General features: G+C 61.7%; 4 protein-coding genes across 8 annotated transcripts in view; 1 reads left to right on the top strand and 3 right to left on the bottom strand.

Annotated features, from left to right (window-relative positions):
* MUC1 (mucin 1, cell surface associated) overlaps positions 1–10,244 on the bottom strand; it is an 11,886-nt gene extending 1,642 nt beyond the window's left edge. The window contains exons 1-6 of one of the 2 annotated variants that reach the window (XM_048828584.2): positions 10,055–10,244; positions 6,892–8,033; positions 6,307–6,380; positions 4,881–5,026; positions 4,270–4,394; positions 4,001–4,147 (exon numbers count right to left, since the gene is read on the bottom strand). In XM_048828584.2, coding sequence (XP_048684541.2) covers positions 4,001–4,147; positions 4,270–4,394; positions 4,881–5,026; positions 6,307–6,380; positions 6,892–8,033; positions 10,055–10,121 — 1,701 coding nt within the window. In that variant the 5' untranslated portion in view covers positions 10,122–10,244. The remainder of the gene's footprint in view (positions 1–4,000; positions 4,148–4,269; positions 4,395–4,880; positions 5,027–6,306; positions 6,381–6,891; positions 8,034–10,054) is intronic. The other variant, XM_075122793.1, reaches the window with a different exon arrangement.
* Positions 10,245–21,603: 11,359 nt separating this feature from the next.
* THBS3 (thrombospondin 3) lies at positions 21,604–40,807 on the bottom strand. 3 transcript variants are annotated; one of them, XM_048828543.2, is made up of 23 exons: positions 40,515–40,806; positions 36,119–36,325; positions 35,505–35,761; positions 35,274–35,376; positions 34,441–34,467; positions 33,811–33,893; positions 33,264–33,315; positions 33,011–33,159; positions 32,223–32,363; positions 30,144–30,221; positions 29,900–30,052; positions 29,635–29,745; positions 29,262–29,369; positions 28,818–28,977; positions 28,391–28,509; positions 26,541–26,593; positions 25,978–26,171; positions 25,166–25,344; positions 24,838–24,886; positions 24,332–24,528; positions 23,989–24,161; positions 22,761–22,900; positions 21,604–22,126 (listed from the first exon to the last, which is right to left on the bottom strand). In XM_048828543.2, exons 1-23 carry the CDS (start codon positions 40,591–40,593, stop codon positions 22,068–22,070), a joined length of 2,871 nt encoding a protein of 956 aa, XP_048684500.1. In that variant the 5' UTR covers positions 40,594–40,806; the 3' UTR covers positions 21,604–22,067. The 3 variants fall into 3 exon arrangements, with proteins under 3 accessions (XP_048684500.1, XP_048684501.1, XP_074978852.1); XM_048828544.2 differs by lacking the exon at positions 22,761–22,900 and having other exon boundaries at positions 40,515–40,807; XM_075122751.1 differs by lacking the exon at positions 29,262–29,369 and having other exon boundaries at positions 40,515–40,807.
* Positions 40,808–46,321: 5,514 nt separating this feature from the next.
* MTX1 (metaxin 1) lies at positions 46,322–54,659 on the top strand. Its single transcript, XM_048828585.2, has 8 exons — positions 46,322–46,451; positions 48,658–48,727; positions 49,537–49,616; positions 51,051–51,143; positions 51,722–51,904; positions 52,373–52,449; positions 53,440–53,594; positions 54,202–54,659. Exons 1-8 carry the CDS (start codon positions 46,371–46,373, stop codon positions 54,423–54,425), a joined length of 963 nt encoding a protein of 320 aa, XP_048684542.1. The 5' UTR covers positions 46,322–46,370; the 3' UTR covers positions 54,426–54,659.
* A 4,350-nt stretch (positions 54,660–59,009) lies between these two features.
* LOC125625922 (lysosomal acid glucosylceramidase-like) lies at positions 59,010–66,203 on the bottom strand. 2 transcript variants are annotated; one of them, XM_048828559.2, is made up of 11 exons: positions 66,074–66,203; positions 64,362–64,494; positions 63,835–64,026; positions 63,591–63,737; positions 63,292–63,425; positions 62,327–62,499; positions 61,716–61,953; positions 61,358–61,582; positions 61,088–61,251; positions 59,781–59,906; positions 59,010–59,542 (listed from the first exon to the last, which is right to left on the bottom strand). In XM_048828559.2, the coding sequence occupies exons 2-11, from the start codon at positions 64,426–64,428 to the stop codon at positions 59,440–59,442; spliced, it is 1,569 nt and encodes a 522-aa protein (XP_048684516.2). In that variant the 5' UTR covers positions 64,429–64,494; positions 66,074–66,203; the 3' UTR covers positions 59,010–59,439. The 2 variants fall into 2 exon arrangements, with proteins under 2 accessions (XP_048684516.2, XP_074978990.1); XM_075122889.1 differs by lacking the exon at positions 66,074–66,203 and adding an exon at positions 64,712–64,968.
* Between the last annotated feature and the right edge of the window lie 569 nt (positions 66,204–66,772).

Below are 66,772 nucleotides of genomic sequence, written 5' to 3'. Positions count from 1 at the left end.
GAGCCCCCAGCTGCCCACTCCTCCGAGCGCTGGCTCACGCCAGCTCCCAGCCCAGCCCAGGCGGCTCAGCTGGCGGGGCCCCCCGCAGACGCACCCCCCACCCCCTGCAGAGGGGCTGCAGGCTCTTGGTGCTGGCATCACTAGGCCCCTCACGCTGATAGTGCCCCCCAAGTCCTCCACCCCTGCACCGGCCTCGGCTCCCCGTCACTGAGCCCTGGCAGAGCTCCTGGCAGCCCCGGCGCGCCATGGCACCAGGCAGCTGTGCCGGGCCGGCGCCGGGGGCAGCGGGCAAGGGGGCAGGGGAGGCTGTTCAGTCACAGGGAGAGAAACGTGGAGCCGAGGAGGCACCAGCCACCCGCTAAGGGCTGCCGGGGCTCCATGGGGAGGCAAAACCAGAGCCTCACGTCCAGACTCCGCCTGCTCCCGCCCAGCCGCCCTCCCCGAGGGCACCTGCCACCCCGGGCTCAGCAGGGGCCTCGGCTGCCCTTCCACCGGTCAGCAGGGGCGTGAGAGCAACACTAACCCCCCGTCCCGGGGCAGGAGCAGGGCCGCCTGGGATCCATGGGCACGGTGCAGGAGGCAGAGCCCAGCCAGGCCGCCCCGGGCAAGGGGCCCAGCCAGCGCTGCCAAGGGGGCCATTTGTAGAGAGCCTTGTCTCAGAGCCAGGCATCGACCCACCTCCACCCCCCTCCCTGCCTGCCCCACCACCTCGCTCTGCGACCCCACCCCCTCCCTCCCTGCCCCACCACCTCACTCTGCGACCCCCACCCCCTCCCTGCCTACCCCACCACCTCGCTCTGCGACCACACCCCCTCCCTGCCTGCCCCACCACCTCGATCTGTGACCCCCTCCCCCTCCCTGCCTACCCCACCACCTCGCTCTGCGACCACACCCCATCCCACTACCCCACCCTCAACTTCACCCCCACTCCATCCCCCCTACCCACAGTGCCATCCTCTGACCCCACTCCCCTCCCTCCCTGCCCCACCACCTAGCTCTGCAACCCCCTCCCCCTCCCTGCCTGCCCCACCACCTCGCTCTGCGACCCCACCCCCCTCCCTGCCTGCCCCACCACCTCGCTCTGCGACCCCACCCCCTCCCTCCCTGCCCCACCACCTCACTCTGCGACCCCCTCCCCCTCCCTGCCTACCCCACCACCTCGCTCTGCGACCCCACCCCCCTCCCTGCCTGCCCCACCACCTCGCTCTGCGACCCCCTCCCCCTCCCTGCCTGCCCCACCACCTCGCTCTGCGACCCCCTCCCCCTCCCTGCCTGCCCCACCACCTCGCTCTGCGACCCCCTCCCCCTCCCTGCCTGCCCCACCACCTCGCTCTGCGACCCCCTCCCTCTCCCTGCCTGCCCCACCACCTCGCTCTGCACCCCACCCCCCTCCCTGCCTGCCCCACCACCTCGCTCTGCGACCCCCTCCCTCTCCCTGCCTGCCCCACCACCTCGCTCTGCGACCCCACCCCCCTCCCTGCCTGCCCCACCACCTCGCTCTGCGACCTCCTCCCCCTCCCTCCCTGCCCCACCACCTCGTTCTGTGACCCCCTCCCCCTCCCACCCTGCCCCACCACCTCGCTCTGCGACCCCACCCCCCTCCCTGCCTGCCCCACCACCTCGTTCTGTGACCCCTTCCCCCTCCCACCCTGCCCCACCACCTCGCTCTGCGACCCCACCCCCCTCCCTCCCTGCCCCACCACCTTGCTCTGCGACCCCCACCTCCATCTCTGCCCCACTACCCCACCCTCAACCTCATCCCCATTCTATCCCCCTACCCACAGTGCCATCCTCTGACCCCAACCTCCTCCCTCCCTGCCCTACCACTCCACCTCCTCTCCATCACCTCACCCTGCCCCTACCCCCACTACCAAAGCCACCCTCTGACCCCCCTCTCACTCCGTCCCCCCACCCACTGTTGCACCCTCTGATCCCAGCCCCACTCCAGGCCCCCGCCCCTCTGGAGCAAGGCAGGGGGCTCGTTCCCCACAGACAGCAGCAGGAGTCACAGAGTCCAGGTTGGACTGTCCCAGGCCGGCCGGCCCATGGTGACCATCTCGTCTGACCAGAGACCAGCCCGGAGTGAATTGCTGCCGAACTAGGGCCGAGCGTTCAGCAAACGCCCTGTCTGGCGCAGGACCTGCCGGGGCCAGAGAAGCCAGCGGGGCCGGGGCCTGGTCAGGGGTTACTCGCCCCCAGCCACACCTAACGCTCTTCCCAGGCTGAGGCGGAGGAGCCGGTCGGTGGCTCCTTCTTTCTCTCCCCAAACAGCCCTGCTGAGGGTCCCGCTGGAGCCGCGCCGAGCCCCCATGGGAATGGAGAGCGATGGGGCGGGGGTACGGACCATCCGAGCCCTGGTCCCAGGGCAGGCAGGGACAGGGGACGCTGGTGCTGCCCAGGACAGGACAGGCCATGGCAGGTACAGGACTGGCGGCCCCCAGAGACCTGGGCTGAGCCGTGGGGGCGGGGCGGGCAGAGCCATTAGCTGCTGGTTTCACATCAGCCAGGAGCTGCCCTGTTAGTGATTAACTCAGCGAGGGGGGCCGGGGTCAAGGTCAGAGGCTGCCCCACGGGACCTGGGCTGCAGCCACCTGACTGGGGAGAACAACACTTCCCCGGACTCTGGTCAGACCCATCCCCTGTCCCTCCAGGAACATGCACCCCCACACCACAGGACTACCCGCCAGGACCTCGCTCTATAATCCCCCAGACACCCCCCTGTTGCATCACCCGCAGGAACCACACCCCATAACCAAACCAAGACCATGCTCTATAATCCCACAGGATCACACCACATAACCCCCTCTCTACCCCAGGAACACCCCCCACATTGCATCACCCCAGCACATCCCCCCCCTCCCGACGAGCTGTTGTGACAAAGTGGGACTGTTCTTAATGTTTCCTCTGAATAGTGTGGGGGTGCCTCAGTTTCCCCTGTGCAGTTCTTAAGTATCTAGCTGGTGGGGTAAGGGGGTATGATTGTTGCAGAGCCCTAGAGGGCAGGTGTGTGCAGGGGTCTGGACACAGACAATGGCCAACACCCTGTTTCCTGGCAACTGATGGCCTGGGCCCTTCCCCCTGCAAGGTGAGAGCTAAAGGGTTGGAGAACAAAGGAATCCAGTGACCTCCTGACCCGGGAAAGGGACAAAGCCCAGAGGAGGAGGGGCTGGAGGGAGTTTCAGTTTGGGGCTGGCTGGGACATGGAGTGAAGTGCAGAAGTGGTTGTCTGGCTCACTGCCCCCCAAAATGGACCCGGCTGAGGGTTCCGGTTCTCTGCACTTACAAGCTCTGTGTTAGACCATGTTCCTGTCATCTAATAAACCCTCTGTTTTACTGGCTGGGTGAGAGTCACGTCTGACTGCGGAGTTGGGGGGCAGGACCCTCTGGCTTCCCCAGGACCCCGACTGAGTGGAGTGGCTGTGGGAAGCGCACGGAGGGGCAGAGGAGGCTGAATGCTCCGAGGTCAGACCCAGGGAGGTGGAAGCTGTGTGAGCTGCGTGTCCTGAAGACAGGCTGCTCACAGAAAGGCGACTGCCCCAGAGTCCTGACTGGCTTCATGGGGAGCAGTTCCAGAGCATCGCCCAGGGACTCCGTGACAGCTGTATAGTGCAGCAGGGCCCCGTGCTTACATTCCTGGCTCTGGGATCCCCTTTGCCCTTCTCCCGGCCAGCTCTGTCCTGGGGGGTGCATTGCGTGGGACACAGTTAGGACCGTGGGAAGCACCGTGCCGCCATCATGCACTAGCCCCCCCACACCTCCGGGTTTGTGTTCTTCTCTCTGGTGAAATTTTCTGGGATGAGCTCACCAACACCCTTTTCCCCTCAAAACCTCCCCTCAGTGAGCAATGTGGGGGACATCCACCCCCAGCGTGTGCCTGGCAGGGGTGCCATGTACTGGGGGCCGGCGTCCGGGGTGCACCCAGGCAGTGTACGGGGACAGGCATTGGGGCACATGCTGGGCAAGGGGGCACCCCAGGGCAGGACCAGGCCCCGCTGCTTACGTCACTGTAGGGGTTCTGCTTCTTGCCAGGGGCGCTGAAGCGCCCGTGGGTGTGGTAGGTGGGGTACTCGCTCATGGGCTGGTATGAGGCCTGCGAGCTGAACATATCCAGCTTCCCACGGTTCCTCCTGCAGCACGAGCAGACGATCTAGAGGGGCGAGAGGAGGCTGGTGAGCGGGGGCGCGGAGGGGATGCAGGGGTCAGGCAGGGAGAAGGAGAGAGGCTGGAGGGGCCTGAGGCCGGAGGGATGGGCAGCGGGGGGGCACTCACCAGCAGGATGAAGAGGAGAATGCTCAGCACCAGCCCAATGCAGACCAGGACCAGCAGGGCGATGCCCCAGCCGGGCACCAGGGGTGCTGGCGCCGAGGTGGGCGAACTTGTTCCGATAAAACTGGCTGAAACACAAGTAGGAGCAGTCAGGGGCTGGGGAGGACCCGGAGGGGAGGGATCCCGTAGAGGGGCCCACGCCAGGGGACGCAGCTGGCCAGGCAGAAGAGCCAGGGAAAGGGGCTGGCCCAGGGGTGCTGGGAAGAGGCTGAGTTGATGGCCGGGGGCCCAGCCCCAGGGTCAGCGAGGACGGCTCTGAATGGGCACCCTGCCAGGGGGCCCAGAAACCCTCCCTCCCTCCCTGGGACAGATACAGGCTGGGCCGGGCTGGCAGGGCAGGGCAGGCACCCTCCACAGACACGCCCCAAAGCAGCCCAGCCAGGGGGCTCTGCTGGGAGCTGGAGGAGCCCCCGGGGGCAGCCCGGTCTCCACAGAGCTCTGCACAAGGGCCAAGGACACCAGCCCCCCTCAGCCATGGGCTGAGCCCCCCAGGACAGGGACCCCCGGACACGTGGCTGTGGCCACACTGTGGGGCCCGGCTGGAGCCTGCTCACCGCGGATACTGTCCAGCTGGAGCCCATCAAAGCTGTTATTCCTGCCCAGCCTTTGTCTCAGCTGCTGCTCAATGTCGGCGGCGCTGATGCTGGTGTCGTCGCTCACTCGGTACAGCAGGACGGACTCTGTCACCACCGAGCCCTGGCTGCCGAGCGTGCCGGAGAGGGGGCGTTAACTGGGTCTGGCCCCGGCCCTTCCCGTGCCCCTGCACCAGCTCCCCTATTCCCACCTGCCCCTGCTCCGGCTCCTCCATTCCCACCTGCCCCCGCACCAACCTCCCCTATTCCCACCTGCCCCTGCCCAACCCCCCCTATTCCCACCTGCCCCTGCCCCAACCCTGCCCTATTCCCACCTGCCCCCGCACCAACCTCCCCTATTCCCACCTGCCCCTGCTCCAACCCCCCCTATTCCCACCTGCCCCTGCTCCGGCTCCTCCATTCCCACCTGCCCCTGCACCAACCTCCCCTATTCCCACCTGCCCCCGCACCAACCTCCCCTATTCCCACCTGCCCCTGCTCCAACCCCCCCTATTCCCACCTGCCCCTGCTCCGGCTCCTCCATTCCCACCTGCCCCCGCACCAACCTCCCCTATTCCCACCTGCCCCTGCCCAACCCCCCCCTTCCCATCTGCCCCTGCACCAACCTCCCCTATTCCCACCTGCCCCTGCTCCGGTTCCTCCATTCCCACCAGCCCCCGCACAAACCTCCACTATTCCCACCTGCCTCTGCCCCAACCCTGCCCTTCCCACCTGTCCCTGCACCAGCTCCCCTATTCCCACCTGCCCCCGCACCAACCTCCCCTATTCCTACCTGCCCCTGCTCCGGCTCCTCCATTCGCACCTGCCCCTGCTCCGGCTCCTCCATTCCCACCTGCCCCCGCACCAACCTCCCCTATTCCCACCTGCCCCTGCTCCGGCTCCTCCATTCCCACCTGCCCCTGCCCAACCCCCCCCTTCCCATCTGCCCCTGCACCAACCTCCCCTATTCCCACCTGCCCCTGCACCAACCTCCCCTATTCCCACCAGCCCCTGCTCCGGCTCCTCCATTCCCACCAGCCCCCGCACAAACCTCCACTATTCCCACCTGCCTCTGCCCCAACCCTGCCCTTCCCACCTGTCCCTGCACCAACCTCCCCTATTCCCACCTGCCCCTGCACCAACCTCCCCTATTCCCACCTGCCCCTGCTCTGGCTCCTCCATTCCCACCTGCCCCTACCCCTGCCACAGCCCCCCAGGGCAGCACACCTGCCCAGCACGGCCTCAGGCAGCCAAAGCTCTGGGCTGCTCAGACATGTCCCCCCCAGGGTCACACGCTCACAGATTTAGCCTCTCTCTCCTCACCTTTCTCCCCCACCCCAACCCAGGAGGCAGCAGGCTGCCCCCTTCCCTGCCCACAGCTGGGGCAGCCCCATGGCACACACTGTACCTGAAACGCAGATCAGTCAATCCCAGGTAGTTCTGCCCATTCGGGCACGTTGGGCAGCCATAGATCTTGCCGTACTGTCAGAGACAGAGGGGAACAGGGTCACCGCCAGCACCCAGCCAGCTCGGGGAGGCTGGGAGCACCCAGCTTGGCGGATCTGCCCCGGCCCCTGCCAACCTTCCTTGTTCTTCTCTGTGCTCTTCGCTGGGGTGCAGGGGCACGGGGTGTCTCCCCACAGCTGGCTGGAGAGGGGCAGAGGGGCCCAGAGCCGAGGGCAGGGTCCCGGGGAGGGGGCTCCCCAGACAGGATTGAGGGTCTGTCCCTTCACTGCTCCAGGACAGGAGACTCTGGGGCTGAGGGGCCTGGTGCCCAGGGCTGGGCCGGGGGGTGGGGTGGGGGTGTCTCCCCTCCCTGCTCCATGGGGTCTCTGTGTGTGGAGCCCGAACGGCAGCAGCCACCAGAGGCCCGAAGGCTCACGGCAGCTCGATGGAGCTCCCCGCGAAGCCCCCAGCCTGGGGCTGGCAGCCACCCCCAGCTGGCAGGCCGGGGCAGGGTGCCGGGAGGGGAGGGAGGGGCTGCTGTGCTCACCATGATCTGGATAGTGACTTGCAACTTCAGGTAGTTAATGGAGTTGGGGTCGAGAAGAGAGTTGTCGAAGATCCTGTTCACAATGCGGAACAAGAGAGAGATTCGGATCACGACTGTCGTGGAGGGGCTCCGGGTTGAGGTCGTGTTGGTGCTGCCGGGGGGAGTGGTGTTTGCAATTTTGGTGGCGGTCACATCGCCAGGGACGGTCGTGTCGCCAGGAGGCCCGGGGGTAATCGTGTCACCGGGGAGTGTGGGTGTGGTTGTGTCACCGAGGGGGGCCGGGGTGGTCGTGTCACCGGGGAGTGTGGGGGTGGTTGTGTCACCGAGGGGGGCCGGGGTGGTTGTGTCACCGGGGAGTGTGGGTGTGGTTGTGTCACCAGGGGGTGCTGGGGTGGTTGTGTCACCGGGGAGTGTGGGGGTGGTTGTGTCACCGGGGGTAGTCGTGTCGCCAGGAGGCCCGGGGGTAATCGTGTCACCGGGGAGTGTGGGGATGGTCGTGTCACCGGGGAGTGTGGGGGTGGTTGTGTCACTGAGGGGGGCCGGGGTGGTTGTGTCACTGGGAGGCTCAGGGGTGGTTGTGTCACCGGGGGAAGTCATGTCACCGGGGAGTGTGGGGGTGGTTGTGTCACCGGGGAGTGTGGGTGTGGTTGTGTCACCAGGGGGTGCCGGGGTCGTTGTGTCGCCGGGAGGCTCAGGGGTGGTTGTGTTGCCAGGAGACCCAGGGGTGGTTGTGTCACCGGGAGGCTCAGGGGTGGTTGTGTCGCCAGGGGGTGCCAGGGTGGTTGTGTCACCAGGGGTAGTCGTATCGCCAGGAGGACTGGGGGTAGTCGTCTCGCTGGGAGGCCCGGGGGTAGTCGTGTCACCGGGGAGTGTGGGGGTGGTTGTGTCACCGAGGGGGGCCGGGGTGGTTGTGTCACTGGGAGGCTCAGGGGTGGTTGTGTCACCAGGGGTAGTCGTGTCACCAGGAGGCCCGGGGGTAGTCGTGTCACCGGGGAGTGTGGGTGTGGCTGTGTCACCGAGGGGGGCCGGGGTGGTTGTGTCACCGAGGGGGGCCAGGGTGGTTGTGTCCCCTTGGGGCATGGGGGTGGTCGTGTCGCTGGCGGGTGCCGTGCCGGCTGTGGCCGTGTTGGCGGTCGTGTTTCCTAGGAGAGAATCGGTCTATTCAGTTCAGAGAAAACAGAACAAAATGTGGGGTTCAAGTGAGGAGCAGAAACCCCCAGGGCCATCAGGCGCCCAGGAGTCAGGGGCAGTTATTTTACACAGCACGTGATGAGCCTGGGGAACTCACTGCCACAAGGTCCCAGCGAGGCCGAAAGCTCCCAGGGCTCAGCCAAGGCCTGGCCTGTCACAGGGACAAGGGGGGCAGCTGGTGACCCCGAGGGGATGAAGTGGCTCCTAGGCAGGGGTCAGACAAGGAGGGGGCACGTCACTGTTGCCTGGGGGTCCTGCAGGAGCCGGGGGTGGCCTGTGGGGACAGGTCCCGGGGCCGTGCTGATGATCCCCGTGCTGGTTGGATGGGAGCGACTGGAGCGCCTGGGGCCGCAGCCTGACAGATCGAGTCCCCCTCCCCCCCCCCGAACTCGGAGAGGGGCTGCGCTGCCGGGGCTCCAACACCCCGATGTGGGGTCTGACGTGGACCCCTACCAGCGACCCCTGGGCTCCAGCACAGCTCAGCCCCGCTGCGGATCAGGCACCTTCCCCGAGCCCCGTGTCTGGAGGCCGGACTCGGTGCGTGGAGCCGGGTGTCGGGAGCCCTTGGGGTCCCACCTGGAGCTGCCCGATGTCCCCCGTAGAGACAAGCCCTGCAGGGTCCCCGGGGAGCTGCCCCCACCCCTGGGTTCCCCGGAAAGCTCCCCAGACCTGTGTGCCCCGTGTGGCGCGAGCCGTGGGGCGGGCTGGGCTGGGCTCTGCCTCCCTCCTTTTCACAGATGGATGGGGCTGAGCCCCAGGGGCAGGGCCCTCCCTGCCCCTCCTGGCCTCTCCTCTGCCTGCTGGCACGCCCCAAGGCAGGGCTGCTGGAACAATTTGTACAGTGCGGGAGCTGAGAGCCATTGAAGCAAAGTTTAACCCTGTGTATGATGGAAACCACTTCAAGCCAAGGGGTGCGGCAGCCCCCAGCTGCCCTAGCTCCACACCTGTGCCCCCAGGCAGTGCGGGCAGCCGGGGCTCCAGCCCTGGAGTGCTGAGGCTCCGACCCCATCCTTCCTGGGCCTCGCACGTCCCGCTGCGGCGTCCCGCTGAGCAATTCCTGCCGCTAACACAGCAGCCCACCCCGATGCCGAGAGCCCGGCCGGCCAGTGAGCAGCACTGCCCCGCTCACAGGCGGCCCATGGGCCACGCAGTCCTGGGACTGATAAAGACGCCCTCGACCTGAGCCCGCAGCTGGGGCCTGTCCTGCAGCCAGCACCAGCCTGGGGCTAACATCCCCCCTTCTCTTGGGGCGCGTGTCCCGGCCTCCTGGCAGGTCACTCGGGGCGTGGGCTCCCTGCACTCTCAGGAAGGGACCCACATGCTGCCCCCGGGGGTCCTGGACCGGACGTTCCCTGCTGGGCTTCCCTGACTGGTCCTGGGCCGTTAGCACTGGGCTCAGCCAGACCGACACAGTCCAGACACACCTGCGTCAGCCCCTGGGGAGTGTCGGCCAATGGCTGTCGGCCAACGCCCTCCTGGGTCCCAACCCCGGGAGTTCCTGGGCACCGTCAGAAAGGGGCCCGGGGGAGGAGAAGGGGCTCCCCAAAGCACCCAGCCCAGGGGAGAGGGGACCCCATGAACACAGAGCCCTGGGTGGGGCTGCGCAGAGGGCACCCTAGGAACACTGGACCCTGGGGGGGGCTGGGCAGAGGGGACCCCAGTAACACTGGGCCCTTGTGCGGGAGCTGGGCAGAGGGGACCCCAAGAACACTGGGTGCTGCCCATTGTTCTCTGGGTCACTGCAGCATCTGGGACAATCAGGCCCCACTCGCCCATTGTCCCCCGTCGAGGGGCAGGTCAGTGGATCAAGGCAGCGGAACAGAGCTGGGCCCTGGGGCTGCCGGACCTGCTGAGCCATGGCCCCACCCCCATCTGAGCAGCCCAGTGCCCCGGGGTGGGTCTGAGCCGACTCCACAAGTGCTGCTCAGGCCCGATGGCCCCCTCCCAGCAGCTCCTGGAGACTAAGGCTCACCTGTGGCCAGCAGCAGCAGGACTAGACCCAGCCGCAGGGCATCTGTGCTCAGGCTTCTGGGCTTCATGGTGGCTGGTGGGGTCGGGGCTTGGCCCCAGGTGTCCCAGCACCGGGCTCTGTCTCTCTCTGCCTCGCCCGGTGGGGCTGCGCCTCCCGTTAGCCCACAGGGCTCTCGACAGTCCAGGAATCAGGAACTGGCAGCGGCTCTGGGGCTGGAGCTTTATAGCAGCACCTGCGAGCAGGTGTGGCCTCACCCAGCGGGCTGGGGACACTCCCAGGAGCTTGCTCCGTGTCACCCAGGTCTGTGCTGGTCTTGGGGCCCTGCCCTCCAGGGCACCCCCAGCCCTGGGGCCATGCCCCCACCTACCCCCAGCCCTACCTCACCTGCCCTCCCTAGATAGGAGATGGGTGTGGAAAGGTCACAGAACAAATCCCTGGATTGTCCCCAGCACAGGGGCTCGGTGAGGGCCAGGGGAGGGCCCCGAACTGGGGCTGGGGAGAGGCCCCCCTGGGTGGAGAATGGGGCAGAAGCCCCAGGCTGGAGGAACGTGTGGATCTGATTCCCCCGTCCCATCTGAGCACAGTCCTGGCCTTGTACCACAGCTCCAGAGGGGGTGAGAGGGAAACCAGGCCCAGAGATGGGGGTGAGGGGAGGGTCCCTGCAGCCCCTTGGCTCAGATACCTTGGGGCCTCGGTGCTGCTTGGCTGGCCGCCTAGTCCCCTCCCCAGCTCACACCCGGTGTGGGGTTAATCATTCCAGGCACCAGCTATTGTCTGGCCCTGGGCTCCCCTCATCTGCCCCAGATTCACCCATGCAGAATGCACATGGTGTAAGCCCCAGGGCATGCCCAGGTGGGCGCCCACCCTGCCGGGTGCCAGCAGCCCTCGCTCTGCTGGGCACCAGCGCCCCCCATCCCTCCCCACCCCAGTCTCCCACCTGCCATGGTTCTGGGACTGGAGTGACCGTGACTCTCCCTCTGCTGGCACTAGGGCCTCTGCCCCCTCCCTGCTTCTGCCCACGACCTGCCATCATGCCCCTTGCATCTGAGTCAGTGACCCAGGCCCAAGCCAAGGGCGCCCTGGGGAAGGGGAGCCCAGTGGCAGCAGTGAGTTCTGTGCTGAGCCCCAGAGTCCCTGCCCCACCTGCACTGAGTCCATGGGGGGCTTGGCCTTGTGTGTCGCTGGAGTTCCCAGTGCCTGGGCAGGGAGGATGCGGGGTCAGGTCTGCAGCACCAGGAACTGGGGAACACGGTCCTCTGCCCAGCGCCCTTGCCGGACCACGGCGCCAGCCATGGCCGCCCAGACTCCCAGCCCCCCGGATGCTGCCAGGAGAGTCGGTGACATGGAGCTCGTGTTTGCTAACAGGGCGGAAGCGAGAGCAGGGCTTACCCAACAGAAACAAGGAAAAAGGGAAAAACAGCTTCACCCAGGCATGTCATGAGCAGGCCAGGGCTGCTGACGCCATGCCGGGGCAGGGCAGGGAGACATGATCGGAGAGGGGGCTGTCTCCATACGGGAGCCCCAGGCCTGGGGCCAGCCGCCAGAGCTGGGCATCCTGCCCAGCCGTGTCCCACTGCCACATCAGGGATCCAAGAGGCGAGGCGACCATGGGAATCAGCTGCAGGGATCAGGAGCGGGAGGGGCAGGCCCAGGGAGACCCCAGGAGCTCGGGTCTGGCCCAGCGCTGCGGTGCGAGGTCTCTGTGCTGGACTGGGGCGGGCTGAGGCCGAGTACTGCACTCACAATGTGGGGAGCGTCCGGCAGGAGCAGGGCAGAGCTGGGGCTGTTCAGGAAACTGGGCAAAGACATCCGGGGCCGGGGGGGGCTTCGCTGCGGAATGACACCAGGGCAGCTGGGTTTGAAGAGCGTCCAGCGGGGCTGAGCGGAGACCAATGGCCAGCAGAGATTTGCAGGGCCAGCGCTTCCCAAAGGGACGTGGCAGCCCAGGGCGACAGAACTGCTGTCAGGCTAATCAGAGGCCATGGGTCTGCAAGAAATGTGGAGGCGACCACCACACCATGCTGAGCCCACGGGGCAAGAGCAGCTCACGCAAGGAACGCAGCAGTGCCAGAAGCACGTTACCCCTGCAGAGAGCTGCAAAATCCAGGACCCCCTGCAGCTGGGGCGGCCCGGACTCTGGCGGAGACGAGGCAGAAGCAGGGTCTGCCTGGGTCTCATGCTAGGTGCACAAAGGCAGGTGCTGAGCATGGTGTGACCCCCGACATACAAGGTGAGCGAGTGCCCAGGGTTCACACGGAAACCTGGTTCCCTAGGCGGGTGCAGAATGAGCCCCGCTGTGAGGCTGCACCAGCTGGTCCGATAAGAACGGAGGCCCCGCAGTGTGTTTGAAGTAGCAGCGCTGGAAGCCTCCTGTGTCCTTGGCCTGCAAACTCAGATAGTCCAGCAGGTGCACGACCTACGCGGCAAACTGCCCAAAGCCCCTTAGCCTGGGAGAAAAAGGAAACTCAGACGCCAGCTGACTGGGCTGGCAGGGGGGCGCAGTAATAAAAGCAAACGAGGGAAGAGATTATGCAGATTCAGATGATCCAAGGACGCGACGGACCATGAGCACTGCCCCTCAGGAGCTACTGGCAGGCACCGGGGTGCTGAGCCAGGGCACAAGCCAAGGGTGTGGCTGGCAGATTGGGGGAAAGCAACTTCCCTTGGGTGCTGCCCTCGCCCCTGAGCTACAAGGCCCTGAGCAACCTACCCAGATCGCTGAGCAGCTGGCTGGGCGGGAGCAACTATCGACGGTCCCGGTCCTCTGCCGTGGGGCAAAAATGATCCGTGCCCCGTGCACTGGGTGACTGACGTGCTGGGGGTGGGGTGGGGGGAAGATGGGATCTCTCCAATGGGGCAGCGGTTCCCAGGCCTGCAGAGGGAGGGGTGAGCTCCTTTGTAACCAGCCCCCCCTTCTCGCTGCCTCATTCCAGGAACTGGGGCAAAGGGGGGTCAGACGGGCAGGGGATGGACACAGGGTGCAAGGGGAGGGCCAAGACTGGTGCCTCTCCCTATCTCTCCCATGCCTTCTACACCCCCTGCCCTGGCCGTGTCTATCTGCCCCGGGCCCTCTGCACCCCCCGCCCTGGCCGTGTCTATCTGCCCCGTGCCCTCTGCACCCCCCGCCCTGGCCGTGTCTATCTGCCGTGGGCCCCCTACACGCCCCGCTCTGGCCATGTGTCGTCCCCCCCCGCAGTGTAACGTTGTAAAGTGTGGGCGGGGGGGATCCGGTGGGCTCCTCACCTCCTGCCCCAGCCCTTCCCACATCCCTGTGGCCCCTGTTGGGCGGTGAGGGCAGCTCATTGCTCGAGCGACGCTGCCTCCTGCTGGGCATGTCTGTGTTCGCAGCAGCTCCCCTGGCCGCTCGGAGGAGGCGCCTGACGCTGCGCTGGGGTCTCTGAAGTGCAGGTGAGTCTGAGCCTGAGCGAGGGTCCCCAGGACAGGACAGTTCAGGGCCCGGCCCCTCGCTGAGCACCAGCCGCGTCATCGTGCCTGGTTCTCTGGAAACGTGCTCAGCGTGCAGCGGCTGGCTAAGTAGAGGACACGGTGCTAGGCCCTGCTAGGGAAGGGGATAGACAATGAGACAGTAAATACGTAATGGCACGATGTAAACCCCTGGTATCCCCCGCCCGAACACGGCCTGCGGGGCTGGTCGCCCCCTCTCTGAAAGACGTATTAGCCTTGGAAAAGGGGCAGAGAAGGGCAACAAAAACCGTCAGGGGGCTGGAACAGCTTCCGTACGAGGAGAGATTAAACCTGGGACAGGTTCAGCTTGGAAAGGAGCCGACTAAGGGGGGGCTATGACAGAGGGCTATAAATCTTGAGTGGTGTGGAAAAAGCAAATAAGGAAAAATTATTTACCCCTTCATGTAACACAAGAACCAGGGATCACCCAATGAAATTAATAGGCAACAAGTTTAAAACAAATCTGAGAAAGTATTTCTTCACATGACGCACAGTCCACCTGTGGAACTCATTGCCAAGGGATGTTGTGAAGGCCAAAATTGGAACTGGGTTCAAAAAGGAATGAGATACATTCTCACCCTGCTCTCTGCTCTAGCTCAATTCCTTCCCGTTGTGCACCAAACACCATGACTAACATTGGCGAGAGACAGGGTGGGTGGGGTAATATCTGGTATTGGACCAATGCCCGAACTACACCGAGCTCTTCTTACGCTCTGTAGCTTGAAAGCTGGTACCTTCCACCACCAGACACTGGTCCAGGGAAAGCTTTTCCCTCACCCACCTCAACTGCTGGGACCAGCGCTGCTACGACCCTGCAACTGACTAACAGGTGTCCCATGTGGTTCATTTTCTCTCCACGTCTCTCCCCAGGGCAGGGGGATTGTGTTTGGGAACAGTCAGACTGGGTCAGACCTGAGGTCCGTCAGTGTCTCTCTTTGACAGGGCAGCACCAGATGCTGCATAGGAAGGTGTAAATACCTCGCATTAGGCAGATGTGTGAGTCTCTACTCCCGCCCCCGGAAAGTCTCACTCATTCATTTAGATACCCTGGGACCAGGCCAGGAGGCGCCTTGACACAGAGACCTTGAACTTGGCTCTGTTCTTGGGCAGGCCAGCGTAGGGAGCAGAGGGCAGGGTGATGCGCTCATGGGATCCAGTCTTGCTGAGGAGACACCCTGCAGGGAGCCAGGCAGGAAGCAGGGCACAGACGCCTCTTAAAAATGGTGTTTTGTGTCTGCGAATTTCATGTGCCTGCCATCAATTGCAAACCTCCAGCCCGGCCACTGGCAGCTCCCTAGCGCCCTCTGGTGGGCACTGCCCCCAGCACTGCCCCTGGCAGGTCCACAGCGCCCTCTGGTGGGCCCAGACCTCAACACTTCCACTGGCAGCTCCACAGCGCCCTCTGGTGGGCCCAGACCTGAACACTTCCACTGGCAGCTCCACAGCGCCCTCTGGTGGGCCCAGCCCCCAGCACTGCCCACTGGCAGCTCTACAGCGCCCTCTGGTGGGCCCAGCCCCCAGCACAGCCCACTGGCAGCTCCACAGCGCCCTCTGGTGGGCCCAGCCCCCAACACTGCCCACTGGCAGCTCCACAGCACCCTCTGGTGGGCCCAGCCCCCAACACTGCCCACTGGCAGCTCCACAGCGCCCTCTGGTGGGCCCAGCCCCCAGCACTGCCCCTGGCAGCTCCACAGCGTCCTCTGGTGGGCCCAGCCCCCAGCACAGCCCACTGGCAGCTCCACACCGCCCTCTGGTGGGTCCAGCCCCCAGCACTGCCCACTGGCAGCTCCACAGCACCCTCTGGTGGGCCCAGCCCCCAGCACTGCACCTGGCAGCTCCACAGCGCCCTCTGGTGGGCCCAGCCCCCAGCACTGCCCACTGGCAGCTCCACAGCGCCCTCTGGTGGGCCCAGCCCCCAGCACTGCCCACTGGCAGCTCCACAGCGCCCTCTGGTGGGCCCAGCCCCCAGCACTGCCCCTGGCAGCTCCACAGTGTCCTCTGGTGGGCCCAGCCCCCAGCACTGGCCACTGGCAGCTCCACAGCGCCCTCTGGTGGGTCCAGCCCCCAGCACAGCCCACTGGCAGCTCCACAGCGCCCTCTGGTGGGCCCAGCCCCCAGCACTGCCCACTGGCAGCTCCACAGCGCCCTCTGGTGGGCCCAGCCCCCAGCACAGCCCACTGGCAGCTCCACAGCGCCCTCTGGTGGGCCCAGCCCCCAACACTGCCCACTGGCAGCTCCACAGCGCCCTCTGGTGGGCCCAGCCCCCATCACTGCCCACTGGCAGCTCCACAGCGCCCTCTGGTGGGCCCAGCCCCCATCACTGCCCACTGGCAGCTCCACAGCGCCCTCTGGTGGGCCCAGCCACCATCACTGCCCACTGGCAGCTCCACAGCGCCCTCTGGTGGGCCCAGCCCCCAGCACTGCACCTGGCAGCTCCACAGCGCCCTCTGGTGGGCCCAGCCCCCAGCACTGCCCACTGGCAGCTCCACAGCGCCCTCTGGTGGGCCCAGCCCCCAGCACTGCCCACTGGCAGCTCCACACCGCCCTCTGGTGGGCCCAGCCCCCAGCACTGCCCACTGGCAGCTCCACAGCGCCCTCTGGTGGGCCCAGCCCCCAGCACTGCCCCTGGCAGCTCCACAGCGCCCTCTGGTGGGCCCAGCCCCCAGCACAGCCCACTGGCAGCTCCACAGCACCCTCTGGTGGGCCCAGCCCCCAGCACTGCCCACTGGCAGCTCCACAGCGCCCTCTGGTGGGCCCAGCCCCCAGCACAGCCCACTGGCAGCTCCACAGCGCCCTCTGGTGGGCCCAGCCCCCAACACTGCCCACTGGCAGCTCCACAGCGCCCTCTGGTGGGCCCAGCCCCCATCACTGCCCACTGGCAGCTCCACAGCGCCCTCTGGTGGGCCCAGCCCCCAGCACTGCACCTGGCAGCTCCACAGCGCCCTCTGGTGGGCCCAGCCCCCAGCACTGCCCCTGGCAGCTCCACAGCGCCCTCTGGTGGGCCCAGCTCCCAGCACTGCCCACTGGCAGCTCCACAGCGCCCTCTGGTGGGCCCAGCCCCCAGCACTGCCCCTGGCAGGTCCACAGCGCCCTCTGGTGGGCCCAGCCCCCAGCACTGCACCTGGCAGCTCCACAGCGCCCTCTGGTGGGCCCAGCCCCCAGCACTGCCCACTGGCAGCTCCACAGCGCCCTCTGGTGGGCCCAGCCCCCAGCACTGCCCACTGGCAGCTCCACAGTGCCCTCTGGTGGGCCCAGCCCCCAGCACTGCCCACTGGCAGCTCCACAGCGCCCTCTGGTGGGCCCAGCCCCCAACACTGCCCACTGGCAGCTCCACAGCGCCCTCTGGTGGGCCCAACCCCCAGCACTGCCCACTGGCAGCTCCACACCGCCCTCTGGTGGGCCCAGCCCCCAGCACTGCCCACTGGCAGCTCCACAGCACCCTCTGGTTGGCCCAGCCCCCAACACTGCCCACTGGCAGCTCCACAGCGCCCTCTGGTGGGCCCAGCCCCCAGCACTGCCCACTGGCAGCTCCACAGCGCCCTCTGATGGGGCTAGCCCATCTCTGCACACTAGCACACACCAGTGGGCCTAGTATCAGATCTACATGTTGCAGTTTTTCTCCAGCTAGCCTGCTGTTTTCTCTCACTTCCTAAGAATGGACCCTGCCTTGGGCCTGGAGCCACCCACTCTCCTGGGGGTCAGAGGAGACTTCAGTCTCCCGGTTACTATAACAGAGAGACCTGCAGTAAGATGGGATGCACCTGGATTTCTCAAACCTTCGGGAACAGAAGCTGGCTTCCAGCTTGCCAGCCCAAGCTGCTTGGCTGGGTTTAGGCACCCTGAAGTGTGCCTCCACCCTGCCCAGCGCTGGGCCCTCCAAGATCAGCAGGTGCTGGGGCAGTGCCTGGCAGGATTGGGCCCTGTGTGTTCTAGGAACATGCTTTCAACAAGTCACATGAGCTGTTCTTCATCCACTGGGGGGAGGGGTGTGACTCCTCTGCCCTTGCCCTTGGAGTGGCTTCCCAAAAGCCCTTAAGCCACTGAGCCCGACTCCACGCCCACCTCAGTCAAGCTCAAGTCAACACCAACCCTTGCAAAACATGAGTGTGTTTGTGCTTCTTACCAGAAGGATCCACCTGTGAGGGAGGGGCAGCTTGGAAGCATGTATTGACAGTGAAACACGCACAGTGCAACCCAGGGCTGGCTCGTGTGCTGTGCAAAAACTAGTGTGTGATTGTTTAGTTAAAACCGGTCTCACAATTAGGCTTGGAAGGAATAGGTTTTTTAAAATTGGTAAATGTGGGAAACACCTATGTCATATTTCAGAGTAACAGCCGTGTTAGTCTGTATTCGCTCATGCTCAAATAAATTGGTTAGTCTCTACGGTGCCACAAGTCCTCCTTATCTATGTCATAGTACACACACAAACCAATGACAACTATTTCCCTCCATAATGAGTGGGATTTACAACTAGGCAAATTACAAAAAATGCTAGTTGATTTAAGGATATTTACTTTGTATATTTTGACATGTGATGTTGATCATTTGTGTTTTAATGGGTATAAAGCTTTAACTTTTTGAATCTCAAGGTCTGTTGTCATTAAACAATTATTGTCTGGCTTCCCCACAACTGTCAAAATTTAAACTGAAAAAAAAATACTTAAAATCCATAACTTTGTGCAAGTGTGAACATTTACACTGATTAAAAACTGGAAGAGGGGGATGCTTAGAGATAAAGATTGCTATTACACATTAAAATTATTAGAAAAATAAAAATCTAATTCTACCAAGCCTAATCATAATGCATACACACAAGGCGGCCAAATTAAGTTTGCATGGGCAGAGTTCATTCAGGCATTTCCTAGTGCATGCCTTTGCAGCCTCACTGGTCTTGTAACGTAGGGGTTTTTAATGCAGTTTCCCAGGTTTTTCAAAAAGGCAACTGAAAAAATAGAAATTCCATCCTGTGGCCTCACACTGACCAACATACAAATCGCCATCAGGGCTGGAACCTTTCGATCGACAGCACAGAGCTAAGAGAGGTAACTTGTAGCAGTAGTAGGTTATCATTCTGTGTGAGGACACACCATCAGAGGGGGATGAGACACATAGTTTGCCGGTGGGTTTCACAGGTGTTTGCTGACAGGAGAGGAACACTTAGCGCTCGTCTACACTAGAAGTGCTACAGTGGTGTCTGGAGAAGACGCTCTGTGCTGACAGGAGAGAGCTCTCCCATTGGCATAATAAATCCACCTCTGTGAGCGGCGGGAGCAGGTCTCACACCGACATAGAACATCCACACTGGCACTTAGATTTGTGTAATTTACATCATGCAGGGGGTGGATTATTCACAGCCCTGAGCACCATAAGTCATATGGAAGTAAGCTCTAGTGGACACCAAGCCTGAGCCTCAGGAATCCTTGCTTCCATGCCAGGTTCTGCAGGTGAGTGTTGTCTCCTGTTTGCAGACACTTATCTCACAACAGGGCTCCATGTCTGTCTCCTCTTCTCCATGCTGCCCGAGTGCTCATGCGGGTGGGGGAAGGGCAAAGAGAGCACAGGAGAGACAGTCTCTCTGCCCTCGGTTGCGGTACTCTGTGGCTCTGGGGTTTGGAAGGAGCAATTGCAGAGAAAGTCCGGTTCCGACCTAGCAGCCTGGGGCCGGGGCATGCTCAGGCCAGTTGCCATGTAGGAGCTGGGGCGTGGGGCGCACTCAGTGCAGGTGGAATGTCTGGAGAACGTAGCTCCCAGCCTCTGATGAGCCTTCACTAAACGTGTGCATATTGTCAGATGGGCAGATTTGGGCCGACTTTCATGGGGACAGAAAAAGGCCCCTCCCTGACACAAAGACCAAATGACAAGTCCCTGCACCAAAGCATGGGGGCGCTAGAGCTTCTCACTGAAGCAGTTATAAGAAATTTGAAACATGGGTGATGTATTTTCCCATAACCTCTTTCTCAGAAATGACTAAACTGTTTTTGCTGAAAATTTCCAGAAAAATTCAGCCTAAAGCAGATGCTCAGCCTGGGAAATTTCAGCCAAAACAGCCTAAGTTTGGTAAAGTTACAAGCAATTGAAAATAGTCTTATCACAGAAAGCATCAGACAACCTTGACTACAGGTGGCGATGAGCCGCTCCATCCCCCCATCAGTGTGGTTTGGCAGGAGCTCGAAATGGTGACAACCCCCCCGCTTCTCGAGTACAGGTGACACCCACCTGTGCACCCTGCCGCCTAGACCGGACAGGGACATGGCAGCCCCTGGTGACTAGGAGGTGGCACTGAGTGCCTCCAGCAGGCAGCAGGCCCTGAGCCCCATCTCCTGTGCATTGGGGGTGTGGAGTGGGGGCATAACCAGCTCACTGTATCCCAGTTGCTTGCACTAGGGCATGGTGGGGAAGGACTGCCCCCACCCCACCCAGGACAAGGGCTGGAAGCCCCCTGGCTTGCACTGTTGAAAGCTGGCCTGAGCAGAGTCCCGGGGAGCAGCCCGCAGGCACAGTCAGGACTCACTGCCAGGCTGGGAGGCCAGGCTGTCCTCAGTGGGTCGGCTCAGTCCCAGGCCAGTGGGAGTGCATTGCCCTTTTAAGAGGGGACTCTCCATGCCTCAGTGAACTCAGGCGACTTGGCATTTCCATTGTTGGGCGCTCCTCGCACTCGGTGCTGCAGCGTTTGGAGGGGAAGGAGGCAGGACCCGGCCCAGGCAGGTGGCCGGAGCCAGGAAGGGGCGCAGGGAGCAGCCCGGGTCTGGCACAGGAGGGCTGGATCCCCTGCTCCTCTGCCTGTCCGGGGGCGCAAGGCAGGTAAGGGGGGTCCTTTCCCGGGGACGGGGCTGCAGCTGCCCAGGGACCTGGGCTTGAGGCTGGGCTGCCCAGGGGGAGGGGAGTCAGGGGCTCAGCTGCTCATTGTGACCTGCATTCAGCCCTGTTGCTGGGACACTTGTCTCCATGGCAACAGTAACTCTGATTATTTAACCGAATTCCCACAGAGCCAGGGCGCGTTGGAGCGCAGGGACCCAGTGGGTCCGGACGGGGCTGCAGAACCCGGCTGCACCGGGACCCACTGGCTCCAGGCAGGTCTCCCCCCTGGCTGGGGTGGTTCTGGCCCGCCTGGATCCTCAGAGAGCCCGGGGCCTGTGCCGAGGGGATCAGTAATTCCTGAACTTTCCCAGGAGTGCTCAGCCGGGGCCCAGCCTCGACCCCGGGGCCAGGAGAAGTCATGGAGCCAGGCGTTACCCCCTGGAGCAGGGGGAGCCCGAAAGGATGAGCCCAGCGGAGGTGAGATGTCGCTCGGGCGAAGGGCTGCGGCTGGCACCTCCTTCCAGGGCAGCAGGAGGGACGGGATGCTGTGCAGTGTTGTTCTATCACCAACCAATATTGCACTCGTCCCGGCCTCCTGCCTCCCTGGGCTCCTCCGCACCCAGGCATGCGAGGCTCCAGAGCCGCACCCTCCTGCCCGGCCTCACTCGCTGCTCTCCAGCCCCGCGGGGGGGAGCTGGTCCCTTTCGTTCTAAGGTTGGGAGAGCTGTAATTGGCATGACTATTTTTCAGAGGCATTGCACTCGTCCCGGCCGGAGTCAGAAGGGATTTGAGCCACTCAGCAAGGAGAGGGGTGGGAGAGCTCTGGGCACCCCGCCCTGGAACAGCTTCCTTGGCGAGGGATTAGTTACCCCTCCTGCCAGGGCTGACCTACCATGCATGTGAGCTTCTTCCAGCTGTGCCATGTCAAGATCCCCAGTGCTGCAAACTTCCTCCCAACAGTGCCCTCTCAGTGCCTAGCTGAGACCTCAGTGCTGCGAGCTTCTTCCCAACAGTGCCCTGCCAGTACAGGCTAGAAACCACAGTAAGACTGGAAGTGCATGTCAGCAAAGAGGACATAGTCTGGGTTCCTCTCTCCAGACAGCAGCATCCCAGAGAGATCCCGGCATTCCCACCAGCCCTGGACAAGATTCAAATGGGAAATAGGGCCCCAGCTGAACCCAGGGGATACTGGGATCTACAGGGCAAGCAGCTCCGAGTGCTGGAGTTGATCTTCCCTCTGTCTCCTCACCCTGGTCCCACCCCACCCAGAAACAAGGCGCACAGGGTAGAAAACAATCAGAACTTTATGGCCAGATTCAGGGTGAAGGTTCCAGCAGGAGAAGGAGCGCCAGGGCTGAGGGGCGGGTGCTTTGGGCTTTAGCAGTACCAACTGGAGAAGCTCGCCTGATGGCCCCAATCCACTGGCAGACACACCAGTTGCCTTGTGGTCCTTTGCTCAATGCCCAGCTACAGAGACACATATGGCTGGGTCCTGGCAAGGCTGTGTGCTTTGGTTATCCTGCTGAGGGGGAGACAGGCCCAGCTGGGCTTGGCAGGCACTTTAGTATCAGTTAGCTGCAACGCACGGTCCAATGGGTTCCAGTACCCGGGTCTGGACAGCGTGGAGGCCTGTGGACCACAGGCAGGGAGAGGCCGGGGCCCAGCTCAGGGAGGAGGCTGTAGAGGCCACAAGAAGTCCCTTGGTGACGACTTGGAGAGGTCCTGGGTGTGGCTGGGGAAGGAGACTGGCTCACTCACGGCCCTCCAGCAGGAATCGGCGGAAAGGCTCAAAGTCTCCTGGAATCGTGTCTGACAGGGAGGAGAGAGAAAGAGGATGAAGGCAAATGCAGGGGGCCCCCGGGAACAGGGATCGCTTGGCACTTTTCCCCATAGGGGCTCCTACACCCTGATCGTCTGGGCTCATGCCTCCCTCTGTCTCAGAGAGGTGGGCAGTGGGACACAGGGGTTTTCCCCTCTAAGTGGTGCCAGGTCTGATGCAGGCCCAGAGCGTGGGGGTGGGGAATGGGACACGGACCTTCCCTTCTCTGAGGCGCTGCCTCTGGTCTGACTCTGGGTCAGCAGTGAGTGAATGCCCTTTAGCGACCACTAAGCGGGCTGCAGCTCCCCACGTCACAGAGATCAGCACCTGCACCGGTGCCCTGGGCAGCCCCAGTGGAGGGGCCCGAGTCCGAGCCCCCGGCGCTGGCAGAACATCAATAAAATCCGAACGTTCTACGCTGAGAAAAGCCTTGTCGAGTTCTTGACACCACGGCTGCGTGGGCACCGCTGCCTGGCACAACCCCTAGTGCAGCCCAGGTGTGGGGGGACCCTACCCCCACCCAAACCCTCCCTGCCCAGGCAGGTCACACAGCAGGGCAGACTGGCTCGGAGCTGAATCCTGGAGCTGAGGATGCAGATTTATCCCCCGCCCCGCCGCGCTCACCATTGCACCGATACTGCAGATTGGACCAAATAATGTTCTCCTGGGAAAAGCAGAAGACACCCAGCCGCCCGCCCCGCATGGTGGTGTCAATGATCACCCCAGAGTCGGCCACCAGACGGGGTCCCTCATAGAGCCGTACCCTGGGGAGAGATGGGCCGGGCCCAGTGAGCACAGTGCCAGGGAGTGAGGATGCTGGCCGGCGAGACCTGGGGGGCCATGGATGGGGGGGGCACCCCTTGGGGGACGGCCAGCTCCCAGGCTGCCCCGCAGGGCTCAGGAGGGGACATTCTCAGGCCCCAGCACCTGGCCTCTCCAGGCCCCATTGTTCGGCCTGTTTGCATGTGAAAGGCCTTTGCTGGGCTGGAGCATGCCGAGCAGGGATTGGGTTGCTATGGCGACAGGGACAATGGCCGCTGAGGCCCAGCTTGTGAATGGAGTCAGCGCTGGGCTGTGGGGGCCGGTTCCCAGGCGCTGAGCTGCACAAACACGTCCCCCACCCACCCCCCAGGAGCTGCCAGCCAGCGCGGTGGCCACATTAAAAAGGAAACTGCCTTGCACGGCCGTCCTCCTGGGCCCAGCTTCCAGTGGGGCCCCCCACCCTGAGAATGGGGTCCGGGGTCCCCCTGCCAGCCCCACTATCTCCACTGGGGGCCCCACCAAACCCACAGGGCTCTGGGGTCCCCCCCAGCAGCCCCACTATCCCCACTGGGGGCCCCACCAAAACTGCAATGTGCTGGGGTCCCTCTGCCAGCCCCAATGTTCCCACTGAGGGCCCCACCAAACCTGCAGGCCTCCAGGGTCCCCCCATCAGCCCCACTATCCCCACTGGGGGCCCACCAAACCAACAGGGTGCTTGGACCCTCCCTGCCAGCCCCTGTATACCCACTGGGGCTCCACCAAACCCACAGGGCTCTGAGGTCCCCCCGCCAGTCCCACTGGGGGTCCACCAAGCCCACAGGGCTCCAAGGTGCCCCCACAAGCCCCATTATCCCCACTGGGGCCCCGCCAAACCCATGGGGTGCTGGGACCCACCTGCCAGCCCCCCTATACTCACTGGGGGCCTACGAAACCTGCAGGGCTCTGGGGTCCTCCTGCCAGCCCCATTGGGGCTCCACTAAGCCCGTGGGGTGCTGGGACACCCCCACCAGCCGCGCTATCCCCACTGGGGTGTGTGCTTTCCATGCCCTCCCCACTCTTACTGCCGAGCTCTGGGCCTGCCCCTCCTCACCTGATGTAGCCCACCTGGGGCCTGTGTGTGAGCTGCCATCGATAGGAGGTCTTGTCTTTCCAGCCCACATTGCGGGGGTCTTTCCAGAGGAGCCGGACCTGGTCTGGGGTGTGGCCCGTGTGCCACAGGGCATTGCGCAGGTGCTCCCCGGGGCCGTTCTTGGACTTCACGGCCTGTGGGAAGCGGGCAGGAGAGTTAGTGGAGAGGGATCCCAGGGGTGGAGGATGGGGACTCGGGTGCCCGCCGTGGGGCAGGGACAGCGTCTGCCGGACTCAGCTGGCTGCCTGATGCGGTGTCCAGGCCCGGCGGTTCCCGTGCAGCTCCACGGCTGCCCAGCACTGACCTTGAGCTGTAGACCTGGCTCGGCCACTGCCCGGAAGGGCGTCGCCTGCCAGTACGTCTGCTCTGTCTGCTTCCACATCACCACGTAGAAACTGGCGCTGTCCTGGTAGCTGAAGATGAAGCCGGCGTAGTCGTCGTCCGTGATGGTGTTAACATGAAAGGTGCCCTCGAAGTCCACCCCATTGAAGGCCGTGTAGCCTGTGTGCACAAGGGCAGAGTGGAGAGTTAGCAAGGAGCAAGGGCTGCCCGGGCAAGCAGGGAAGGGACCCCAGTGCTCCAGCTGGGGGACTGGCCATGGCAAGTCAAGGCCCTGTCCAGCATCACCCCAGCAGCCTCCTGCCTTCGTCTCCTGTCTCCAGAGGTCACGCTAGTCGCGGGAGTGGGGAGCCTGGACCTTAAATCTCAGCTGATGAGGGAAAGGGGGAGAGAAGAGGGGGAGGTGTAACTTGCGGCAGAGACCAGCAGGGGCACGCGAACTCTGGGCAAAGGCCAGGAAAACCCACCTACCTACTGCCAGGCCTGGGTCACTGTTCATGGTCTGCACAATCTCCATGCCCTGGAAGGAGAGAATTTGGATGTGACTTTTAGTCTCCGTAAGTACAGCTCTGAGAGCCCTGCCCCAAGGCCAGCACTGCCCCGGCACCACACACTGCCCCAGCCATGGTCCTTTCTGTTTGCAGGGAGGAGCTCCCCACGCTGTTCCCTGCTTTCACCCTCCCCAGTGCTATGCACCCCGGGCACCAGCCGGGGAACAGGAGATGGGGCTGGGTCTCCCATGCAGCTCACACAGGCCACGTACCCCTGCCCCACGAGGGGGCACCTGGCGCAGCTGTACCTGATTGAGAACAACCCAGTTGGGGTCGATCTGGGCATCCCCTTCAGGGTCGAGGATGACGGTCTGGTAGGCCCGGAAGTCGGTCAGCGTCACCTCAGCGCTCTCCGGACACACGTCCAGCTGGTCCACCACAGTGTCGTTGTCAAAATCCTCCTCACAGACGTCGCCCACACCGTTCCCTGAGCACACAGCAGGCAGCTGGTCACGGTACAGGCCATGGGCAGGGACCCACATGTGCAAAGTGGGGGAAGGCGCAGGGAAGAGTGCGCACGGTGCCAGGGGAGGGGAGGGGAGGGCACGGGGCAGAGCCCACGGCGCCAGGGAGGGTGTAGGGCAGAGCCCATGGTGCCAGGGGAGGGGAGGGCACGGGGCAGAGCCCACGGCGCCAGGGGAGGGGAGGGGAGGAGAGGGCGCAGTGCAGAGCCCACGGCGCCAGGGGAGGGGAGGGGAGGGCAGGGCAGTGCGTGGGGCAGAGCAGTGGGGGCTCAGCCTCCAACTCACTGGGCTCTAGGGCCTGGGAGCTGCAGAGCTTCTGGCCAGCCTGGCACTTGGTGCTGTAGCTGCCGGTTGGGGGCCTGACTCTGGGTGACATTTCCATGCCAGCAGAGCCTTGGGCAGACGCGATTCCAGTGGCCAGGAAATGCCTGTCCCAGCAGGGCCCATTTCCCGGGCCAAAGCGGTACAGTCTGTATGTCAGCAGCCCTGTGCAGCCGGCGTGAGCCATGTCTGCATTGCAGGGATGGCTGGCTCCTTGGAGTTGCCCAGGCCTGAGCCGCGCTGGTCCCCGCACCCCGCCGGGCCAGGCCACTCACCGTCCGAGTCCTTCTGGTTGGGGTTGGGGATGAGGCGGCAGTTGTCGGGGCCGGGCGCCATGTAATCGGGGATGCCGTCGTTGTCATCATCGTTGTCACACTCGTCCCCCAGCCCGTCATTGTCCGAGTCCAGCTGGGAGCTGTTCGGGATCTCGGCGCAGTTGTCCTTGGTGTCCTGGTGCCCATCCCCATCACTGAGCGGCCCGAGAGCGGGATGAGTGCATGTGGGGCACAACACAGGGACCCACAGCTCCCCAGAGACCCTCCCGTGACCTCCTCTAAGCCCCTGGTGCCCCCCAGCGATGCTCAACTCCCCCCAGGACCCCAAATTTCCCCAAAGGACTCCCTCCAGAGCCTCTGCCACACCCATCTCCCCTAGGATCTCACTACCCCAACTCCTGAGGGACTCCCACTGCCCTCTAGAGAGCCCTGCTGCCCCACAGGGACCCACGCTTTCCTCCTGCGGGAGCACAGAGCTGCCAGGGAGGGACAGAGGCAGGAAAGCCAATAGCTGCCACCTCCAGCCATTCTCTGCTGGGCAGGGCAAGGACATGGGCACCCACCTGTCCTCATTGGTGTCACAGACGTCTCCCACCAGGTCGCTGTCCACATCTGTCTGAAAGAGACCAGAGCCCCAGTTCAGCAAGGAACCTCCGAGGGACAGCCCCAATGGGCAGTGAAGGGGCTCCCTGCCCCAGCCACCCCAATGGGACCCCAGCTACTGAGGGAGGGGGGGCTTCCTGCCCCAGCCACCCCCAGCTACTGAGGGAGGGGGGGCACCCAGGTATCCCAGTAGTTGGGGTGTAGAAAACATGTAAAGTTTTGGTAACATAATGAACAATATGCGTGACTCAGTTTGCCCACTCAGTGGGACAAGGGAGTAGGAGTCAGGACACGTGCAGGCCCTAGGTGGGTGTGAATGAACTACCAAGGACTGTCCATGTACGAATGGAGAGAACTGAAACCTCAGCAACCGACTGGGACATTAGCTGTGAACACCTGCAGCCGAGGCAGGGGAAGAGGTGGACACAGCAGGGCTGCAACAAGGAACCAGGGAGGAGGTGTGAGGGGTTGTGACGAAGTGGGACTGTTCTTAATGTTTCCTCTGAATAGTGTGGGGGTGCCTCAGTTTCCCCATGGCAGTTCTTAAGTATCTAGGTAGTGGAGTAAGGGTGTATAATCACTGCAGAGCCCTAGAGGGCATGTGTGTGCAGGAGTCTGGACACAGAGAATGGCCGACACCCTGTTTCCTGGGAACTGATGGCCTGGGCCCTTCCCCCCTGCAAGGTGAGAGCTAAAGGGTTGGAGAACAAAGGAATCAGGTGACCTCCTGGCCCGGGACAGGAACAAAGCCCAGAGGAGGAGGGGCCTGAGGGAGTTTCAGTTGGGGGCTGGGACATGGAGTGAAGGGCAGACGTGGTTGTCTGGCTCACTGCCCCCCAAAATGGACCCAGCTGAGGGGTCCCGTTCTCTGCACCTACAAGCTCTGTGTTAGACCATGTTCCTGTCGTCTAATAAACCTTCTGTTTTACTGGCTGGCTGAGAGTCACGTCTGACTGCGAAGTTGGGGCGCAGGACCCTCTGGCTTCCCCAGGAGCCCCGCCTGAGCGGACTCGCTGGGGGAAAGCGCACGGAGAGGCAGAGGACGCTGAATGCTCCGAGGTCAGGCCCAGGAAGGTGGAAGCTGTGTGAGCTGTGTGTCCTGAAGACAGGCTGCTCACAGAAAGGCGACTGCCCCAGAGTCCTGCCTGGCTTCATGGGGAGCAGTTCCAGAGCATCGCCCAGGGACTCCGTGACAGGGGTCTGTGTTAAGGTTGCTACTGAGGACGGGGCGGGGGAGCCCCAGAACGGATCCCAGAAGAGCCTGGGGTATCGGGGTAGTTTCCTTGCCCAGCTCTGTCTCTGTGTGCAGCCTGGCTTCCCCACACTGGATTCCAGGTGACTCATCAACACTGGCTTGCTCTAAGGAGGCTACTCGCTGGGTGCGCTGCCCCCTCCAGGAGAAAAAACCTCTAAGCAGGAGTCTGAGCTCGGCTGGACTCCTGTCGGGAGCTCATGGAGAAAACCAGGGGTGGGGGCTGCAGCCCAACAGCCCAGTCTCAGAGCCAGGGACTGCAGAGCTCGCCCGCGGGAAAGCCCGAGCTGTGGGCTTGGCAGAAACCTGTGGCTCCTCCCCGGAGGCTCTGTACAAGGACCGGGCAGCACACCCCTGTGAATTGGTAATGGAGGCAGGTGAAGAGACTCCTACCCCCAGCCCGGCCGGCTCTGCGCACCCCCACGGCCCAGGTCGGTGTGCGGGAGACCAGACTAGACAGTCTGTGGTCCCCTCCAGCTGGGAGCAGCAGTCGACGTGGCCTGTGGCCCCGGCAGCCAGGGGCGGGCCTGGCAGGGTCAGTGGCACCCGGCCCCATACCTGAGTGGGGTTGCTCATTTCAGGGCAGCTGTCACAGGCATCCCCGACCCCGTCCTCATCCCGGTCCGTCTGCAGCGGGTTGGGCACCTTGGGGCAGTTATCGAGAACATTGGGGATCCCTGTTGAGGGACAGCACAGTATGTGTGTGAATGGGCACTGCCCACGAGCCCCTGCCCCACATAGCCCCCAGCCCAGCGCCCAGGCCTCCTGCCAGCCCAACCCCCTCCCAGCCCAATCCCGAGACCCCACCCCCAGCCCAGCCCCCAGGCCTCCCGCCGGCCCCGCCAACTCCCAAGCCCAGCCCCCAGGCCTCCCGCCAGCCCAACGCCCCCCATCCCAGTTCCCAGCCCCACACCCCTGGCCCAGCCCCCAGGTCTCCCACAAGCCCAACCCCCTCCCAGCCCAGCCCCCAGCTCCCCTCACTCACCATCCCCATCGATGTCATTGTCGCAGGCATCCCCCTCACCATTGCTGTCCGTGTCCCGCTGGTCGTTGTTGGGTACATTAGGGCAGTTGTCACAGGCATCCCCGAAGGAGTCCGTGTCTGAGTTCTGCTGGTCTTTGTTGGGGAAGAGTCGGCAGTTGTCCTGTGAGAGAGAGAGAAACCCCCATCACTGGGGGGAGATGAAGAGAGACCCCTTCATCTCCGCTCTGGGGAGGCATGGAGAGACCCGCATCCCAGCCAGGGAGAGAGACCCCCCTCACAGCCGTGGGGGGTGGGGGGGTTGACAGGGAGAGAGACCCCCATCACTGGGAGGGGGGAATGGGGAGAGACCTCCATCACAGCCAGGGGACACCGTCATAGGTGCCATCAGTGGGGGCTCTCAGCTGAGAGCCCACCACAAGCAGGAAGCCCCCAGCACCAGGGCACCTCCACATTCTTGATGCCGTCCCCGTCCGCGTCGTCGTCACACTGGTCCCCGACACCGTCATTGTCAGCGTCCTCCTGCCCGGAGTTCGGCGTGAGCCGGCAGTTATCCTGGAGCCGGGAACCCGTGTTAGAGCCGGGGGCAGCAATCCTGTCACTAGGCAGACACCTCCCCGCCCCAGCTCTGGAACTGGGAACCCCCATTGCTCTCTGTGCTGCACCCCTCCCAGGGAGAGGGTCCCATGGCCAGCCTCCAGACCCCAGGGCTGGGTCCCCCCCGACTCCCTTCGCCGCAGGGCTGGATCCTCCCCCACCAGCCCAACCCACCCCGGGGCTGGATCCTCCCCCACCAGCCCCCCTCATCCCAGACTCCCACCTGCTGGCAGTGCTTGTCATTGTCGATGCAGGGCAGCGGCTCGTCCGGGTAGCCATCGATGTCCGTGTCCCGCCCACACACATTCCCGTTCCCGGCCCAGCCCACGTTGCACTGGAAGGAGAGGTGGGGGAAGCAGGAGCCGTCATGGGCGGAAGAGGCCCACAGGGAGCAACCAGCCACGTCTGCCCCCCTATGCTCACTGGGCCCTGCCCCGGCTCTGCTCCCGCCCCACAGTGGTCACTGGCCCCCACCCCCCCACGCTCACCGCACAGGAGACGTCGCCGTTCCGCTCGAACATGCAGTAGCCGTTGATATCACAGGGGTTGTGGGTGGGGCTGCTGCAGGATTTCTGTGGGACGCAGCCCAGCGTCTGGTTCCCCAGGAACCCAGTCTTACACGGCCCACACCTGTAGGAGCCCTGCAGGGAGACGGGGCGGAGCGGGTGAGCCGTGTCCAGGCAGCCCTGGCCCAGGCCGCTCAGTGCGGGTAAGGGGGCAGGTGCTACTCACCACTGTGTTGGTGCAGATGGAGTTCGGGTCGCAGCCACCATTGTTCCCATCGTTACATTCATCAATATCTGTACAAACCTGCAGCAGCCCAGAGAGACAGTCACTCCGTGGCATGGGCCCCTGGGGACTCTGTGCCATCCCCAGCATAGTACGCACCATGGGGACACCCCCCACAGACCACAGGGACATGCCCCCTGTGACGAAGCGGGACTGTTCTTAATGTTTCCTCTGAATAGTGTGGGGGTGCCTCAGTTTCCCCTAGGCAGTTCTTAAGTATCTAGGGGGTGGGATAAGGTGTAGGATCATTGCAGAGCCCTAGAGGGCAGGCGATTGCAGGGGTCTGGACACAGAGAATGGCCGACACCCTGTTTTCTGGCAACTGATGGCCTGGGCCCTTCCCCCCTGCAAGGTGAGAGCTGAAGGGTTGGAGAACAAAGGAATCAGGTGACCTCCTGGCCCAGGAAAGGGACAAAGCCCAGAGGAGGAGGGGCCTGAGGGAGTTTCAGTTTGGGGCTGGCTGAGGACATGGAGTGAAGGGCAGACATGGTTGTCTGGCTCACTGCTCCCCAAAATGGACCCAGCTGAGAGGTCCTGTTCTCTGCACCTACAAGCTCTGTTTTAGACCATGTTCCTGTCGTCTAATAAACCTCTGTGTTACTGGCTGGCTGAGAGTCACGTCTGACTGTGGAGTTGGGGGGCAGGACCCTCTGGCTTCCCCAGGACCCCGCCTGGGCAGACTGGCTGTGGGAAGCGCACGGAAGGGCAGAGGATGCTGAATGCTCCGAGGTCAGACCCAGGAAGGTGGAAGCTGTGTGAGCTGTGTGTCCTGCAGACAGGCTGCTCACAGAAAGGAGACTTCCCCAGAGTCCTGCTTGCCTTCGTAGGGAGCAGTTCCCAAGCATCGCCCAGGGACTCCGTGACACCCCCCCCAGCCCCACAGGGAACCCGTGCCCTCCCCGGCACCACTGGGACACCCCCCAGTACAACAGGGAACCCTCGCCATTCCTGGCACCACAGGGACCCTGCGCTAGCCTTGGCATGCACACGGACCCCCCCACGCCATTCCCACCACCCCAGGGACCCCAAGCCATTCCTGGCACCCCAGGAATCCCGTGCCCTGATACCACAGGGACCCCACGCCCTTCCTGGCTTCTGCAGGCCCCCAACCCTCCCTGCTCTCAGGGGTCCCAGGGCATGTAGCTATAGGCCTCACCCTGCACCCATGGGCCTCAACTCAGGCACTCATTAGCTTCTCTCTGCCTGCAGCTCCTACAGGTGCTTCTGAGCACACAGGGCATAGGCGCCGACTCTGTGGGTGCTCCGGGGCTGGAGCACCCACGGGGAAAAATTGGTGGGTTCTCTGCATCCACTGACAGCCAAGCTCCCCTCCCCGCCCCCCCGAGCGCTCCACGTCCCCGCTTCTCCTCCCACCGCTTGCCGCCACAAAACAGCTGTTTCATGGCGTAACAAGCACCGGGAGGGAGGGAGGAGGAGCAGCAACAAGGTGCACTCAGGGGAAGAGGCGGGGTCGGGGTGGGGATTTGGGGAAGGGGTTGGAATAGGGGCAGGGAGGGGGCAGAGCTGGGACAGGGACTTTGGGGAAGGGGTTGGAATAAGGGCAGGGCAGGGGCGGGGCAGAGGGGGGTCGAGCACCCACTGGCGCCAGCAGAAGCTGGCACCTATGGCGCAGGGATGGGGTCCCTGAGCTGGGACCGGCCAGGGCCCCTCGAGAGCATAACTCCCCCCAGTTACCCTGCAATACTCTCTCCCCAGAGGGAATCTGCCCCGCCCCAGCTGAGTGTTCCCTGCAGGCGCCACCCTGGAATTGCCAGGGGAAGACCAGGCCCAGCAGGTGGAGACCATCACTCAGCCCATTGCCTCGTACTGTCCTGCAGCAACATCACCCACCCCAGACCCCCCGCCCCCAAAGCCTACGTATCCCCAGAGCACCCATTGCCACAGGCTGGGCACAGAGCCTGTTCGAGGAACCCACCCCCAGCCTCCTGCCGCCTGCGCTCTCCAGAGGCCCCCAGCTGCACGGAGCAGCCGGCAGCAGGGCCGTGGAGGTGCTGCACTCACCTGCTTGCTGGCCTTGGCATAGTCTGCGCCCACGCCAGAGATGAGGTTCCCCTTGTACCCGTGTGGGCAGGGCTCGCAGCGGAAGCCAGGCACAGTGTTAATGCACTTGGAGCCCGGGAAGCAGGGGTCTGCATAACCGCACTGTGAGACAGAGGGAGGGTCCCATGTGATGAGCCAGGTCCCCAGTACCAGAAGCAAAGCCAAGGCTCCCTTTGGGTCTGTTCCTTGGCCCCCTGACATCAGGCCCATGGGGAGCGGGGATCGTTTGGGTGACTTTCCCCAGCGTTTCTCTCAGACACCATGGCTAGACATTCTGTTTTAACCGAAAGCTGAGACTCTCCTGCTGTGAGAGCCAGGGATCACCAGCCCTTGCCAGATGGGAGCTGGTGAGCAGTGGGGTCCCGGCACCCTCCCTAGAGGGCACAGGCTGCAGGCAGGCCCTGGGGGATGCTGGGACTCTAAGGGGCAGAAGTGGCATGGAGCTGCTCCCTGAGCCTGGAGCCAGAAGGTAATGGAACCCCACTGTGTGCTGGGGATGGATGGGGCGCTGTCTCCCAGGCCCGCATGAGCCCCAGCTGCAAGCTGTGCAGAGACGCTGGCCCCAGGAGCATGGCAGGGGGGCTCCGTGGAGACGCTGGCCCCAGGGGCATGGCAGGGGGGCTCCGTGGAGACACTGGCCCCAGGGATGCGGTGGTGGGGTCCGTGCAGAGACGCTGGCCCCAGGGGTGCGGCGGTGGGGGCTCTACGGAGACGCAGGCCCCAGGGGTGCGGTGGGGGGGCACTCTCACCTCGTTGATGTCGGCACAGTGGGTGCCATTGCCCTCAAAGCCGGGCGGGCAGGGCCCGCAGCGGTACCCGGGGTACTCGTACGTCTCCATACAGTCGACGCTGCTGAAGCAGGGGTTGGGACTGCAGCGAGAGCGGTGCTCATGGAACCCTGCAGACAGAGCCGGGCGGGGAGGGCAGGTCAGCTGGCCGGCCCGGCACAGGGAAGGGGACCCCTGAGGCAGGCACCAGCTCCCCCAGGGCCCAAGCACTCACCGCAGACCTGGCATTCCATGATGGTGTTTCGGATCAGAGACATCTCCTTCACCTGCAAGGCAGCCGAATGCAGGGTGTCAGAGCCAGGGACCTGGATGCCAGGCAGGGCACGGTCTGCAGGCTGGGCAGCACGTGGGGGAGACGCTGTGCCCCCAAATGTCACTACAGGGCCCACTTAAGGACACAAGAACCTTCTTCACGCCACAGAGAGAGGGGAAGGGGGCAGGTGGGTCAGTCTAGGCGGGGGTGGGGCCACGGGAATCAATCTGGGAAATGGGAGGGCAGGTGGAGCAATGGGAAGTCACCTGTGACGCCTGTCTCTCGGCTGTGGTTACATTCGGTGACCCCACCTGTGCCTGCCCCACCACACCCCAGACTCCACCCCAGCACCTGTCCATCTCACCTGAAGGCACCCAACCACCAGCCTGCCAATGCGCAGGGCCAAGGTGAGAGTTGGGCTAACGGACACATCCAGACTGTGCCGATCCTGCCACAGCAAGGGGGCCACCCTGGAGCCAGGGAGCACCGGCCCCGAAAGCTGACTCACCTGGTCATGGATGTCCTCTCGCAGCTGCCCCAGGATCCGGTTGAAGAGGGTCAGCTGAGTCACCAGGGCCTTGGCCTGCTCACCTGCCCACACAGAAAGGACAAGGTCAGGCCCCAGGCCAAAGGCTCTGGGGGCTGCTGGCTGGGGACCACTCTGCCCACGGCCACCCTGAGCTCACGGGGAAGGGCAGATGCCACCACCTAGTGGCCAGTAGGAGCCGAGCCCACCGGGGACAAACCCCGAGTCAACCCTGGGTTCCTGGTTCTTCCCCTGGTCACCAGACCTGCTGAGACAGACAGGGCCAGGGCCAAGCAACGCAGACCAGGGCTGAGTCCCATCGCACAGTCCAGCTAGTGCCCTGCTATCCCAACCCTGAGTCTTCTGAGCACAGGATGACACTCCTGTTCAGTGGCCTTGTGCGGTGGACAAGGGAGCAGGCGGAGACCACCAAACCCATTGCATTTGTGGCCCTGGCAGTGTTTGCACTCAGGTATGGCTGGGCAAAAGTTGAGGTCATTAGACAGCTGCACGACTCCCCATCCCCGCCGGCATCCCTGAGGCCTCCAGCTGCCCACAAGCGGCTCCCCAGACCCAAGGGGGTGGGAGGGTGACGAGCAGCCAGCAACTCACCCAGGATGGAGTTTAGCACCCCGGTCACTGCAAGGGAAGAGACAGGAGGAGAAGTTAGTCCGGATAGCGCATCACCGGCCTTCCTGGGGCAGGAGGCCACGGCTCAGGGCTGCTGCAGAGGGAAGCCAAGAGCAGCCTCCCAGGCTGCAGCATCACCCCTCCCTCAAATGCCAAGGGACCGGAGATGACGAATGCCCCACAGGAAAGCTTCCAGGTGGCTCGAGGCTTTGCACCCTCCAGGAGGAGGCTGCTGGGGACAGCCCGCCCGGGTGTCATCAGTGCTGGAGGAGAAGGAGGTGGTACCACCCAGCTGTGCTTGGCCTGACGGACACTCTCAGTAACCTGTGTGTGCGTGAGCTTGTGGCCACCTGTGTTCCTTACGTGACACATACATCTGGGTCACCTCCTTTCCATGTGTAACATGCATGACTCGGATTCTGTCCATGTCCCTGCAGTTTCCCCGTTCAGTATGTGACACACACATGTATGTGTACGTGGATACCCCATATGTGCTGGTATGGTGCCCGTGTTCAGTATGTAACACGTGTGTCTGTGTTGGGTGTATGACATATGTGTGTCCAGCCCATGTGTGTCCATGCGGTGCCCGTGTGGGGTGTATTACATACGTGTGTCCGGCCCACGTGCGTCTCTGCGGTGCCCGTGTTGGGTGTATGACATACATGTGTGCGGCCTATGTGCTCCCGTGTGATGCCTGTGTTGGGTGAATAACATATGTGTGTCTGTCCCACGTGTGTCTCTGCAGTGCCCGTGTTGGGTATATGACATACATGTGTCTGACCCATGTGCGCCCACACAGTGCCCGCTGAAGTTACCTGCATTCTGGATGGATTCATCCCCTTGGAAGGGACATTCACTCAGGGCCCCAACTCGGCTCATGGACCCTCCTAGAATCAGCTTCATTGACTCCACAAACCCCTGATCCACAAAGAGAAAACGGATCAGCCTCTGGGGTCCTGTGACCATGGTATCTGTGGGACAGGGTGGGACCCGGCCACCTCCAGTGCTGGGCTCCTGCAGCCCCACAGTTCCCAGCTTTCACTCACCTGCATCCTCTGATAGGCCTTCTGCCCTGTGCGCACCTCGACTGCCTCCACCTCGGCCTGGGGCAGGATCATCAGCTCGGGCAGCCCCATGCTGGAGTCCACCTGCTTGCAGTCCACGTAAAGCTCCATTGCCAGGGTGTCCCCACGCAGGCCGCTCAGCCGCACGATCACCGCGTGGCTCCGCCCGTCTGCCACGCTGGCGTGCTGCAGGTTGACGGAGTGCACCTTGCCATCTTCCCGCACGTAGCGCATGAGCACTGCCGAGCAAAGGACTGGCCATGAGGGTTTCTCCACACGGTGGGGACCCCCAGGGGACGGGCATGCTCTGCCCGGCACGCCCATGCCAGCCAACGTACCCTACCCAGCAGACGACCCGTCTCAACAGCCAGGTCCACTGATGCAGCCTCCTGGGCTTCCCCTCCCCACAGAGCCCACCCTGCCTTGCTGAGACCACTCTCATGGCTGGGATGAGAGCCCCGCCTGTACTGCCAGCTCCCTGCGTGCACTGCCCTCATACACCCCACCTTTCCACTTCTCTTCAGGGCTTGAGGCAGGCACAAGCCCAGAGGCCTCCCATCTCCCGATGGGCACCCCTGTTCCGGCACACCCCATACCTTTGTTGATTTTCCCAATGACAGAGGCCTCCAGCCACCTGGTGTTGTCCTTTTTGGAGTACAGGCCGAAGAGCAGCCCGCCCTGCTTGGGGGGCAGGCGGAAGGTGGAGAGGAGGTAAATGTCATTGACTGCCAGTAGCTGTGTCCTGATCTTGTCTGCCACACTGGCCATATGCCGGGCCTCGGTCACCGTCAGCAGGTCCAGGACTGCAGGGAGGAGAGAACAGGCAATCGCACCGACAGCCAGAGGTACCTGCAGAGATCCTAACCCAGGACCTGCCCACCACCCCCAGGCAAGGGATCACAGCGCTTGGGGAGACTTTGCAAAGCTTCCCCTGCAAGGGGCAGGCTGGTCGAAGAGGGCAGCAAAGGACATGCTGGAAACACCAGAGATGGACGGATGCAAACAGAGCAAACCACTCTACCTCCAGGGCAGTGACTGACTGGCAGAGAAGAGCTCAGAACCTGCAGTTCCTGCCCTGGGGGGCTGGCATCCTTTCCATTCTGCCTGAGCAAGGATCAGGACCTCCTCTCCAGCTCGTCGGAGCCCCCAGGATCACCCCGCATCTTCCCTGCCCATGTCACTCTTCTTCCCTGGCATCAGTGCAGGAGAAATTGCTGTAGAGCCCCAGGGGCCTGGAACTGAACCCAGGGCGGGAACCGCACCCCATGGGGCCTGGCCTCTGCAGCACCCAGCACAAGGAGGGACAAACCTCTCCTGGGAGCTGAGCCCACAGGTCTCTCGCATGGGAGCATGGAGCACTGGCCACAGGGAGTCCAAGCCTGGGGAGGTGGTAGCCCCGTGGAAAGGTGCAGGCTTGGCAGAGCGGGGGGCTGGTGGCTGTGGCCACCCTAAAACCATTTAGCCCTGTCCCAGACCAGTCGGCCCTGGGGCACAGGCCCAGCCACGTCTCTGCCACCTCTGGAAACAGCAGGGTCCGGTCCTGGGTGCCCCTCACAAACAGGCAGCAGGGAGGTGTGACGAAGTGGGACTGTTCTTAATGTTTCCTCTGAATAGTGTGGGGGTGCCTCAGTTTCCCCTAGGCAGTTCTTAAGTATCTAGGGGGTGGGGTAAGGGTGTATGATCATTGCAGAGCCCTAGAGGGCAGGTGTGTGCAGGGGTCTGGACACAGAGAATGGCCGACACCCTGTTTCCTGGCAACTGATGGCCTGGGCCCTTCCCCCCCTGCAAGGTGAGAGCTGAAGGGTTGGAGAACAAAGGAATCAGGTGACCACCTGGCCAGGGAAAGGAACAAAGCCCAGAGGAGGAGGAGCTGGAGGGGGTTTTTCAGTTTGGGGCTGGCTGGGACATGGAGTGAAGTGCAGACGTGGTTGTCTGGCTCACTGCCCCCCAAAATGGACCCAGCTGAGGGGTCCCGTTCTCTGCACCTGCAAGCTCTGTTTTAGACCATGTTCCTGTCGTCTAATAAACCTTCTGTTTTACTGGCTGGCTGAGAGTCACGTCTGACTGCGAAGTTGGGGTGCAGGACCCTCTGGCTTCCCCAGGAGCCCCGCCTGAGCGGACTCGCTGTGGGAAGCGCACGGAGGGGCAGAGGATGCTGAATGCTCCGAGGTCAGACCCAGGAAGGTGGAAGCTGTGTGAGCTGCGTGTCCTGAAGACAGGCTGCTCACAGAAAGGCGACTGCCCCAGAGTCCTGACTGGCTTCATGGGGAGCAGTTCCAGAACATCGCCCAGGGACTCCGTGACAGGAGGCCAAGCCACAGAGATGCTGAAAAGGAGCATGCGGGAGGGGAGGTTACCTCTGTCTGTCCTACTGACTGACTTGTCTCCACCAGCAATGCACTCACCTGGACTAAAGGTTCAGTGGCCATAGTACCTGCCTCTGTGAAAACCGCAGCAGCTGCCCACTCCCTTAGAATCATAGAAGATTAGGGTTGAAGAGACCTCAGGCGGTCCTCTAGTCCAACCCCCTGCTCAAGGCAGGACCAATCCCGAACTAAATCATCCCAGCCAGGGCTTTGTCAAGCCAGGCCTTAAAAACCTCTAAGGATGGAGATTCCACCACCTCCCTAGGCAACCCATTCCAGTGCTTCACCACCCTCCTAGTGAACTTGTGTTTCCTAATATCCAACCTAAACCTCCCCAACTGCACCTTGAGAGCATTGATCCTTGTTCTGTCATCAGCTACCACTGAGAACAGCTGAGCTCCATCCTCTTTGGAACCCCCCAGCGTCAGGTAGTTGAAGGCTGCTATCAAATCTCCCCTCACTCTTCTCTTGTGCAGACTAAATAACCCCAGTTCCCTCAGCCTCTCCTCGTAAATCATGTGCCCCTAATCATTTTCATTGCCCTCCACTGGACTCTTTCCAATTTGTTCACATCCCTTCTGTAGTGGGGGGACCAAAACTGGACGCAGTACTCCAGATGTGGCCACACCAGTGTCGAATAGAGGGGAATAATCACCTCCCTCGATCTGCTGGCAATGCTCCTACTAATGCAGCCCAATATGCCGTTGGCCTTCTTGGCAACGAGGACACACCGCTGACTCATCCACAAGACTATGAAGAGCCTGCTCCAGAGCGACCGGGAGCCTGGTACTCCAGATTCCAGATCCCGTCCCTGCTACTGTCTCCCTCACTCCACCTCTCCACTGCAGCGAGGTGAGGGGCCTGTGAAAGGGGTGAGAATGATACTTGCCCCCCACCCACTGGAGCCAGGAGGGTCACCAGTTCTGGTCTGAAAAGCACGCTGGAGATAGGAAGTGCTGGATGCTGAGTACAGGGATCCCTCAGCTGATTCAGCTACCTCTGGGGCAGCCGTCAGACCCTGGAAAGCCCCACAGAATCTTTAACAATGTGAACGCGGGGCACACAGACCCCCCAATGCACACTGAGATGCCGCCTGCTCCTTCTGCTAGGGAATCCGGGGCAGCAGGGTGTAGTATGTGCCCCCAACGAATTTCCCTGCATTAGGTGAGCTCAGCCAGCAGCCCCTCAAATCCAGCCCTGAACAGGCAGCTGCCCGAATGTCCCAGCTGGCTCAGGCTGGCACTCTGGGTCACCAACAGAGGGGTCTGCGGCCTGCTTTCTGACATGAATCTGACCAAAGCCAGAATAAACTGTGACCCAGCCCCTTGAACTCTGACCTCAGGCTATATCCTAGACATCTAGCGCCTTGACCCTTTGAGCACCCCTGAACTCTGACCCCAGGCCAGCTCCGGCCAGTCAGCACCTCTGACCTTTGACCTATGGGTTTCTCCTGGCCAATGAGCACCCCTGAATATGACCTACCCTGAAAGCGCCTCTGAACTCTGACCATGCGCTGCTCCGGAACCAGCCAGCCCCTTTGCTAGCGCTTGGTTGCACCCACCAGTGTGCTGGAAGGAGCGTCCGGTCCGGAACCAGAGGCATTGGCTTTGCTCTCGGCTGCTGGCTGAATATTTAGATTGATCGGTTTATACACAGCCCTTGGTCTGGTTCATCACCGCGAGTCCCTGCAGAGTGCTGTGGGCAACACCCCGTCCTGGATGGACCCCCAGTCCCTCCAGCAACACCACTCTGCAGGCTGCTCTGTGGTTTCCCAGGCTTGGGGGAAGAATGTCCTTCTGTACTGCAGCACAGAGACCCAGACACTTGTAGCTGTCCACAGTCCCTACTGCCAGACCTCCCAGGGAGGTCAGGAATCCAGCTCCCAGGTCCCAGCCGGCACGCTGCTCCCCACCAGCCTGATGCCCTGGAGCTGAGCACAGACGGGCTGTCCCAGCTGGGGAAGGAGCGGTCCAGGAGCACTTGCAAGTTCCTTCTGCTGCAGAGTTGGAAGCCACTGGCTGGGATGGTGGGGCTTCTCCTCCACTGCTCAGGTCACAGGAAGGGGATACTGAAGAGAGGCCGGGCGGGGGTGTGGGGCAACATGCTGCTGGTATCTGCCCTTTTCCAGTCCCTCCGCTCCCCAAATCCCAGCCAGTACCCAGGGCCCCAGGGCTCCCAGACACCTCAGTGACCCCATCCCCCATACCCAGGATTTCCAACTTCCCCAGCCTGCAGCTCCCAGAAAGTCCATCTCGCTTCCCCTTGCGCCAGCCCCTCATGCCGGCACCCCCAGCCCTTGCAGTTCCTCACCACCCCGCACCCCATCCATTCACTGCAGCATCCCTGGCACCATCCTGCAGCTCCAGGCTCCACACGGCCCCAGCCCGAGCTGGCAGGTCCCCCCAGGAGAAGGGCAGCCGAGGCTTCCCCCTACTAGATCTTGGGGGCTGCCTCTCCCTTACCCCAGGGCGCAGCGCCCGGCTCCGCGCCAGACAGGCTGAAGCCGAAACACACTCGGGGATCATCCCCTCGGGGTCGCAGCGCGCCCTGGAGCGCAGCCGGCTGCAGCACGGGGCAGTCCCAGCCCGCACCTCCCCTGGCTGGGGCACGGCGGGGCCCCTCTTACCTTGCAGCTCCTGCCTGGCGGAGCTGGCCGCGCCGAGCAAGAGCAGCGCCAGCAGCCCGCGGAGCGCCCCCTTCTCCATGCTGCTCCCCAGCCCCTGCGCGCGGGGGAAGCCCGGGCGAAGCGCCGGAGCCCCGAGCGCCGCTGCTCTGCGGCGGGGGGAAACAAAGAGCCGCCAATCAGGGGCGCTCCTCGCGGGGACCCGAGCGCGCAGCCCGGCTTCGGAGGTTTGAGCCGCCGCCAGGCCAGCTGGCTCGCAGGCCTCTTCCCTCCCACGCCGCGGGGAGCCCGGCCCTCGGCTGTCAGCGGCGCGCAGCGGCACGGGTCAGGTTGCGCTGGGTCTCTGCTGGGGACACCGGGGGGGCTGGGGCGCGCTGGGTCTCTGCTTGCAGCGCCCGGGGGCTGCCCTGCCCCGGAGCAGGCTGGGCTTTAGCAGGGAGACTCAGGGTCCCCTGGCCTCTGATGGAGGCGGGGGTTCAGGCCCCAGAGAGGCACACCACTGAGCGCTGGCAAGGCTCTCTCCCTGCCCTGGGGTAGCTGCAGCCAGCCAGTCCCCTGGCCTGCCCGGGAAGGGGCTGGAGGCAGGCAGCGGGCTATTAGTGGCCATTAGGCCTGCAGACAGACAGCAGGGCTCGTGGGCCAGTACTGTACCACCAGGTAAATCTGTGCAGGAAGGGTAATGGCCCCAGATGGCAGAGGAGGTGACTCCCAGCCAGCACCCACATGGCATCAGTGACTCACTTTCCAATGGCCCAGCCTCACCAGAGCTCTGATTAGCCAGGCAGCCCTGCCTTGGTGAGACAGCCGGACCAGATGGCTGCCACCAGCCGCCTTCCCAGGCCCAACTCCTCACTCACAAAAATTAAACCTGACGCCCTCCATTCAGATCCTGCTGGCAGCTGCAGGGTCATGGGGAGGTCAGTCAGTCTGGAGCCAGCCCTGGTGTATGCTTGTGCGCCCACGAGTGCAGAAGACATGCATGTACCCTGCCCCAGTGTCAGCCCCCAGAAGGAGGATGGGAACTTGGAACGAAGGATGGACACGCTCTTCCAGCTCCTAGCCACTGTGGGCTGGAAAGCTGAGTGCAACACGTTGCACAAGTGACCCTGTGCACCTCTTTGCATGAGCAGCCAAACACTGGGCTTTGCATGAGCACCCCTGGGAGAGGTTTCCTGAAGGGAGTGTGCAGTGCAGCATACGGCCCATGATACACCGTCACCCAGCCAACACTTGTCACCAACCATCCTGCCGACCTGCCCCACCTGCAAACGGGACAACCTGCCCTCCTCCCTGGGCCTGGGGAGGTTCTGTGGGCCCAGCACTCTCAAGAAGCAGAGGGAATGTTGGCACGGGAAAGGTCCGGGGCAAGGCTATGGGGAAGAGGCTGCTAGGCAGGGAGAAACTGCTCCATTAGCTTCAAGGGGGGGAGGGGTCATGCTCCAGGGAAGGCAACAGAAACCAGGGGCCCCATGAGCAGATGCCAGAGACCAAAGGGGAGAAAAAGGGATGTGTGTGACTGGGGCAGCTCCAGAGCCTGAAAGGTCACCCCCTCCCATCCCCCAGGGCCTGCCAGAGACAGGGGGGTCCCCCCCCCATCCCACAGGGCCTGCCAGAGACAGGGGGTCACCCCCCCCATCCCACAGGGCCTGCCAGAGACAGGGGATCACCCCCACATGCCCCAGGGCCTGCCAGATACTCAGGATATTTAACTCCAGCCACGCATTTGAGAGTCTGCCATGGTGGGTGTGTGGGGGGGTCCCCTCTCCTCTCCCCATGGGAAGCCTAAGTCCCAAGACAGGTTGTTCTCAGACCTCGCTGGAGGTGAGGCAGCAAAGCCAGGCCACCTAGCAGCTGCACAGCTGCATAAATCAGCTCTCAGGACCCGACCTAGGCTCCAGAACAAAACAAACAAGGTCATCGAGGAAGCTCCTTCACCTCTGAACTCTGCTAGCAGGGAAATGCAGAGTGGGGCAGGCAGGGACCCACAGATCAGGGGATGGGGAGGCACCATTGGTCAGGGCACTCAGCCGGCATCCCACAGGGCCAGGGCAGCAGCGCACATGCGAGGGTCGCAGAACAAGGCCAGGCCGTTGATCCATGTGCTCCAGGGCCCAGCTTCTGGTGATGGCCAATGGGATATGCCGTGGATTGAGTCACAAACCCATAGTTCCATGCCATTCTCTAGCTGGGGCTGGCTGCGCATCCTCGCTGAGTGGCCTGCAATGACACGGGTCCTTTCCAGTGAGGCTACGGATGATCAGGGCATCTGGGGATGGCAGAGGTTTGCAGGACACAGACTCTGGAGGCAGTGTGTGGGAGGGTCGGTTTACAGAGAGTAAAGACAAGTGACTGGTCTGATTTCCTGTTGTTGCCACAATGGATTGGAGCCCCCAGCCCGCCGAGGGAGAGGGCAGGGTCCTCACTCCAGTGTCCCATTCACTCCCACAGCATCATGCCCTGCACCATCTCTGCACCTCACTGTCTGTGGAGCCTGTCAGATCTCCCGAATCCTGCTCTGCCATCCTGGTACCCTCCCTCTGCCCTGCTGGGGGGATGCGGCAGTGGGGCTGGACCCTGGCAGGGCGAGAGCTGCGACTCTCCATGCCTGCCTGTCAGCATGTGGGGAGTGTTCCCCAGCTGTTTGGATGTGTCCGTATCTGACTGGGGCCCATGGGACACAAGGAGCTCCCTGGCGAATTCACGCAGCTGGCCGGGAAGGTCGTTCCTGAACCACAGCCAAGCCCTCTGCCGCACCAAGGCTCGCTGAGTGCAGCGTCAGCCGTGTTTACTCTTTGTTTCCATTGCCGTCATAACAACAAGATGAGCCGTGCCCAGGTGGGCTCCCTCCAGCCCTGGCCCTTCCTCCTGCTCTCAGCCAGGCAGGCCAATGCCAGTGGCTCGGCTGGATCTACTGCGGCAAGAGACTAAATCGAGTCCTAATTAACAGGGACTCCAAAGAGGGAGGGGGAGTTAGAATTCCTGCTTGGATTCTCCCAAATTACAGAGAGCAGAGATTTTCCATCCCTTTGCGTGTGCTGCTCCCCCACCCCTGTTTTCTTTCCATGGCAACATGCACTCTGGAACGCAGGCTGCGCGCTGCTGGGTGGTTTTGGATCCAAGCATCACGACCTCCTGAAAACATCCAATGTCTGGACAGGCCCACACCACCCTCCTCGCTAAGAACAGGAGCGGGACTCAGATGTGCCGCTGGCTAGAGAGGCAGAGGCAGGAGCTCTTGACACGGACACCCCAGGGGACTAGATCCAGAGAGAACATGGTAAAACTGCAGCTTGTTCTGGGGTTTTTCCCCAGCTGAAAGTCTGCTCCAGGCAGCTGCAGCCCCAGAGGACCCACAAATGATGGGAAAGGGAGAGGCACACAGCTATGCTCCTTGTGATGCAAGCACCCCTCTCTCCAGGAATGAGAGCTAGGAAGAGCAGGCAGGAGGGTTGTGTCACCACTCAGCCCACGGCCTGTCATGCATGGGGAGGGGAGACCCGCAGGTATTAACAGGCCTGTTAGCAATCCTGCAATCTCCCTCTCTAACAACAACATCCCCAGGGAGCCCTGGGCCTTGATTCGGGGACTGCTTCACTTCTGTTCAGCCGCAGCTGACTTACTTTCCTTGCACGTGTTCTCTGAGGGGGGCAAGGCTGCCTCTCCAGCAAAGACCAAGGCTTAGTGTGGCAAATCCAGCACCCACTCTGCCTTTTGTTGGCACCAGGGATGAGCCCCAGTTGCAGATGCATGTCAGGGTATTAGTTCCTTCTATTTCATGTTTGCAGTTTTCAGGTAGTACTTTTCAGTGCAACAGGCTTCAAGCGTTACGGCCTCTCTTGTAAACCCTCAGTCCCCAGAACGGTGTGCACAGCAGAACAGTGGCTGAAGGACTGAGAAATTCAGAGGTGTGGGCTAGGCATGAGAAAGAGGTTTTCAGCTGGGAGTCGAGATGGGGCAGGGAGAGATACAGGGAGACTCTTCCTTGCAGGAAAAGCTGAAGGAGAGGCTCTTTCACCCACAGTAGCCAGTAGAGCTGCTCGGGGAGCAGTACAAGGCCTCAATATGCTGCCTCTGGAGCCTTCACAGGATAAGCAGCCAGGGGTGAGAGACAAACATGGTGTCCCTGAGACAGGGGGAGCCTTCTTCAATGCCTCCTAACTCTACAGTAGTTTTGCACGCAGGATACCTCATACCATGATGATGAGTGCATTGTAAACACAAAGACTGCTGCAGCTGAGCCAAGCCTGTAACCAGACATAGCACAGTCCAGAGCATCTGTCACAAAGCTGTGACCATTCCCGGGGGCCTGTCGAAGCTGCAGCAATTTGTGCTAAACGGCTGTCAATTCCCTGCTCACTTGAGGATCACTAAGAGCCTTACCAGACACAGCAGCCCCATTTTGGGAGAGAAAAGGAGGACTTGTGGCACTGAACGCGTCCGATGAAGTGAGCTTATGCTCAAATACATTTGTTAGTCTCTAAGGTGCCACAAGTCCTCCTGTTCTATTTGCGGATACAGACTAACACGGCTGCTACTCTGAAACCTGTCATTTTGGGAGAGGATCATTATCACTGTTCCACATAGGGGAAACTGAGGCAGAGACCAGCTCTCCCCCCCCCCCCCGGAGATTTATATGGCACAAGATCACACAAGGAATCGGTCACAGAGCCAAGAGAAAAACAATCCCCCAACCAGCTATCCTTCTGCAAACACCCCCCCAGCAGCTCTGACCAGCTGTCCCATACAGGGCGGGGTGGCAGGTTTACGATGTGGGGACTAAGCTAAAATGTTCCAACTCTTTTATGACTTGCTGCACATTCAAACCATTCTGCGCAGATTCCCAGTTTAGCTGCTACAGAAAACCAATGTGACAAATAATTCATCCTTGGAATTTGCAACACTGAAAGAAGAAGTCCGTGGGGAGATACAGGCAGGCCCTGTGGAGATATGGGGGCTGAGAAAGAGTTGCACGGTCCGCTGGGGAGAGAGAAAGACCAGGCCTCTGCAAGGGGGTGATGGTGGGGATTCGGTCTCCAGGATGGCAGGGCACAGGGAAGGTGCAGGGGTATCAGGCTTGGGGGTATTGGGACACAGGGGGTCGGGGTATGGGGGCACAGGGGAGTAAGGGCATGGGGGATTATGGAGGTACAGGAGGGTTGGGGTATGGGGGTACAGGAGGGTTGGGGCACAGGGGGTATGGAGGTGTGGGGGATGGGGGTATGGAGGTGTGGGGGATAGGGGTATTGGGGCACAGGGGCATGGGGGATTATGGGGGCACAGGAAGGTCAGGGTATTGGGACACAGGGGGGTATGGGGGTACAGGGAGGGTAGGGGCATGGGGGATTATGAGGGCACAGGGGGATTGGGGGCCAGGGCTCAGGGGGCATCGCAGGGGCTGGAGGGGGCACAGGAGGGTAGGGGGATGGAGGCACAGGGGGAAGGGGGCACAGGGAGGTATTGGGGCACAGGGGGCAGGCTCAGGGGTCATCGCAGGGGGCGGGGTCTGGGGGCACGGGGGCGGGGCTGAGGGGCGGAGCCTGGGGCGAGGGGGCGGGGCTGAGGGGCGGCCCGGGCCGTGCGGTTCCGGGGCTGAGGGGGCGGGGCGGGGCTGAGGGGCGGAGCCTGGGGCGAGGGGGCGGGGCTGAGGGGCGGCCCGGGCCGTGCGGTTCCGGGGCTGAGGGGGCGGGGCGGGGCTGAGGGGCGGAGCCTGGGGCGAGGGGGCGGGGCTGAGGGGCGGCCCGGGCCGTGCGGTTCCGGGGCTGAGGGGGCGGGGCGGGGCTGAGGGGCGGAGCCTGGGGCGAGGGGGCGGGGCTGAGGGGCGGCCCGGGCCGTGCGGTTCCGGGGCGGGCGCGCGGGAAGATGGCGGCGCCCATGGAGCTGTTCTGCTGGGCCGGCGGCTGGGGGCTGCCCTCGGTGGACCCGGACTGTCTGGCCGTGCTGGTGAGCGGGCCCCGGACCCCCCGCCTCTGCCTGCCCCCGGGGGGGGCCGGTCCCTCTCCCCCCCCCCCGCCTCTGCCTGCGCCCGGGGGGGGCCGGTCCCTCTCCCCACCCACCTCTGCCTGCGCCCGGGGGGGGGCCGGTCCTCGGCGGCCCAGCAGGGAGCCCACGGGGGCATGCGTGGGGGGGAGGTGGGAGAAGGACCGGCCCCCCCGGGGGCATGCGTGGGGGGGAGGGGGGAGAAGGACCGACCCCCCCGGGGGCAGGTAGGGTGGGGAGAGGGGAGAAGGAACGGCTCCCCAAGGGGGGCAGGCGGGGTGGGGGGTGAAGCACAGAAAGCCATGGGGGAGATCATGTCTTACTACTCTATTAGAGTTCTTCGAGGGGGTCAACAGCCATGTGGACCAGGGGGATCCAGTGGACATAGTGTCCTTAGATTTCCAGAAAGCCTTTGACAAGGACCCTCACCAAAGGCTCTTATGTAAATTAAGTTGTCATGGGATAAGAGGGCAGTTCCTTTCATGGATTGAGAACTGGTTAAAAGACAGGGAACAAAGGTTAGGAATAAATGGTAAATTTTCAGAATGGAGAGGGATAACTAGCGGTGTTCCCCAAGGGTCAGTCCTAGGACCAATCCTATTCAGCTTATTCATAAATAATCTGGAGAAAGGGGTAAACAGGGAGGTGGCAAAGTTTGCAGATGATACTAAACTGCTCAAGATAGTTAAGACCAAAGCAAACTGTGAAGAACTTCAAAAAGATCTCACAAAACTAAGTGACTGGGCAACAAAATGGCAAATGAAATTTAATGTGGATAAATGTAAAGTAATGCACATTGGAGAAAATAACCCCAATTATACATACAATATGTTGGGGGCTAATTTAGCTATAACTAATCAGGAGAAAGATCTTGGAGTCATAGCGGACAGTTCTCTGAAGTCGTCCACGCAGTGTGCAGCGGCAGTCAAAAAAGCAAACGGGATGTTAAGAATCATTAAAAAAGGGATAGAAAATAAGACGGAGAATATCTTATTGCCCTTATATAAATCCATGGTACGCCCACATCTTGAATACTGCGTACAGATGTGGTCCCCTCATCTCAAAAAAGATATACTGGCATTAGAAAAGGGCAACTAAAATGATTAGGGGTTTGGAATGGGTCCTATATGAGGAGAGATTAAAGAGGCTAGGGCTTTTCAGTTTGGAAAAGAGGAGACTAAGGGGGGATAGGATAGAGGTCTATAAACTCATGAGTGGTGTGGAGAAAGTGAAGAAGGAAAAGTTATTTACTTGTTCCCATAATATAAGAATTAGGGGCCACCAAATGAAATTAATGGGTAGCAGGTTTAAAACAAATAAAAAAAAGTTATTCTTCACTCAGCGCACAGTCAACCTGTGGAACTCCTTGCCTGAAGAGGTTGTGAAGGCTAGGACTATAACAGGGTTTAAAAGAGAACTGGATAAATTCTTGGAGGTTAAGTCCATTAATGGCAATTAGCCAGGATAAGTAAGGAATGGTGTCCCTAGCCTCTGTTTGTCAGAGGGTGGAGATGGATGGCAGGAGAGAGATCATTTGATCATTACCGGTTAGGTTCGGTCCCTCTGGGGCACCTGGCATTGGCCACTCTCGGTAGACAGGATACTGGGCTGGATGGACCTTTGGTCTGACCCAGTCTGGCCGTTCTTATGACACAGGTTTTGCACCCCAGGTTTCCTTTCTGAGGCCTGGCGTCCAGATCCACATGCCAAGCCACCTAAGCTAGGCAGTCAAAGCCATGGAGAGGGGTTTGGCCTAATCGCAGCCCTCAAAGAGAATTTGGCACCTAAATCTGGGTCATAGAGAGGCACTTGTCTCTGCTGGGGACTCCCCTATCCTGGAGCCATGGACCTACACTGCTTCTTGCAAGAAACAGGAGGAGGAGATGTCACCCTATAATCTTTAGCCGAGTCACCCAGGATGTAGGAGACCAGGGTTCAGTCCCCCTGACATGGAGAAGGGATTTGAACTTGGGTCTGCCCATCTGGCAGGTGAGGTCCCTAACCACTGGTCTGTGGGGTGTTCTGGGGCTGTTCCACCATGACTGGAACCTGGGTCTCACGTCCCAGCTGAGCGCCCTGGCCACGGGAGTCATTCTCACTCTGAGCCAGTGCACAGTTAAATATTTATACACAGATGTCCATCTGAGTCTTTCTTCCACTTCTCTTCCAGACCTACGCCAGATTCACAGGTGCGCCGCTCAAAATTCACAAGGTCACTAACCCATGGCGAAGTCCCTCAGGTAAAGGGGCCTATAAGAAAGGGGGAGGGGCATGTGGGGATAGAAATAAACAAACATGAGGTGCACACGCGACTATTGGAGCCATCACAAGCCACCAGAAAATAGGCAGAGATTATCTCTCTTTTACAGATGGGGAAACTGAGGCATGGTGAGGTGCCCAAGGCAAACTGGTGGGACAGCCAACATCAGAACTGGGCAGCACTGCCTTTAAACAAAGCCTTGCATTTAATTTCCCCATTTCGTTTAAGGAGGCAGGCAAACAAACAGCTCCTCTCTCCTGACTCCACGGCCCTGCCCTGGGGTGAGGAGACATTCTCCCTTTTGGAACTCAGCTGTCAGAGCAACCCAGAACCCATGTCAGAGCTGACAGCTCTGCAGAGCTCTGCGACCAGATGGCCCAACATGGTGTTTGTTACTTCTGAATCCTGTCTGCCACACATAGCCTGGAGACTCCTCAGCAGGGACTAGGCACGTGGAAAATTCGTGTGTGAAGTCCAGCCAGTTAAGAGCTGTCCATGTGCAAAATCCATTTCACCCTGGAATGAGTCTTTCACATTGTTCAACACCAAACCAGTTCAGGCTTCCAAAAGGAAGTCACTGCATGGACTGAGACCAACCACGGAAACCCTCAGCACCACAGGGGCACATGAAAACAAAGGGATCTCTTGCAATCTACGTGTGATGCTGGCACCTGCGCCAGGATCCCCGATGAGAGCAGACGGGGTTGGGGGTGCTCACTGCATGCAGGAGGCCTGTGAAGGGGCAGCTCTGGGCAGGGTCTCCCCTCTATTCCCTTTCTCTGCTTTCAGGGTGTTTACCTGCTCTGAAGACAAAGGAGGAAGGTGTCCTCTCCCAGATGCACCAGATTATCACTCATCTCAGGAAACAGGTATGGGATGGGGACACTGACTCAGGCCCTGCTGCCCCAGAGCGAGAGGAGACAGTCACTTCCCACCTGCGGCTCAGGCCTATGGGGGGTGGGAGCTGGGGAAAGCTGAGAGTAGAACCGCGGATGGAAATAACTGTGAGGGCTTTGCTGCAGTGGGTGGGGAGCCGAGAGCCTGTAGGAAGCATCCCTGGGGGAGGTGGCTCAGCAGGGTCTGCAAAACCCTGCCAGTGGAAGCATTGTGTTACGCAGCTAAGTCTCCAGTTGCCACAGAGCCTTGCCAATGGACCTATGCAGCGAAATCTGGCTGGTCCTGCAGTCAGTCTGGACTAGGAGAGGGCTGAGAACTGCCACAGCCCAGCTCAGCTCCCCAGATCCTGACCCATCTCCACTGAGCAGCACTCTGTACTGGCCCTGTCCCGAGGGCCCCTGTGTGGCCATGGAGGAGAGGGCAGAAGATGCAAGGGTCCCCGCCAGAGAAGCCCCTCTGTCCCTGTGTGCTAGTTTCACCCTTTGAAGTTGCTCTTTCTCTGGAACTTGTGTCTGAAGATTCAGTTCTTCCCCTCCTGTCTTCCCTGGCCCCAAGTGCTGAGGCAAGTAGGGTACCAGCTCTGTGGATGGTTTGCCTGAGGCTGGCTAGCTGTGGGAGGAGCACAAGTGGCTCCTTTGAGGCCTGAGGGAGGTGTCAGTCTGTGGACTCGGGCGGCTCTCAGACGCCAGGGTGTGTGCCAGCCACACCACTATTCAGGCTGCTCCCGGCTCTGTGGAACTAGGTCTGCCTGGTGCCAACTTTCCTTGGAAAGGCTGGAGACGCTCCCCTTCACTGCTTGCACCCTTCATCCCAGACTCCGCCTTGGCCCCAGCTTTCCTGTTCTGTGTCATGCAGCCGCACAGACGAGCACAGCCACAGCCAGCGTGTTCTGAAATGAAGCAGGCTTCCAGCCAGGTTAAATACACCAGGCAGCGCTCACTGCAGGGCTGGCCAGAGTCTCCCCTTGAAAGCTGCAAGGGCAGCAGGCCTGTGCATTGGGCGCCTGTCCACACACCTCCCCCCAGCCCGTCGATACTGCTTCCTGGGGCGCCTCTGGAAGTCCAGGCTCATGTGAGCAGGGTTCAGCTTTGGCAGAGTTGGGTCTCGAAAGGGAACACGTCTCCTCAGAGCAAACAGCCGGGTGGACGAGCTCTGACCCCTGGGCTCTTGGAGTCGGCTGCGCATCAGCGTGTGCATTTTAGGAAAAACCCAGGCATGGCACTTAGTGCCTGGAAAAGTGTTGTCTGTGAAGGGAACTTGCCTGGGGCCCGTGTCATGCCCGGCACCCCGATGGGGGCTGCATTGCTGTGTCTGTCTCTGCAGCTTATGGAGAGGTGGCTGGAGCACAGGACGGGCTCATTCACCACTTCCAGCCCAGGCCTCACACTGTTCCCTTTACTCTGTAGAAATACAACGCTGACTACGATCTCTCTGCGAGGCAAGGGGCAGATACGCTAGCCTTTGTGTCTCTGCTAGAGGAAAAGCTGCTACCCGTGTTGGTGAGTGCTCGCGTGGGCCAGTGGAAGGGTTCCCGGAACGCTGCTATGGGAGGAGCTAGCTAGTTCGCAGTTCAGATGGATTCTGGGTCCAGCCCAACGGGACGGGCCCTCACAGCGAGGGACTGAGGCGTATTGGCAGATCCCAGAACCACAGGGTGGAAGCTGCGGGTTGGGACTATGGTGCAGTGACAGCTATGGGAGGGTCTGGGGTAGCAGAGTGTCTTATAGGGCACTGCCAGGGCTGCATTTGGGTCCCCAGCCTGGGGAGGCTCCCAGCCCTGTCACTGTAGCCTCTAATGCCCCTTCAGCCCTTTAGTGTCTCCCTGTCTCTGGGGAATGTGCCCTCCAGCACAGCGGGATTCAGTCATGCAGCACCTGCCTGTGCAGGTCCATGAACCCTGTAGCACAGCTGCAGGCCAACTCTGCAAGCCAGGCCCTGTGGTGGCCTCCGTTCCCCAGGGCCTCAGAGAGAGACGAAAGCAGCCTGCGGAGCGTGAGCCATGCCCCTGGCTGCGCTGGGGCTGCAGAAAGCAGCCCTGCACTAGTTCTCATGGGTCACCGCTGTCCTCGTGCCCTAGATTCACATGTTCTGGGTGGATGCAAAGAACTATGTGGAGCACACGCGGAAATGGTATGCGGAAGCCATCCCCTTCCCGCTCAACTTCTTCCTGCCCAACCGCATGCACAAGCAGCATCTGGAACGGCTGCAGCTGATCTGGGGGGACAGCTGTTTGGAGGACGAGGAGGAGCTGGAGAAGGAAGTGAGTGGGCTTGCTACCCTTGTGGCAGCTGGGAGGGCTGCCTGGGGCTCCTCTGGGAATCCATCACCCTGCCCCTACATGGAAGCACCATGAGGGGTCACCCTGTTCCCAGCTGCTGAGCATACTCCTGGTTCCCGCTAGGTTAGAACAAAGCCAGCTCCCATGGGGTGGTTAGTGCTTGAGGGCTCAGTCTCTGTATTGAGTTTAACCCTTTTGTGCCCAGCCCCAGAATGCTCTGTGGTCGCTGGCTGTGATGCAGAAGCCAGAGTCGGTCCCTGGCATGGGCAGGTCAGCCAGTGGCTTTGCTCCCAATAAGGATGATATTTGCTCTCTTTGCTGGCGTTCTTGGATTGGAGATAGCTCAGTCCTGGGACATGGCCTTTGCCAGGGGAGGTGGGGTCTCTGCCTCCTGCACCTCGTGTGCTGAGGAGATGTGACACTGGGGCTGCTTCTCTCCTGATCCCATAGATGTACCGCGAAGCCCGGGAGTGCCTGACGCTCCTGTCTCAACGCCTCGGGGACCAGAAGTTCTTCTTTGGAGACTCGTAAGTGGCTCTTGGAGGAACGTTCTTTGTGGGGGAAGTGAGGGCTCTTTCCTCACCTGCCCACACGTGGCTCTCACGCCCCTGCCCAGCACTCGTGGCTGGGAGCAGAATGTCCGAGCAGAGGGGTTCGTGGTGTTAAGTCTCAGATCTCCTTGCAGCTCCCCGGCGTGCTGCAGGACACCGGCCTCAGCAGCTCTTTGAAAGAGCTCTGAGTATTATAGAGAAACCTCGGAGGCAATTAAAGCGAAAGGGGGGCCGCAAGCTGGGCTGAACAGTGTCTCTCTAATGGAAGGCAGGGCCTTGGGGAGGGGGCAGTTACTTGCGTCCCATTAGGCTCCATCCGTTCCCACTGCTGTCCTGACAGTTCCCCTTCCTCTCCCATAAACCTGTGAGCCAGGACCAGATGTTCCAGCACTTCAGCCACGGCCTGCGTAGGAAGTTTTAGCCCATTAGACGGATGCCTTGTTTGCTTCATGTTTAATGGGCCCATAATTTATGAAGCTGTAAACGGTAATGGCTGAATATGCTGCTTATTCACTTCCAAAGAGCCAGCTGCGGTGAGTAGGAATCAGAGGAGACAGACACTTATTCAAGCGCTTGCAGAGAAGCCGTCTCCTGCCTTTGGTGACCCAGCACCTCTGGCATTCAGGCACCTCCAAGATTGCCTGCAAGAGGGGTTGTGAGCTCCCGCAGCCAGCAGCCCTGCCCAGCTCCTGGCAGCACCGTCTGCTGGGACAGGCCAAGATGAGCGTAGCTGGGCTCACCCCCCACAGCCCACACTCCTGTCTGCTCCCTGCACACTGGGACTGCAGTAGCAGGGAGAGGAGCAGCCTCAAGGGCTCTAGGTAATTTTGGTCATGCCCAGTGCACGCAACAGTTGTACCCTAGTGACGGTGTGAATTTGGGCCAGCCTGTTCCAAAGCCTGGGGTCCTGGGCCCCTGGCACTAGCAGAGGCCAGGAGCCACTAGCACAAGCTCTCTGTGCCGCAGCCCCGCTTCCCTGGACGCGTTCGTCTTCAGTCATCTGGCACCTCTCCTGAAAGCCAAGCTGCCCAACGGGAAACTGCAGCAGCACCTGAAGTCCCTGCAGAACCTCTGTGACTACTGCTCCTCCATCCTCAGCCTCTACTTCCCCTGGGACGGAGGTGAGGAGCCAGGCCTCCAGCCTCTCCTTCGGCCCTGGGCAGCTGGGGGTCAGCTGGAGTCACTGAAGCAAGGTCACAAAGATGTGGGGGGGATGCGAACAGGCTTGAACCGTGCCTCAGACCCCACTAGCCACAGGCTGAGGCTTGCTAGTCCATGGCAGATCAGGAGAAGTGGGCCAGTGCCTTGGGGAGGAGCTCAGCTCACCTGGACTGCTCCACTCCTGGCTGCCAGGGGATGGGGGGGGAGACTGGACTTCCCACCAGGTGTAACACAGGGACCACTCTGTGTCAGCTGTGGTGTGGGCGTCTCCTGACACCCTGCTGGCTGTACCTGGGGCCTGGTGAGGGTGGGGAGCACCCCCTGTCTGGCTCTTGGAAAAGGAGGGGCAGCTTCTCCCTTTTTTCTTCCCCTGCTGCTTTTGGACCCCTGCTCCAACCCTTCCCTGGGCTCGCTGTGTTCACCCGTTCCCCAGCAGCAGTGCCCCTCCCTACCCCGAACAAGGGTAACATGTCTATGCTCTTCCAGGCTGCCCCCACTCTCTGCCCTCTGGGCTGGGGTACAGTTCGCCAGCTGGGTCTGGTTTCTGACGTGTCATTTCCTTGCAAGGGGACGCCCCATCCAGCACCCCCAAGACGTCTGCCTCTGAAGGGACCGAGTCCGAGGAGGAGCCCTACAAACGGCGCAATCAGATCTTGTCGGTGCTGGTGGGACTGGTGGCGATGATTGGCTACGCCTTCCTCAGCGGGATCATCTCCATCCAGCGGGGCCCTCCTGGGGCTGCCGGCCCCCGGCCAATAGCCATGGAGGAGGAAGAAGAGGAGGAGGAGTGAGGCACTGGTCTCAGAGCTTTGATTCTCACTCGTCTCAGTATCACTTGAACTCAGTTTTTTTTTACAGTGCTGGGTATGGCCTACTCTGATTCCTGCACACTGCCCCGTGTCCCGGCAGGACCCAGTGGCCTTGTTCAGTCCGGATCCCGGCGCTGCTGCAAACACCAGCCCAGATTTCTAGACCGTGTTGCAAGCAGTCTGCCCCCCACTAATAAACCCGGAGCGCCCCCTGAAGGGCATCTGTCTGTGCTCTCTGTCTCTGCCCTCTGCAGCCCTGGGCACAGAGCCTGCATAGTGCTGGGCTGCTCAGCCCTCGTGGACCAATGCGCTGGGCCCTCCATCTCTACCCAGGGCAGACCTTCCCCACAGGGGGCATGCAGGACAAAGCAGCATGGAAAGGGAACCTTGGCTTGAAGCTGTCCCTGCTGAGCTCTGCCCCACAGTTCCCTGGCTACCCCCAAGACAGCGGGAAGAATCCTTTTGACTTCACATCCAGCTCCAATTGCATCCCTCTGTCCCTGAGGGCTGTGTTGCACGCAAGAACCTGCCCCTTTCCAGGGCGGGGAAGCCGCAAGTGGAGCGGCCTGGCCTAGAGATTCACAGTGACTCTGCCTAACTGCTTGGCTTTTGACCTGGCCCTGCCGGCAGCTCTAGCCCGGGCCAGCAGCCAGAACCAGCCCCTCAGGGAGCTGCCCTGAGATTGCCAGTCCAGGTCAGAGCGGCAGGGCTCAGGGAGAGCAGTGGCCATTGGGGCACAACCTGTCCATGGGGGAATATTTCCCCAATCCACGTCACTTACTGGGTAGCACCTGTCCTGAAGCAGGGCACTTGGTATCTGCAGCCGGCTGCTTTCGCTGTCCAGTCAGACCTCGGATCCTCCCCGTAGCATGGTGTGCCTGGGGTTAACTGCCCATGGAAGGAACCTGGGTCTTGTATTGTAGGGCAGGAACTAGGAGACTCCATTTGCCTTCTCTCACCTATTCATTGTTTGTTCTCCCTCAGTCACGGCCTCTCCCAACCCAGTGGTTCCAGTTGTTTCAATCTCTCCAGGACACTGATTGCTTCCCCGGCTCGTCTCTGGGCCCCATCTGTCCCGCCGTATCCGTTGAGGAAGAGCACCCAGGGAAGGGCAGCCCAGTGCTTTGCCTGACAGTCTTTTCATGGATGTTTCCATCTTGTTCTCTAGCCAGCCCAAGGCTTGGTTTGCTGTGGCTGTGCTGAGCACAGACCAGCCGCTCTGAGCTGGCCATGGTAATGCTCCGGGCCTTCCCCAAACGCTTCACTCACAGTGCCCCCGGTCAGGTTTATGAGGGGTTCATGTGGTTCTCTCCAGTGTGCATTATCCTGGCACTTCTTGACAGCGCAGCTTAGCTACTCCTTAGCTAGCTAATCGGTCTGTGTCAGCTGCAAATGTCCCCTCCCTGGTCGCAGCCTGGAGCCCTGTGGCACCCACCGTTAGCCACGTGCCAGGCTGAAAATTCCATTAGTCCTATGCTTTGTGTGGAACTGGAACTAGTTTCCTACTTCCTACATTTGACAGTCCAAATGAATACCACCTTTTGGTGCCAGACCCAAAGACTGCCAGGGCTCCAGTCCTCTCCCCTGTTACTCAGCGGGTGCGCAGAGCCAAGGGGCAGGCAGGGGAGATGTGCTGAAGTCCAGCTGTGCACAGCTGTGCCCAGCGCTACAGCACGGCTCAGAATGCTGCTTCCTGGAAGGTCTCCAGCCCTTGCTGCTGGGCATGGGGCAACCAGCCCAGCCCAGTGACTGACCGGCCTCTACGCCCACCCCACACACTTCCAGCTAGGTCCAGTTTCACTGCAAAGCTGTCAGCTTTAGGATACTGGTGCCCCAAATACAATAGACCCAGAATGCCAGGCCAGCGCTCACACACAGGACCTTTACCTGGTCACTAACAGCAGCCTCTGCCCCCAGGTGCCAGGAGGAGCTGCAGGAATAGACCTGGGTAATAGACAAACACCTGTCAGGGATGGTGCAGGAATTCTTAACACTGCCTCAGCACAGGCCGCTGGACTCTGACCTCGCATGGTCTCGCCTCACCCTGCGTTGCTGTGACACCTCCAAGGACAGCAGCATAGGCCTCAGGCCCCCGCTGCCAGAGCCCTGACAGCACCATCCGCTCCCCAAGAGCCACAGCCATGCCCAGAGGCCTGACTGGTGACCTGGGGAAGCCCTGCTGACTGGTTTGTAACATCTAGCCAGAGCTGCAGGCTGCACCTGGAGAGGCACAGACTGGCTGGAGAAGTGTCTCTGCCAGGCAGCCGCAGGGTTTATCCCCACCACCCTGGCCCTTGTGCCTCACCTCTGCAGGGAGGAGAGGGACCTGGGCTGAGGGGGACGAGGAGGTACCTGAGCCCCACTAATGCTTTCCCACAGTGGCTACTGAAAGACCAGCAGCTGGGACTGACTACTGGTGGCAGGCGGCCTGGGCTGGCTTTGCTCTCTGAGCGGGAGGGAAGAAGTGCTGGCTCCCCGAGCAGTGGGAGCTGAGGGAAGCCCCCTTACCCTGTCTCGCTGCCGTGGTTTGAGAGGGGCCAGCAGGGAGTTGCTGGCCTGTTCACGTTAGAAATTCCTCCAGTGCTGACAGCTTTGTTTGCATTCCTGCCTGCACGCCGGCCAGGACGGGGGCTTTCCTTGGCACTGGTGCTGCCAAGAACACGTAGCTCCAGAGCGAGCAGCCAAGGCCCTGAAGACAGCAGAGCACAGCATGAGGGGCTGGAAGCACTCGTCTGAGGCAGGGACACCGTGAGATGGGGAGGGCAGGCAGTTAGTGCATGGTGCTGCACCTACAGTACACACAGGACTCCCTGCCCCTCGCCCGCTCCTGGGGAGCTGCACCCAGGCTCCTCCGGGCCTCGACTACGGGTGCTGGCAGGAGGGCCGGGGTGACAAAACGCAGTGCTGCTGAGTGTGTGGGGGTGCTAACGGAGAGCCCTAGCTTCATGTTACCTGTAACCCCTGTGCTGCACCTCCTGCACCCACCTTATCCGGGGCTTGGCTCGCGGGGCCATGCGAGGGCTTCTTCCAGCTGCTCTTACATTCCTAGGCTCCATATGGCAAAGCAGCTCCTGGGTGACAGCTGGCAGGGGAGGCTGTTTGCATTACGCAGCCCTTGCCTGTTCTGCCCTGTGGCACCTCTCCCAGGATGCCTGGAGGCAGCGCTGTGGCTGCCCCAAGGAGAACGCCAGGGCCTGTTTCCCTCCGATTTAGCCAACCAGGCTGCAGCTCTGGCACAAGGTCCTGGCACTGCTCACAGGACAGAAGCTCCTCTGCTGTGCACTCGACAGCCTGATGTCAGCCAGCGCCCATACCCCAGTTTCTACAGTGCAGCCCCCTGGGCGTGGGGAGCACCTGCTGGGGAACCATGCATGGCCTGGCACTAGCATGGCATGCTCGCAGGCACGGCTACAGCCCCCAGCACCAGAGGGCTGAGGTTCCAACGCGCTACCCTGTGCTCCGCTTGCAAGGCCAAGAGGTCTGGGGGCGCCTGTAACGGGCACTTTCCCAGGGCATGACATTCACCCAACTCGCTTGGTGCTATTTGCCCCCCCCCCCCCGGCGTACATGTGGTGACCCTACAGCTCAGCACCCCACCCAGGTGGGTCCCCCGCTGCGCCGTGCCGCAGCTTACCCTGCGCTCCCGCCTTTGCAGCCAGCTTGGGAGTGACCATTCAGGGAGTGACGCAGGGCCCTGGGCCAGGCTGAAGGCAAGCAGAGCCCCTCAGCTTCTCCACTGTGAGTCTGTACTTGGAGCAGGGCATGCCCCTCCTCGCACACAACCCCAGCAGGCAGGACAGCTGCTTCTGGGGCCTCCCAGCTGCTAGCCCAGCTGGCAGGGGCCCCGCCCCTCACCCTGAGGGGAGAATGACTCACCTCCCCCCCCCTTCTCAGGCTTCTGCTTCCACCCCATGTCAGGCCACCCCACCCACCCCTGCCGCCCTGGATAACATCACTTTGGAAGTATGTGCTGCATTCTCCCACTGCCAAGTAGCGAGGGGAGGATGGGGGCGGGGGGCATTGCTGCTGCCTCTGGCCCCCGAGCTCCCTGCCACTGGAATTACCGCTCCAGTAGGAAACCGCAATGGATGGGCTCCCGCTCCCTTTGGAAAGGAACCGCAAGCTTGGCTGACGTCAGCACTCTGATTACATTCCCGTCTGCCTCACTCCGCATCACCTTCCAGCACAGACGCCAGCTGATAAACGGCACTGCTGAGCTAGCAGGAGTGGGAATTTCCTGGCCCCAGCCTGACCTGGGGCCTGCTCCGAACACTCCTGCTCCCCATGGAGACACCGGCCTTCATGTCACACCTGGACAGAGCGACAGGCTGGGCCCTTGGCTTTGCTGCTACCCCCAGCCATTGATGGGCCAGCGCTCCAGGCTCTGGGCCTGCTCAGAGGGAACATTCAGCTACTCTTGGGCAGCGAGCCCTGAAGCTTCCTCCCCTCCACCCTTCTCCTCACCCAGGCCCTTCCCCGCCTCACCTGACCCCTCCCCAGCCCACAGCTCTGGCCAACATCCAACCAACCAAGGACAGGTGGAAGAAAAAACACCAGGAGAAGGTGTAGAAAACCTGTTTCTTGTATTAAAACAGCTAGGAAACAGTGGGACCCGGTGCTCTGGGAAGAGGCCCGTCGGGCTGGGGAAGGCAGAGGGGTGGGGGAGCCCTGGGCTGGGAGGCAGGTACCCAGGTGGGTCGGTACTCAGCATTTGCTCGGTCCTGGGTCTGTCATTTACAAGCAGGTTGGTGCATCCTAGCACAACAAAGTCACTCAATGTGACCCCGCCCAACCCCAGCCTCCCCCTCCCTTGGATCCTTCAGGTCCCCTGCACTCAGCAAGGCAGCTGACTGGGTGAGATAGGACCCATCCGCAAGTCCCTCCCTGAAGGGATGGGGGGGTTTCTGTGTTAAATGGGGAGGTATCAATGCAGGGGGGCACGTCCTTCCTCCCCCGACAGCCCCCAGCTGCGATCCCGCCTGCCCTGGCCTACTCCTTAGCGTCTCCACAGGTAGGTCTGGATGGAATCAGCCGGAGCCACAGCCTCAATGAAGCCAACGCCTGGGTCTGAGATCCCGAACGGCACATCCGTGGGGTACCTGGGGAGAGTGAGGTGGGGTGGTGATGCACATGGGAGAGGGGGAGGTCGGTCCGATGGAATCGGAGGCAACTAGAGGGGGGGCTGGGAAGGGCTTTGGGGCTCTTTCCCCCAGGAGGTTTCCTTTCTGCAGCACCCCCATCCTGGGCACCCACCCTCCAAGCTCCTGCCCCACTCGGAGAAAGGCAGCGCCTGGTCTGGACAAGGAGGCAGCCCTCATGGCCCGGCCAGGCACTCACCTGTTCAGGACCACGAGCGCGGCAGCCCGGTCTGGGCGCAGGAAGGCCGCGTACTCCAGGTTGCACTTGTAGCATTTCTTGGAGATGAGCAGCCGCACGCGCTGGGAGCCCTCGGAGACGAACTTGCTGCACAGACAAAAGCGGGAGCAGTGAGTGCACGGTACAAACAGCATATGGAAAGATCATTAAGTGGACTGCCGAGACCCTCAGCAATTTTCAAGTGGTCCGTGAAAAAAAAAGTTTGAGAACCACTAGAGCTCCACTCCAGCCCCAGCTGCATTAAAGACTAAATTTAGATGTGCCTTTCCCCAGGCTGCCGGGATCTAGTGCACAGCCAGCTGCACACTGCAAACCAGCACACGGACGGCTGCTGGGAGCAGCAGGGTCCTGTCACAGCACTGCTGCAAGTCAGCTAGGGTCAGAAATGCACAGTCAGGCCAAAGGGGCTGTGATGAAGTGGGACTGTTCTTAATGTTTCCTCTGAATACTGTAGGGGTGCCTCAGTTTCCCTATGCATTTCTTACGTCTCTAGGTGGAGGGATAAGGGGGTGTAATTGTTGCAGAGCAAAGGGCCAGTGTACATAAATGGCCGACACACTGTCTCCTGGCAACTGATGGCCTGGGCCCTTCACACCCCCCCCCCCCCCCCAAGATGATAGCCAAAGCTAAAGGAGAACAAAGGAATCAGGTAACCTCCTGGCCCAGGAAAGGGACAAAGCCCAGAGGAGGGGGGTTGGAGGGAGTTTCAGTTTGGGACTGGCTGGAGACATGGAGTGAAGGGCAGAAGTGGTTGTCTGGCTCACTGCCCCCCAAAATGGACCCAGCTGAGGGTCCGGTTCTCTGCACCTACAAGCTCTGTTTTAGACTATGTTCCTGTCATCTAAGAAACCTCTGTTTTACTGGCTGGCTGAGAGTCACATCTGACTGTGAAGTTGGGGGGCAGGACCCTCTGGCTTCCCCAAGACCCCGCCTGGGCGGACTGGCTGTGGGAAGTGCACGGAGGGGCAGAGGATGCTGAATGCTCCAAGGTCAGACCCAGGAAGGTGGAAGCCGTGTGAGCTGCTTGCCCTGGGGACAGGCTGCTCACAGAAAGGAGACTGCCCCAGAGTCCTGCCTGGCTTTGTAGGGAGGAGGTCCAGAGCATCGCCAGGGACTCCGTGACAAGGGCACATTCCGCCTGGTGTGTGCAGGGATACGTACACACGACGAGCTGCACCCACCCTCCTGTTCACGTGCACAGGACATAACAATGCCAGCTGCACCAGGCAGCTCAGCCCTCTCCAAGCCTTGGGCAGGGCCCAGCTCACCTGAAATGGCCCATGTGGTAGAACATGGGCTGCTTGTAAAAGAGATCCTTGCTGCTGTCCACAATGACCGGGCTGTCCACGTAGTTCTTGCTCCAGTTGGGCCCCCCGTCCATGTCCAGGGCCAGGTTCCAGTCTGTCCAGCCCGTGACGTAGTTGTTCAGGTTCTGTGAAGGGGAGATGGAGACGCTCAGCTGGAGGCTCTTGGGGGCCAAGGCCCTGGCTCCTGCCCCCCAGAGGAGGCTGAAGCAGTGTGCACTGAGGGGGTCTTACTGTCAGGATGCTGTGGCTGTACTTGCTCCCTCGGTCCCAGCCACCCAGAACCACCCTGGGCTCCCAGAAGTAGGACCCTGTGGAGGCCTCTGTGGAGAGCAGGTAGTAGCTGGGGAAGAGGTGGTGGGTGATGGACAGCGTGAGGTCGATGGGCGCCAGGAAGTCCAGGTACCAGTGAATGCCAATGCCGTTGATGAAGCTGGCGGCCACAGGGTCATTCAGGACCTGAGAGGAGGAAGGAGGAGGTCACCTGCTGCCAAGGCCACCACCAGGGGTGGGGGGCCTGGCTGGTGCCAACCCCTCCACCAAGCCACGCTGCCTGCTCGGAGCCGGGCAAGGCCCAGGCACGTGGACTCACCACTTCCGCCCAGTAGGGCAGCATCACTCGCTGGTCGTCCAGCATGATGAGCTGGATGCCCTTGTGCGAGCTGTTGGCCAGTGCCGGGCCCAGGTCCTGGGCGATGAAGTCCCGTTGGTGCTCAGGAGAGAAGCCCAGGCACTGGAAGGGGTAGAAGACGATCTCTCCAGCCGTGGGCTCGTTCCCAGCTGTCACCGCCCAGAACGTCAAGTTGTGCTTGGCGTATTCGTCCAGGAACCTGGGGGCCAGGAAGACAAGAAACATTAGCAGCCCCAGCCCCGCCCCACAGTGCCCCTCCTGGGGTGCAGAGACTAGACCCTCTGCCCCCCACCCGCATAGTCTGTAGAGACCTCACCCGCAATAAGATCGTTTGGGGGCAGTTCTCTGGGCTGGGCAATACTGGGGGTCAGACTGATGCTCACAATGGGCCCTTCTGTGATTGTCGCTCTGCTGACTCAGGGAGCTCACATGGACTCCTCCAACGCCCCATCCCTAACACCCATCCAGCCCGTTCCCTTGCACAGCACCAGGGCTAGCTGTACCCACAGAGACCCGCCCCATCCTGCCAGCTTCTCTCCCCAGGAGAGCCCCTGCCCCGCGCTGCCCTTTACCTGATGAAGTAGTTGGCCCAGGTCTTGTGATACTTGTCCCCCGGCTTCCCTTTCAGCGTGCCCCTTCCTGTCATGGCTCCGTTAGTTTTCAGCCAGATGGGGGACGTCCAGGGACTGGCGTACAGGGAGAGTGGCGTCCTGGCCACAGCCTGGGCATGCTGGAGAATGGGGATCTGAGGGGCAGGGGGAGGCAGAGGATCATGCGCTGCAGTGGCCCCGTGAGCGAAGCTCCCCAGACCACCTGCCCTGCGGAAGCCTCCCTCCACCTGTAGCCTCCCCTGTGAAATGGAGCCCCCATGTCAGGCTGCCCTGGGGCGGGGGCTGAGCAGAATTCGAACACTGTACAGAAACCCACCCCCCAGGCGAGAGCAGGGCCCAGGGACACATGGGAAATGGCACCTCATGGCCCTGACCCAAGTGGCCAGCCTGGCTTTGACAGGCCCAGGGGCCCCAGTGCCCCCCAGAAGGGGCTGGGAGACGCCTGCCCAGGGGGATGTCAGGGGCGGCCAAACCAGTGTCGGATGGAGAGACTAGGATGATCGTGGAGGGGCAAGTGCCAAGGGGGGGGGCTCAGTCCCAGCCTGTGATGGCCACAGGAAACACCCAGCATCAGGCAAGGCCCGGGAGCTTGGCCAAGGAGCAAACTGAGACTGGTCATTTCCTGCCGCATCCTGGCTCCCCTTCCCTGCCTCCAGTGCCGTCCCCCCCAGCCCGTCCCCCTTCCCTGCTTCCAACACTGCAGCCCCAGCCTGTCCCCCTTCCCCACTTCCAACACTGCAGCCCCAGCCAGTCCCCCTTCCCCGCTTCCAGCACTGTTCCCCCAGGCAGTCCCCCTTCCCCACTTCCAGCACCCCCCCCACAGCCCGTCCCCTTTCCCCGCTTCCAACACCCCCCGCAGCCCGTCCCCCTTCCCCACCACAGCTCCTCCCCACCCAGGGCCCTCACTCGCCGCAGGAACTGCTCACTTTCAGCTTCGTGTCCTCCTCGGTCAGGCTAAAGTTCCTCAGCTCGAAGTCCCCCTCAGAGTCGTCATAGGTGTAGAGACGGACAGAGAAGTCACAGCTGGCCATGGGGACGCGGACCAGGTTGTACTCGATCCCTGTGGGACAGGAAGGAGGTGACCCGGGACCCAGAGCCGGGCCCTTGTCCAGCTGAGTGGACAGTAGGAGGGAACCAGGCCCAAGGGCCTTGCTGTGCCCTGGGGGTCAGCAGCCCCGCTTGCCCCACCATGCCTGTATCTCCAGGGCCCAGCCCCACAACTCACCTTCCTCTGAGAAGTACGACTTGAGTAGGTTGGTCTGGGCGCCCGGGGACAGGGCCATGATGTTCATGGCGGCAGAGTCTGTGAGAGCCCCGCCAAAGCCCTTCACTTTCTGGTACTGCTGCGCCGTGTCCAGCTTCAGCAACAGATCTGCGGGGCAGAGAGCAGCTCGGCTCAGAGCCCTGCAGCTGGGAGCAAGGGCCAGGGCCAGCCCTGCCCTTTGCATCCCTAGTGCCCAAGCAGATACCTGGGGCCGTGGAGTCGCTCTGGAACCTCCCCTCGCTGCGCTCCAGCCGCTTGCCTGCCTTGCTGCTCTCATACTTGGCGTATGTGCCCACGGCCGGGACGACAACGGGGTCCAGCGTGTCACAATACGAGGCGTTGCATTCACACACCAGAGAGTCGTGGCCAAAGTTCTTGGCATTGCAGGGATAGCCGCCTAAGGATGGGGAGACAGACAGGGCTGGGGCCGGGCTCTGGGTATAGTTTGAGGCTTCCCCACCCCTCCTGGGAGAGGATACCCACCCATCGATCCCATTCCTCCGAGCTCTGGGGATGCCCCTGAGCAAGGTCCCTACCACACGGTCCCAGACACCCATCCCAGGAGCAGCAGGGTTCTCAGCACACCTGTTTGGTCCCTCAAAGCCCAAGACTCCTGCACCAGCTGATACCCCACAATGCCCCACCCCACCCCGAGGAGAAGTGCAGAGGCTGAGCGCCACCCAGGAGGGACCCTTGCGCAGGTCACACACACGACACGTCACAAGCGCTTACCTGCCGCCCCAGGCGCTGTCTGGATGAAAAGGAACCAGCCCAGGATGCTGGCGCACCCGGCCCACATGGCGCCTTTCCTGCCCAGTGTGACCCCGCAGCCAGTCCCAGCGAGCACGGCGCTGGGCACCTGAGCCTGAAAGCAAGATGGAGGCTGTAAGTGTCGGGGCTGCTGGGTCACCCACTCCCCACTCACTGCCCCCTTGCTGGCTTCAGCCTCAGGAACAACCAGGCGGCGAGCCCAGCACTGCGGGGGCTCCTGGAGCAGCACATGGGGGGAAGGGTGGGGCAAGCTGCCCTGCAACAGGCTGTGTCCTGGAACAGAACTGGCGGCCCAGAAGAGTCCTCTTCACCTGTGCACCCTTGGCGTGGCTTGGGCTGAGTCTGTCACCTGCCCTCAGCTCTTTGGCCCCAGGCTAATCTCTGGCTGCCCTGCCCAGTTTCCCTTGCAGCCAGGGCTTGGCCTGGTCCTGCTGCTTTCCCTTTTGTGCACCCAGACTTTCCTCCGGCTCTGCCCCCGCAGCAAAGGCTCCTGTCCCTGCACTGGGGTGGCATCTCCCCCCATCTCAGCTCTCTCCCCTTCTGCCTGTCTCAATGCCAGGGCCAAGAGGAGCTGCTTCCCTTAGGACTCTGGCCAGGATTCCCCCTTTCCTAACGCGGCCCCATCTCCTCCCGTACAGCCTGCTCCAGCCTCTCCCTCACCTTCAAAGCACCACCCAGCTCCACTCCTGGCTCCAGCAGCGTCTCCCCACTCCTACACCTGCTCCACCCTGGCTTCTCCGGCTCCACCCAGCTGCTTGCCAGAGCTGCTCCCTTTCCCTCGCCCACTTCTGAAAGTGAACCTTCCCACTCAGTCCCCCAGCTCTTCCCATTGCCCCCATCCCCACACACCCCTGCAGCCATCCCCTGCACAGGTCTTCAGGCGGGAACACTGTGTGCCTCCATGGGACGGGCAGTAACAGTGGCTGCTCTGCATTCCCCATGGGGGTTCAGCAGCCACGTATGGCTCAGCCATTCAGGGCCCCTTGTGAGATGCCATGCACAAGGGCTCCCAAGTGGTGGCTGCAGAAGAGCCCTCAGCTCCAGGGAGAGGGGCTGTTGGGTGCTTTTAACCTCAGTTTCTGAGCTCTGCTCTGCATAATTGCACCCGCAACTAAAGCGTGTCCAGGCTCCAGTTGAGCTGTGCCCAGTATGTTCTCTGGGCATCGCCAAGTGCGGCATTTCTCCAGCTGGTAGTACGGGGAGCCCAGCTGGGCCCTGCCCACCCTAGAGAACTCGCTTGGCATTGGGAACATAACTTAAATAAGGGACCAAGCAATGAGTCGGCTGAGCGACCACAACGGCCTTTCATTGGGACTGGCTGTGCCTAGGTGCGAAGCCACCGCCATGTCCGGCAGGTGGTGTAGCACAGTGATGAACTGGCAGTGCAAACGCCCCCCCTTCCCACAGTCCCAGTGCGTCATGCATGGACCCGGGATTCACTAGGTCTAGCCCTGACTCTGCTACTCCTAGGTCTCTGGGCAAGACTCTGCCTCTCACAGAGCCCCGGTTTGCCCATGTGTGGAACAGGGCAGCTCCACCCTGCCTCCCATAGGCCAGTGCGGGTTAACTAATGAACACACTCTGTATTCCCCGTGGGCAGCTTTCCACTTCCCCGAACAACCTCAGTCAGCCCCCATGCCCAGCACCGAACAAACCAGACTAGCCCCACTCACCTGGTGAGCCAGCAAAGCAGAGACCCCTGCTGCTGAGACCACAGGTCCTGCTCTGCCTCTCTCCCCAATCCCCAAGAGACTGGGATGCAGTGGCACCTGCCTGGTGGGGCAGGAGCTCTGTGGGAGGCGATGAGCCAACCTGCTCAGCCAGAAGAGTCTGTCATGGGGAGAGGGAGGTTCCCTGGCACTGACTGAATTCTAAAGGGAATCTGGGGAGGATTTTGCAACTTTTGCTCCGACCCTCCCAGCAGCATTTGCAAACCTCTGGTCACACAACACGACCCAGGAGCAGGGAAGGCCCCAAGTGCTGGTCTGGGGCAGAGGGAGAGGACCCTCAGGGGAACCCCCTACCTGCCTCTCCATCTCTCCCCTGAATTCCTTCTATGGACTTTCCCTGATGCACAGGATCAGCCCCACCCCCAGTCCAGAAACCTGGGGACAGTTCAGAGTTTCTCCTCTGTAATGTGTTTGTGCCACTTCTGCTCTCATCTCTTTTCAGGCTGTTGTCTCAGGGTCCCCTGAGCTCTCCTGTGGGTCTCTGTAAATGCTCAAGTCTCCACCAGTCCAGACAGCAAACCAAGTGCTGTCTCTGCAGATGTCTCCGGTTCTCAGCATTGCCTGAGTCACCCCAACACCCCACCTTGCCTCTGGCCACAAGTCTCACGGCAACAGTTCTGCAACCTAATAATCTTTGGTTTA

This window comes from Caretta caretta, chromosome 24 (assembly GCF_965140235.1).
Source record: "Caretta caretta isolate rCarCar2 chromosome 24, rCarCar1.hap1, whole genome shotgun sequence".
Classification (NCBI taxonomy): domain Eukaryota; kingdom Metazoa; phylum Chordata; order Testudines; family Cheloniidae; genus Caretta; species Caretta caretta.
This window is presented reverse-complemented; position numbering and strand designations above follow the sequence as displayed.

Excerpts from the sequence above, each read along its gene's own strand:
- LOC125625922 (XM_048828559.2), bottom strand. The coding sequence starts at position 64,428 with ATGTGGGCCGGGTGCGCCAGCATCCTGGGCTGGTTCCTTTTCATCCAG. Across the intron at positions 62,500-63,291 it reads AGGAGGACACGAAGCTGAAA|ATCCCCATTCTCCAGCATGC; the intron begins GTGAGCAGTTCC and ends CCTGCCCCTCAG. Across the intron at positions 59,543-59,780 it reads GCGCTCGTGGTCCTGAACAG|GTACCCCACGGATGTGCCGT; the intron begins GTGAGTGCCTGG and ends CACTCTCCCCAG.
- THBS3 (XM_048828543.2), bottom strand. The coding sequence starts at position 40,593 with ATGGAGAAGGGGGCGCTCCGCGGGCTGCTGGCGCTGCTCTTGCTCGGC. Across the intron at positions 35,377-35,504 it reads AGGCCTATCAGAGGATGCAG|GGGTTTGTGGAGTCAATGAA; the intron begins GTGAGTGAAAGC and ends TTTGTGGATCAG. Across the intron at positions 34,468-35,273 it reads TGAATCCATCCAGAATGCAG|TGACCGGGGTGCTAAACTCC; the intron begins GTAACTTCAGCG and ends CTTCCCTTGCAG.
- MTX1 (XM_048828585.2), top strand. The coding sequence starts at position 46,371 with ATGGCGGCGCCCATGGAGCTGTTCTGCTGGGCCGGCGGCTGGGGGCTG. Across the intron at positions 46,452-48,657 it reads CGGACTGTCTGGCCGTGCTG|ACCTACGCCAGATTCACAGG; the intron begins GTGAGCGGGCCC and ends CTTCTCTTCCAG. Across the intron at positions 48,728-49,536 it reads CCCATGGCGAAGTCCCTCAG|GGTGTTTACCTGCTCTGAAG; the intron begins GTAAAGGGGCCT and ends CTCTGCTTTCAG.